At 35.0% G+C, this 72,089-nt stretch overlaps 1 long non-coding RNA gene across 1 annotated transcript; it reads left to right on the top strand.

The window, feature by feature from the left end:
- Positions 1 to 51,787: 51,787 nt before the first annotated feature.
- Positions 51,788 to 60,262, top strand: LOC130464339 (uncharacterized). The gene is made up of 5 exons (XR_008924712.1): positions 51,788 to 52,011; positions 54,862 to 54,921; positions 55,024 to 55,086; positions 56,333 to 56,981; positions 60,010 to 60,262. It is a non-coding gene; the product is annotated as an uncharacterized lncRNA (long non-coding RNA).
- Positions 60,263 to 72,089: the final 11,827 nt, after the last annotated feature.

The raw sequence follows: 72,089 nt of genomic DNA, 5'->3' as shown, positions 1-72,089 counted from the left end.
ATTTCGATGGACTTTTGAAAGTTGATTGATTTCTAGATCAATTTAAGACAAGCTAGTCTTACTTGTTGAAAGTAACAAAAGATATGAACTATTGTTAGAACGCCTAGACAATAGAGTACAAAGCTAAAGAAAGATTTTATGACTTTATTATTTCACATGGATTTGAGTGAATATAGGTTTATTTACTCAAAGTGATATAAATTTGAATCTGTTTGGCTAGTTCAAAGATTCAGAAGTATAAAATCCACTTGGCAAGAAATCATAAAGATCTAGGTTAGATCATGTTGTTGATTACTTATACCAAGAATGATCATCAATGATTGTGCGTTGTAATTTCACGATCGAGCTCCATAAGATATGAAATATCTACGTTGGAATGATCGAAGTGAATTAGTACTTGATTCAATCAATGATGAATCATAAAGACTTTTCCTATAATTTCTAAAACAAAATGCTCAACTACCACCAAACTAAACCAAATTCGTCAAAGCAATTGAAAAGTAATTTCAGAATATCATTTCATAATATATATCTAAGGAGTTGCTAAACTCAGTGGGAGCTTAGAGTTTGTTATTCGACAAACTAAGGCCCAAGTCTAGATATATGTTTCATTGTGATTTATTCAAATGAGACAAAGGGTATTGTTTCTACCACGAATTTTGAGAACATAATGTTTGTTTGCTCGAAATAATGTCCTTTTGGAGATTCGTTTCCAAAATGACAAGTGGGAGAAAATAGACCTCGAAAGTCTTCGAGGCAAACAACAAACATAAAACGGAAATTCCGGAGGCTTTTCGAAGTTCTTTAGAAAATCCAAACACATATTCTTTAAGGACTTTAGAAGTGGCTTTAAAGAATAAACATCTCTTAGAAGACTTTACAAGTGCTTCAAAGGAGAACAGAATATTCAAAGGACTCTCAAAGTTCCTATTGATATTCTATTGTTTGATGTTCTATACCCAAGTAGACATAGAGTTCAAGTCAATGAAACTATGAGATTCTTCTGTTAGATAGTGAAACATAGAGTTCAGGTCACTGAAACTATGAGATTCTTCTATTAGATAGTGAAGAAACCTACAACTTGCAGTCAAACTATTATCATGTAGATTAATGAGTTTGTAACTTGTAAGAAATCTATGACGAAACCCAGATTCCCTAAAATGGTTAGAGGCCATATATAGACTCAAATGTTTAGATGGTTAAAGGCCATAAAACATACTCAATGTTTTGATGAACAAAATTGAAAATTTGTTGATTTGCAAGAATGATTTACACCTATTGGTTGCAAATTTTTTTTAAGGATAAAAACCATCAAACATGGAATTGTGTTCACACACAAAGCTAGATTAGTTGCTAAAGGTTACAAGAAAATTCATGGCGTGGATTGTGTTGAAACCTCATGCATAATCGTAATGCTCAAGTCTATAAATCAAGCAATGATTGCATATTGGTACATATGGCAATTGGATGACAAAAACATATTCCTCAATCAAATGTTGGAATAAACTACGTACATGGTATGTCATAGGATTTGTGGATCCAAATAAATGCTTGAAAAGGAAAGCTAGCTTATGAAATCTAAGTACAGGTTTAAGCAAGCAATTGGGAATTAGAATTGTATTTTAGTGAAACTAATAAGTATTTTAGTTTCATAAAATGTACATGATTCTTATTGATATATAAGAAGTTTAGTGGGAGTACGTAAAACTTAATTGGTCCTATGTGTATCACACACATATCTCTCTATTGTGAAATAACATTCAAATGCTAATGACTTAGATTTGAAATTAATCATCAATGATGGACCATGGCGAAACTTAGTACATACTGGGTATTAAGATCTATTTACAAAGATCGTATAATATTGTTTTGGATTAAGTAATGGCATTTACTAAATCAAACACGAAAGACTCCATTGGAGATATTCGACCCATATGAATAAATCTAAGTAATGAATGTTTGAACTATGTATAAGCATTTACTAAGTTAAACATCAAAGAATCTAATGAGATTCTTCACCTATATTATATGTCAAAGAATTTAGCTGGATTTAGTATCTACTGAAATTGGATAGCGAAAGTTACATGAATAGAATTCAATTGGGAATCATTCTGCAAAAGAATTTATCATGTATGATATAATATCAGGATCGCCAAAAATGTATCGCAAGGCTTTAGGCATAACGAACATATACCAATCTCTATTGATCTAAGTGAAGATCAACTAGAATGTTATCAAGATAAACTTATGGTACTTGAAAAGGTACATAAGAATAGTTCTTGATTCAAGGAAATAAAGATATGCTAAATATTGATGCTACACGCATAAACACTGGAAAAGGATCAAGCAAGATCCCTTTGGAGTTAACCAATGGCAAGGACGAGCTAAAGAGCATCGTGTTTTAAAAAAGGCAACACGGATTGGAGACCATGAGTTGTTGCGTGGGAAATGAAAATATCAATTTCTATGTTCTGAGATAGAGATGGAAATTCTTCCACATATCTATGGACTGCTTGGATAAGTAAATCAAAACAAAGCATCACTAGCAACCTAAACAGTTGAAGTAAAAGTACTTATTGCCTAAGAAGCAATAAAACAGGGTTGTTTAAGTTAACAGTTCTTCACTGAACTTGGGTAGATCACCTGTCTGCTGGCTTGATGGTTCTTCATTGCAAAATGCGTAGAACCACTATTGTAGCAAGAAAGACTAGATCACAAAATAAACATACTTAAAAGATCTTATCATCATATCTCGAAGAACATTCGATGATGAAGATATTAAGATTGGCAAAGCATGATAACTAAACGTATGTAACAAGCGAGAAACAACACTCACATTGTGGCACTGAAAATCAAGCATAGTTTTGAATTCCACTAATTGTTTTAAAGATGGGTTCGAGGCCCATGGTTGTAAAACATTGGGCTTGAACATTTATCATATATGAAATGTATTTTCATATTCCATTTAATCTTGGTTTAGTATTAAATGATGAGTCCCTTAAATTTGACAATATATTCAAGATACACTGTCAGGACCAGTCATGTGACTAAGAAATGTCTATCAAGTGAACTTCAATGTCAAAAGTTGAAAATGGTCCCTGGTCGGAGTTTTCTATAAAGATGGACGCATAGAAAACGTTAGACGACTAGAATGCAAGATGACTAGTAGTTATGTTTCTTGAACTATGTGGACATGGAAATGTCGCAATCATTTGCGTAGATACTTACTTTGGGAAGACTAGTATCGGAAAGACCTATGAAAATTTACTGTAAGAGATGAAAATTTGTCATAAGTAAATTTCATTAAAATTATTAGGCACTAATCCTCAACACCTGAGTGATTTGAGACTACTTGTTTGAGAACAGGTTACTTTGACGTTGTCAACCGTCGCACCGTAAAAGGAGGCTATAAAGGCAACGCTCGGGTAATCACCTATCAAACGAAGTCTTATCCCAAGATCGCAAGATTGGGATTGTCCTCCAATAAATCGGGATGAGATGCTGAAAGTTGTACAAGGCCACTCGGAGAGCTAGAAACTGTAAAATGCATGGCCGTGCTCAGATGAATCATAGGCTATGATTATCTGTTTATTTGATCAGTTGAACTCTGAAACCGAGAAACACCTCTGGACATAATAAGGATGACAACTCTTACCTTATGTTCAAGAGCAAGCATCGAGCGACAAAGGAATTAGGAAATGCACACTTGTCCCTAAGGACAAGTGGGAGACTGAAGAAAATAATGCCCTTGGTCCAAGTATGCATTTAATGTTAAGTATAATAAATGCGGTTCAGTATTAATTATACAAGTTAATAATTTAGTGAGATCAAGTGAACTGTATGCCTAGCTAGAGGCCGCTTAGTTCAAGTGGAATTAATAATATTAATCCACAGCTTACTCTTGACTGAATCCGTAGGGTCACACAAATAGTACGTAAACAGGTCAAGTATTTAATGGTATTAAAATACTCCATCTATGGATATTCGGAATCGAGGGATCTCGGTTCCAGTGGAAGATGAAATTGTCAAAGGCAAATTATGGATACTTCGAAAACGATGATATTGCCGGAAACGGAAATATGGGTCGTATCGGAAATATAAATATTATCGAAGTCGTAGATGTTGCCGGAAACGGAAACATGGTACGTTTCGGAAAATATTATCGAAAATGGAAATATTGCCAGGATCGGAAATATTGCCGGAAACGGAAATATTGTCAGAATCAGAAATATTATGGGAATCGGAAAATAATTCCGGAAACGGAAATATTAAATATTTGTTCGAAACGGAAATTAATTCCGGAATCGGAAATGTTAAATATTGTTCGTATCGGAAATGAATTCCGGAACTGGAAAATTAATCGGAAGCGCGTCGTACGAATAAGCAACGGACGAGCTTGCTAGACAAAGGCCGAGCGCGAAGCCAGACCCACGTCCAGCAAGCCCAGAGCGCGTCACAGCAGCCCAAGGCAACGCCAGGCCCAACGCAAGGCCAGGCCCAGCGCGCCAAGGCTACGAGCACATGGCAGCGAGCTCGTATGGGCTGCGAGGCCTGCTGTGGGCATGGCCTGCTCGCATGTGGGCCATGATCGTGTGCGTGTTGGAGTTTGTGCATACTTTGAATCCTTAAGTGATTTGGATTAGATTAACTTTCTGATTTACTAGTTTTAATGGAACTTTATTCTAAAAGAATTAGGATTCTTAAAGTCCTAGTAGAATTCCAATACCATATTCCTACTCTATAAATATGTGATGGCATTCACAAATTTATGTGAACATAATTTTCAATCATACGTCAAGTTTTAAGGATTAAAACAAAGTATATGATTTGCCATAATATCCGAAAATTATTCATAGAGCCTTAGGTGCAATTCTAGTTAATTAAATCTAAGGAGGATCCGAGCGTGCTGTGGACTATCTACGGAGGGACGACATTTGGAGTCCTAAACTTTTTCTTGTTCGGTTCGGGCGCAGCTAGGGAGGGCACGCTACAAAGTGTATGTGTCCTAAATTATGCTAATTGTTATGTGGCAACTAATTTGGAATCCTGGCTTTTATAGTTTTTTCGCATGATTTATATTCAGTTATATGTATCGTAGCCTAACAAAGATATGTGGAACACAAATCAAAATGTTTTATTTGAACCTTCTGAAGTTTGAGTGTGAAGAGATTCATTTGTTTATTAATCAATCAAATGACTCAAACCTTAAATGACCCTTTCATTCAAATAAACACTCAACGAATGTGTTTGTTTACTTTGAATGTGAGTCTTTCCGTTGTGCAAACAGAAATTGATTATGATGATTAATGGAACATAATACCATAAAGTTCCAGCCTTCAGAAGAACTTTAAAACAAACATGATGACCTTACAATTAATGTAGCACAACTTTGCTTCATTTCCCACTTGTAGGTCAATAACCAGACTTAGCTCTCGGAATTTGAGTTCTTAACAAGAGTTAGAACCTCAAGCGGTAATCTAATACCATAGGAGTTTATTTTCTAAGTCGTTTCTCTTTAACACAAACTTTTAGGTAGAAATTGAATCTTGAAGTCATTTCTTTTGTTCCCCTTTCCTATCATTTCTAGCACGTTTTCTTATAGTCCTAAAGATTTTACTCTTTGCTTGATCTTCTTACTTTGTTATGCTTACGAAGTCCCTTTCTTTTATTCAATTTGAATGACCACATCCAATGAGTCTATTTCATTTATTGAATCAAAAGAAAATTGGTTGTTAACCATTGGTTATACATGAGTCTTTAACTCAATACTTCATTATTCGAAAACTACCCAGTATTCTGAATATATGAGGTCCAATTGGTCTACCATTCAAATTTTAGTTTGAAAACAATCATGAATATCACTATAAGAAAATAGCATTCAAGATACGCTCTCACTCTCCTTTTCTGTGAGAATCTCTCTCAAAATTAGTTACCAATCGATCGAGGAAATATCGCAGTTCTATTATCCGAACGCAATAAAGTTGAAGATTTACGATTCTACAAAATGAACTAGCAAAGAAAAAATTTATTATACTTTAATAACTTGAAATAAAAGCATTCATGCAATCATCAAGGCTATTAAACATTTCATTCATGCAAACGCAAAACATGGTCCAAAAATGAATGAAACGATTCCAAGACCCTAAAAGTCCTAAATCCTTAAGCAGCTTTGGCATGTCTTAAGTATTTTAAGATTCTAGGTAAGCAAAACCTATTGTTAGTAATATCCAAATTACTCTTGGTTAACAAATTAATACCATAATTTATCCCATTGCCACAACATAATTCCATTGTTGTTTGAGTTGAAACCACAATCAACGTGCTCCTTTGCGACGCCTTACCATCTAAGTCAACTAATATAGAACCTCACTTTGGCGTAAACCTACTACGTTAGATCCTTAGATTTTTGTAAGTGCTTGATTTGGAAGGCAACTTTTGAACTCAATATTACTTTGGACCTAGTTGTTTCTATGTTGGTTAGATTATTTAGTGAACTAAATCTAATCGAGCATACAAACAACACATTCATGCATAATATACATTCATTCAATATATAAAAGCATAAATAAAATTGGTGAACTAGTATGGCCCAAAACTCTTGTCTTGAAGTATCCAATCTTCTTCACCATCTTGTTAGCTTGGCATCGTCTTGAATCTTCATTCAATGCTAACTTAAAGTTCTAAACTAGAAATACTTGAAATAATAAAAATTACATCAAAATTTCAATGGTTCGCAGATCATATTTAAAATTTTACATTCAAAGATAAAACGGTTCGCATACCGTATTTAACTATCCTAGATTGGCCATACTAGTCACTTGGAGTATCTGCATTACATAAAATATACATTCTATGCATTCACCCACTCGTATCCTAAAACGAATGGCCCATTTAAATATGCAAGTATTTATGTGAATTATTTAAAATTCACGATCACATAAACGCGTCCTAAAAGATTAATCAATTTCCAAATTATTAATCCTTAGAATTTATTCAAATTAAAATTTAATTTAATTAAAATAAAGCGACCTACGAAAATAATTAAAATAATTATTTCATTTTAATTTCATTAAGCGGCTCCCACTCAAACCAATAATTATTCCGGATAATTAAAAATTTAAATATTAAATTAAACTCACCGCCCGGCCCAAGTTAAATAAAATAATTATTAATTATCTTCTTAGCCATTTTAATGCAAATACAAAATTTAAAGCCTAACGAAATGAAAAATGCCCAAAAAGTGCAATGCGGGCTAGGCTTGCGCCCAGCCCAGCACTGCCTCGTGCTGTGTGGCCTGCGAGGAACACGAGCACGTCGCCCATGCCCCCGCAGCCATCGTACATACATACCGCAGCTCGTCGCTGCTATGTGGCATGCTGCTCGCTGTGGTGATCGACATTGAGCGCAACAAGGCAAGGCAGCTTGCCCTTGCTTGCTCGCAGCTTGCAAGCCAAGGCTTGCTGCCTTGCTCGCTCACTGCGCCCCAGCGCGCGCGGCACGCAGCTCGCTTGCTGCTGCCCGCATTGATGTGGCTTGGCAATGGGGAGGCAGCCCGCGTGCCTACGACAAGCCACACGTCGACACACCCCTTGTGTTCGTGCCTTTGGTTCGTGCAAACGGACCAACTAATTAAAAAAAGTATTTCAATTTCACGAACATATTTGCATTTAGTTATTTTTCACAAAATTAACAATTTTTATTTTCGAAAAATAACGACTTTACGATTTGATTAATTTTTAACAATAATCCAATTTTGTTAAATTTATTAAATCTAGGCTAACTTTATTCAAACTTTAAGAACGAACAATGTCAACAACAAAATTTGAACTTTTGATAATCAAATCTAAAACTTTAAATCGTTCTAAACATTTAAATTTCAGATTTTTACCAATTTGGTTTAAGTGTTGATTAAAATTAACGAATCTAATCAAAATTTTAATCAAATAATTTTTTAAATCTGCTACATTACATGAAATTATATTCCCTTTCCCAATTAACCAAATTTCCAGATCCAAAATATTTTAAAAATCAATTACCGATCTAAAATTTACGAATTTGGGGAAAGAAAAATTAGGGTTTATACTTAACATTTATGGCCGAAATTTTGACCATAATTTTAAGATATACTTAACAGAATTGTGTTAAAATTTCAATTAATTCCGAGTAGTTTAGCTTGACCAATTAATTGAAAAACTTTCCGAATTTGTTAATTTTAATTCGTTAATTAACAAAAACGCCCATTAACACATACTTCCAGGCCTGTCTTTGCAATTCCGTTCTCATGAGTTGATCTTAGAAAATCGTTTTCAATCAGATTAAGGTCAAAAAAGTCGAAAACACGAAACTTTTTGAATTCAGAACTTATTACACGATTCATCCAATAATCCATAATAATTCGTAAAATTCAATAAAAAAATCCTAAAAATTCGACAACATGCAAAAACAATAAATAATTCTATCAAATTCTTTGAATACATAAAGCTCCGATACCACTGTAGGGGAATACCACATGTGCGGAAGATCCCCAAAGCCAGGAAACATGTATAAAGCACAGATTAAGCATACTTACATTCGAAGCGTGTTTTCCCGGGTTTAGTATCAACGAACACAAACAAAGAACTCCAATTATCGTTCCTCTATTTGGTTCACCGACACGTTCAGATCCGTCTTGATAATCGTAGCTTAGACAATATTCAAGAGTTTGTGCTTTTGGGAAGTACGATTCTAATGGAGGCACAAAGAGTTTAGGGTTTCTCTTGCCTTAGGTTAGAATCTGATTTTTGCATTAGGTTAAAGAAAACATGTAAATTAGGTTATTATAATAACCTATCTAGTAAGCCAAGCCAACCGGCCAAGCACAAGGCTCAACCGGCCAGCAAGGCCCATAAGCACGCTGACACTGCAGCGCTTGTGCTTGGGCCGACGTTGCTGCTGCTGCTGTGGCTTCCTTGCGCGCGGGCACAGCCGAGGCAGTAAGGCCATGGGCCCTTGCTCCTTGTGCTTTGCTCGTGGGCTTGCTTTCGTGTTTGCTTCATTTAATTATCATACGATAATTTATTTATCGTTTCGTACTTGACGATCCATTGTCGTACGATACGATTATTCGTTTCGCCTAGCTTACAAATAAACACCATCACGATATACGATTTCACGATCCAATGTTAAATCGTATAATTATTTTTCCCGAACTAATTTCCCGAAAAGCTATTAAATGAATTTCCGAATCATTTTATCCGATGATATGTTACATGCCAATGGTGTGACCTTATAGATTCAATCAAGAGTAAGCTGTGAGCCTAATATAGATTAGAAATCACTAATCAGAAGCATGAAGGAAATAATTCCCTTGGTCCAAGTATGGATATAATATTAAGTCTAATAAATGCGGTTCAGTATTAATTAACAAGTTAATAATTCAGTGAGATCAAGTGAGCTGAATGCCTAGCTAGAGGCCGCTTCAGTTCAAGTGGAATTAATGATATTAATCCACAGCTTACTCTTGACTGAACCCGTAGGGTCACACAAATAGTACGTAAACGGATCAAGTATTTAATGGCATTAAATACTCAATCTATGGATATTCGGAATCGACGGATCTTGGTTTCAGTGGGAGCTGAGATCGTCATAAGCAAGAAATGAATACTTCGGAAACGATGATATTGCCGGAAACGGAAATATGGATCGTATCGGAAATATAAACCTTATCCAAGTCGTAGATGTTGCCGGAAACGGAAACATGGTACGTATCGGAAAATATTAATGGAAATGGAAATATTGCAGGAATCGGAAATATTGCCGGAAACGGAAATATTGTCTGAATCGGAAATATTATCGGAATCGGAAATTAATTCCGAAAACGGAAATATTAAATATTTGTTCGAAACGGAAATTAATTCCGGAATCGAAAATGTTAAATATTGTTCGTATCGGAAATAAATTCCGGAATCGGGAAATTAATCGGAAGCGCGACGTACGAATTAGCATCGGACGAGACTTGCTAGACGAAGGCCCAGCACGAAGCCAGGCCCGCGTCCAGCAAGCCTGCGCGCCACACAAGGAAGCCAATGCCACGCCAGGCCCAGCGCAAGGCCAGGCCCAGCAGGCCAAGGCGCGCGCACGAGTGGGCTGCGAGCTGCGCTGCTCGCGTGGGCCGCAAGGCTTGCGTGGGCTGAGCGCTTGCGAGAGTCGTGCTCGTGGGTGTTTGTGTCCGATACAAAACCTAAATCTAAAGGGGTTTGTTCAAAGATTAAATTCCTAATCCTAATAGGATAAAATATTTAATAAGAGTTTTAATATAATTCTAATTAAGCTAATTAGTATCCTAGTAGGATTCCAATTCCTTTCCATAAACTCTATAAATATAGGCCTAGGGTCACATATTTAACAGACGATTATTGAAGTATTCAAGGTAAGATTTTTAAGCAAAAATCAGCCAAACACTTGCAACCCAAATAGCCGAAAATCCTAGTAACCTTAAGGGCGATTCTAGCTAGTTGGTCAAGCTTAAGGCGGATCCGGACGTGCTGTGGACTATCTACGGAGGGAGGACACTTAGAGTCCTAAAGACTTGTTCTTGTTCGGTTCGGGCGCAGCTAGGGAGGGCACACTACAAAGTGTATGCATCTAAATTATGCTATATGATTATGTGTAAATAATATGTTTCCTGGCTTTATGGTTTTTCCGCATGATTTATGTTTATTCATATGTATCATAACCTAACAGTGGTATCACGAGCCCCTTATTATTTTCATAATCTAAATTGCATGAACATGGTTAAATTTTACAAATTTGCAAAGAATTAAAGGGGTGATTAATTTTCGTAATTAATTGCAAATTGCGTTTATTTAATTATATGTAAGCAGTTTTTGCAGTTTCTTCGTTACTCATCCAAATCGAGTGATTTTTGTGTCAATTCTGCATGTAAAAGGCATTCTAAAATTTGACAAAATAATTTTTTCGGCCGAACCCAGAATTCCCAAATTCGAAGCCTAACTATGACTTTTCGGAGGTTTTAGTTTTTCGAACGCAAAATTTTGTAAATTTAAGATGTTAAATTAAGTATTTGCGATTCTTGTTGATAAATCTTGAGTTTTTGATTGACCTACTGTATATGTTTAACAATTATGAATGCCTAGACTTGTTAATTATACAACCTAATTTGTAATTATGATTAATTTGTTGAAATTCGAATAATTTAGAATTGATTTGATTTTCATGATTAATTAATAATTTAATTAGGTACCAAAGATTAAAATCCACCATAAAAATTGTTAATTTATGTTAAATTTTTAATTTTTATGACCTAGATTTGTATCCATGTTAATCGGAAATTAATTGATTAATCAATTTTCGATTTTTCGCCCTAAAATTATGAAATTAATATGATTTATTAATTTGTCATTAATTTTAAATTAATTTTTTTTAATTTTTATGCAATTCGCTCATAAAACTTGCACGCACAAAGCAATGGACGCTACGTGTTACCCTTAAGGGGTGTTGTATAGTGCGGGCATACGACGACGAGCAAGGGAGCTCGTCGCCCATGCGGTACGATGCAACGAGCAAGAGCCATGGTACACGAGCACAAGGCAGCACGCTGCCCTATGTCGAGTGTTGTGCGCATATGGGCGAGTGGGCAAGGGCGAAGGGCCAAGGCTCAAGCCATCGGGCAGACGCGTGTGGGCAGCAAGCGTGCTGCGCCACAGAGCGCGTTGCCATGCCCAGCAAGCAAGCAGACGCGAGGCAAGCAGGCGCGGCGAGCGAGCAGGCGCGCGCAGCGTGGCCTGCACTGCTGCGTTGCGTGTGGCCTGCTTGCGTATTGCTACGCGAACAATCGAGGGGCGCTAAGCCTCGTGCACTCGACGGGGCTTGGGCGCAAGCCCAAGTGCTCGTCGTGTTACGATTGTCGCGTTTTAAATTTTAATTTGAGGTTTTCAGTTCAAGTAATTTTTAATTAATTTTAAAATTAAAAATTTAAATTATTTTCTTGGATTTTAATTTTGAATATTATAATTATTATAAATTTTAATTTATTCTAATTATTTTACTAAAATTAAAAACCTTGAATTAATTTAAATTCGACTGAAAATAAATTAAATAAGTGGATTCAATTATAAATTTATATGAGCTTTAAATTTTAATTAAATTTGTATGTTTCCGGTTAGACTAGAAATACATTTTTATGTTTAAAATTAGTAAAGCATATAAAATTATTGGTTTAAATTGGAGCAATTTTAGTCATAAACTCTTGATTAGGTCTACAAATCCTTTAAGATTAAACAACTTGATTAAAATTAATAAGGACTAGATAATTGGTAGATTATTGGTGCCCTTGATTAATTGCTGCAAATATTTATGTGATGCATAACGTGTTTTACTAACCAATTATGTGGGCCATTCATGATAATGAATGGGCGAATGGTATATATTGTATATGTACTGTTTTGCAGGTTATGAAGTGACTAGTATGGCCCAAATAGGATAGAAAATATGGTCTGCGTACCATTAATTTGAAAATATGGTCTGCGTACCATTAATTTGAATGTAATTAGTACCAAATTTGTTTTTCAATTCAAATATGGTATGCGTACCATCAAATAGTTTTAATTAGTTTAATTATAGCTTATCCTATTTGAAGAAAATGGCGTCTCCCATGGAGATTTTCAAGACGGACTTTGAAGTTCAAGCTTCAAGATGAAGTCGGGCCATACTAGATCACATTTATCTTATGCATGTTTTAAGTTATTTATTGCTTTTAAATATGTCTTAAATATGCATGAGATCGAAGCTTGATTATGTTGCATGATTAAGGATTTTAGTTCACTTAAAATCTAACCAGCATAGTAAGAGCCTTAAGTTCCAAACTTAAAAATTGAGTTAAAAGGTGCCATGCCAAAATAACACTTACTTGGATATCCTTTTTTCATCGATCTTAGTAATAGTTTTCCGCCATAGCGAGGTGTTACTTACCGATACTAAAGGGGTAAGGTACACAAATAATTGTGAGTACATGTTAGTTTTGGTGAAACTCAACGATGTAAGTAAGGAGTCCTTTTATGTCGTGGCAAAATCGATAGGTTTACCTAATAAGTTCTTAGCATACCTATCAACCAAGAGTAGTGTCTAGACTGTTAGCAAAAGCCTTTTGCTTACCTAAAATATTTTAGAATTGAGTCAAAATACATTTTATTCACACCTGCCGGAACAATAAATTCGAATAAAATGCCAATAACTTGTTCAAATTGCATGATTTCTTTAATTTTCAAGTTATTACTCATGATAAATGTTTAGACTTTGCATGCTTTAATGTATGTTTTAATTATTGTTTATAATTAAATATCTTGCACTGCAGCAAACCCTTTTAGAAAGGTAACAGTAAATTTCCTCGATTGGTAGTGAATCCAAGAACGATTCACGGAAATGAGAGAAAATGAGCAATTTAAAATGTACGTTTCTTTTAGCGACTTTTATGGTTGTTTTCGAATATCAAAGTCGAATGGAAAACCGATTGGTGCTTGTGAATTCAAAATACAATGTAGTTTTGAGATCATAAAGCATTGAGTTTAAACGCTCAGCTTTACCAATGGTTAACAACCTTATATCTTTGTCCATTTAATTCTCGAATGAGTCTAGTCCTTAGACATTCGAATAGATCGATTCTTAGAGAACTTTGAAGCTTCTGGTAAGATCGTCTAGTTGAAACAGAATATTCAACATAAATGGTAAGAACTTTGTTGGAGTGACATTGGACATGTCTAAACAAAGTATAAAAGTCAACACTAGAGAATTCAATTCTTAAGGCTATTAGAAAGGGTACAAGAAATAGGAAAACAAATGAACAAATGAAAGGAACTTACAATTCCGTTTCTACCTATAAGTTTATGTTTAAAGAGCAGTGACCTAGCAATCAAACTTCCTTGGTATCATATACCGCTTGAGGTTCTTACTTCGGTAATAACTCAAACAATGGAAGCTAGGATACACTAATGACCTACAAGTGGAAAATGAAGCATGGCAATGCTACATTAGTTGTAGGGTCATCTAAGTTTGTTTTATGTCCTTTCAAAGGCTGGAACTTAATAGCTATTTTGTTCCATAATCAGCATACCTAAATTTCTGCTTCAAACACAGAAAGACTCACATTCAGAAGAACGAAAACAATGCTTGTTTGTTTGTTTATTTGAATGAAATGGTCATTTACGGGTTGAGTCAATATGCTTGATTAAAACAAACAACTCTTTAAATAAAAACTTTACTAGGTTCAAATCAACCCCTTGATTTGAGTTCCACTAATCTTTGGCATTGTTTCTTAGACCATATCAACAAGTTAACATTCATAAGCTCTATTTCGATGGAATTTTGAAAGTTGATTGATTTCTAGATCAATTTAAGATAAGCTAGTATTACTTGTTGAAAGTAACAAAAGATATGAACTATTGTTAGAACGCCTAGACAATAGAGTTCAAAGCTAAAGAAAGATTTTATGACTTTATTATTTCACATGGTTTGAGTGAATATAGGTTTATTTACTCAAAGTGATATAAATTTGAATCTGTTTGGCTAGTTCAAAGATTCAGAAGTATAAAATCCACTTGGCAAGAAATCATAAAGATCTAGGTTAGATCATGTTGTTGATTACTTATACCAAGAATGATCATCAATGATTGTGCGTTGTAATTTCACGATCGAGATCCATAAGATATGAAATATCTACGTTGGAATGATCGAAGTCAATTAATACTTGATTCAATCAATGATGAATCATAAAGACCTTTCCTATAATTTCTAAAACAAAATGCTCAACTACCACCAAACTAAACCAAATTCGTAAAAGCTATTGAAAAGTAGTTTCAGAATATCTTTTCATAATTATATATCTAAAGAGTTGCTAAACTCAGTGGGAGCTTAGTGTTTGTTATTCAACAAACTAAGGCCCAAGTATAGATATATGTTTCATTGTGATTTGTTTAAATGAGACACAAGGGTATAGTTTATACCACGAATTTTTGAGAACATAATGTTTGTTTGCTAGAAATAATGTCCTTCTGGAGATTCGTTTCCAAAAAGACAAGTGGGAGAAAATAAACCTCGAAAGTTTTCGAGGCGAACAACAAACATAAACGGACATTCCGGAGGCTTTTCGAAGTTCTTTAGAAAATCCGAACACGTATTCTTTAAGGACTTTAGAAGTGGCTTTTAAAGAATAGACATCTCTTAGAAGACTTTACAAGTGCTTCAAGGAGAACAGAATATTCAAAGGACTTTCAAGTGGCTATTGATATTCTATTGTTTGATGTTCTATACCCAAGTAGGCATAGAGTTCAAGTCACTGAAACTATGAGATTCTTTTATTAGATAGTGAAGAAACATGGAGTTCAGGTCACTGAAGCTATGCGATTCTTCTATTAGATAGTGAAGAAACCTACAACTTGCAGTCAAACTATTATTATGTAGATTAATGAGTTTGTGACTTGTAAGAAAGCTATGACGAAACTTAGATTCCCTAAAATGGTTAGAGACCATATATAGACTCAAATGTTTTAAATGGTTAGAGGCCATAAAACATACTCAATGTTCTGATGACAAAATTGAAATTTTGTAGATTTGCAAGAATAGTTTCACACCTATTGGTTGCAAGTTTGTTTTAAGGATAAAAACCATCAAACATGAAATTGTGTTCACACACAAAGCTAGATTAGTTGCTAAAGGTTATGTTGACCCACAGGGTTTTGATGATGACAAGCAAACTTAACTAATAAATGTTTAAGTTTCTATGCTAAGAAAACCAGGAGTTCAAACGTAGGAACAAAAGAAGGCCAAAGCATGAAGACTTGGACAATCAGAGAAACAGGTCAAGCAGGCATAAAGAAGTTCCTGATGGGAACATGGTTTGAGAAGTTCCAGAGGTGGAACAACCAACATGCGGAGCAGCATGGAACATGAAGACAGGAAATAAGAGTCTATTTTCTAGGATTCCTGTAAGTATGTAGTAGCTTGAAAGATTATGGAACAAGGTACTAAAAGGAACTTTGAATGTGATCTTAAAATAGTAAAATAAAGTCTCTCTAATATAAGGTTAATATTTTCTAAAGAAAGATTTTATAAAACAGAATATTTTCTAAAGAAAGATTTTATAAAATATAATATTTTATAAAGAAAGATTTTATAAAATAGAAATAGAATTTTACTGTGAAGAAATAAAATGAAATAGTTATGTTTTGGAAAATACACCTTGGATCCTATTTTACAAAACATTTCTTTTTCCCCAAGGATTTTATTTAATCACGTTTTCCTATTTTCTGTTCTTTCAAAAGGAAATTCTGTTGAGAAAATTCAGGCACTTCCAGCTTTGACTCCCACGTTTTCAGCAACTGAATAGGTCATGGGAACATGCCTAAAATCATGGCAACATGGTCGTCAGTTGAGGAGATTAAGGGGGAAATGATTAGGAGTTTCAACACTATAAAAGAAGATCTTATCATTCATTCCAAACCGTCTGACTCTCGCAGTCTTTCCAGTAGGTCTGGTTTAAGAGGAAAAAAACATTTTAATAGAAATATGTTTTGGTTTCCACGTTCTTGAGTCAGTCCATTAGTTCCAAGTTCCTCGAAGTTCTAAGTTCCCCATTGTTCTTTCATGTGCTACATACTAGAGGGATACTAATCAATTATCAATCATCAATATTTTGAGAGTTGGTCAAGGGTTGAGCGAACTCTTGTAATGGGGAATTGGACAAGGGTTTGAGTGAATTCTTGTATCAAGTTTTGGGCTAGAACTTGAGTGAGTTCCTGATGTGTATGGGGCAGGAACGTGAGTGAGTTCCTGATATGTATTTGGGTAGGCTTTGAGTGAAGTCTATGAGAGAGAAGCAGAGAGGCTTTGAGTGAAGTCTAAGAGTCAAGAGAGACTTCTAGGGAAGTCAGTGAGAGCGTAGTTGTTTGAGGGAACAACTATTGGGAACTTGAGTTCGTAGAGGAACTCAAGTAATGGCCAAGTTTCTTATAGGATTGTAACTGAGTTGTTGCCCTATAGTGAAAAGAGCTTGAGTTGAAATCCCTAGTGGGTCGAGGTTTTCTTTCCAGTTGGGCCCTGGAAAGTTTCCTCGTAAAATCTCTCTTGCATTGTTTCTCTACTTGCTTATGTTCTTTATAATTCCGCAAAAATTGGCTAGCAAGTTCCATATTACAATTCACCCCCCCTCTTGTAGTGTTCCATCCAAATAACAATTGGTATCAGAGCCGGAACTCGCTGATAAGCAGGCAACCCTGCTGAGTTAAGTTCCTGGAAGGAGGAACAATTACAAGAAACTTGATGAAAGGAACTCGATCTTACCCATTCAAAGGAACAAGGCAGATCTGACTTTTATTGTTGAATAAAAGTCAGTCAAGGTGTAACAGGCGATCTTCTAAGGTAAATATCTATTCCTTTAGACCTTCTTTGTGTGCATACATTAATTTATTGCGTGTTCCTTGCATTGTTTCTAATGGAACTTCTGTTTTGTTTTGATTTAAAATTAAATTTGAAAAATCTAAAATCTATATTTAATAAATGATTTTTCAATTTATTTTTTCAAACTTCAGTACATTAAAATTATGTCAAGGAAACGTATTTTGAAAAATGCATATCTGTGGAACTCGGAGTTTTTAATTTTTAGGCAACAAAATATCCTACTTATTTTTTCTCTGCCTAAGAACTATTATTTTATATGCTTCATGAATATATTGAATATCATTTATATGAAGGCTTATTGTATCTTGGTAGTAGTTGTTGTGTTGATTATTTTCTTAACAGTTACTACTAACAAGAAGGGACCCAAATCTGTTGGGTTCCCTTGACAAAGAAATTGGTACAGGAACAAACAAAGATGCACATTAATATGTCAGAGTTCCTATGAATATAAGTTCCACATTGAGGAACTCACTGGATCACTGTTGACCCACGAGTTACACTTAGTAACTCATGAGGGTGTGACATTATTAAAGATACATTACATCAGCACCCCACTTCGGAACAAGGATCAAAATCCGAAGAGGAACTTCTAGATAAAGGAACTCATTCCAGCACCATTCCAAGGAACAGATAAAGGCTGCAACTAAAAGATCCTTAATGATATATTTAAGTTAAACATCTAATTTTTGAGATCTTTATATGCATACGCTATTTATTTAACTCAAGTTCCTGACAACGTTTTATGAAAATTATTCAAATGTATTTTGAATTTGTTTAATCGATTTTGGATCTTCTCAAATATGTTTTTGTGAGACAAATTTCAGATTCTAAAATTGATTTTACATTTATGCATTATTTGTTTAATAAGAATGGTTCAAGGAACAAGACAAAGGAACAATGCATATAGCCACTCTTGGAACTTGGTTTCCCTGCGAAGGGAACTTTATTCTTTGGGCTACATAATCTAATGTTATATCATTTATTGTCCAAAGAACGATTTTTCCATGTATTATGAGTATATTGAATATTTATTACATGTATGCATGTTGAATCTTAGATCCAGCAGTTTAAAATAATCATTTTCTAAGATGCTAATGCTAAAAAGAAAGGAACTGAAATCATGTCAGGTTCCCAAGACCATTAATTGTTTACAGGTCTGTTAGTTTACAATTTTTGTATACTTTAATCTTCTAAATTATGCTACTTAAATATATTTACTACTAATGCATGATTATGGAACGTAGTAGAAGAGAAATGATTTTTACAGGTTTATAACTCATGATTGAGTGTGTGTATGAAGTAAAGGAACAACATCAGAATTACACCAAGGAAAAATGAGTTGGAAATCCATTAGATTCGTTGGAATAGTGAAGAGGAACTCAGGCTCGGAACTTGGAACTTCAGATGTAAACTAGTTCCAGTTCCACCAGCATGTAAGTTCCTTCCAAATATGATGGGTCATATCAACGAATCAACTCACATGCACTATATAATTGGAAGTCACTTTGAACATCTCAAAGGAACTCAATCATGTGATATGCTAGTAAGGTTGTTCCCTCATTTTACTTGTGTTAATTAATGTTGAATTTTTTTTATAAACCTGTTTCTCTTAAATTATTGTGCAAACTAACCTTATTTGTTTTATAGGTTTTGTTTTGGAATTTAATATGTATAAAATGCATAATAATAAGTTTCATTGATCAAAGGAACTCTTCCTAAGTTCTGGTGAAACAATCAGCGAACTCAAGGTTACAGTAACTTGATAAATGGTGCATAAACTATTTGATAGCAAATTTTTGGTGTCAAAGTTTTTCATGTACAAGTTCTTGGTTCTTGTTAACCTAAGTTCCATGGAACAAAATATATGTTTCATGTTTCTTTCGTGAAGTAACTTTTTCAGGAACATCATATTTTGTTATTATGTTTGAGTATATATTTATTTATTTTAGACTAACCTACTAATCATAACTTTGCACAAAAGTACTACACTTGAGTGTTATTTTTTCCCAGATTACTCATATTAAAATAACTCAAGATGGAGAATGGTCATGAAGACCATAGGAACATGTTCTAGCTTACTTGTAACATGAAAAATGAGGTGGCTACAACTAAGGGGGAACAACTCGTTATATCTCGACAATGATTGTTCTATGAAAGAAAATTCACTATTATCGTTTGGTTGCTACCTACAGTGGAAACTTATAACTTTTGACAGTTAAGGTAAGATTGGTTCCAAATGAAAAGTTGGTAAGTCAAGTTCCTGTTCCATTGTGAATTTTTATTGTCGAGTAATTAATGCACATTTGTTTAGAGTTTCCAAAATTATGTTTTCTCTGGTAATTTTAAAAATAAATTACATCATCAGTAATAAATGTCATAGTTGAAGGGAATCAAATAGGGAACACATACTTTGTGGATCACAATTTGGTTCCTAACAATAATTTGATATTTCTAGGGGTTATTGAAGATGATCCAGAGTTTACAACAAATATAAAAATGTGCGTTGAAATAAGTGAATATATTACTTGTGATTGAAACTAACATGACTATTCCCAGCAACAGGTTAAAGTTTATTTCAATATTGAACTCGCAAGTTCCTGTAGAACTAATCGAGTTTCTAATGATAAAATATGTCACTATTAAAAGCAACAGTAGCCAGCTACATAAGCTCATGTCGAGGAACTTCAAACTAAGGTTCAAGTTCCAGTTCATGAAGCTGAAGATCAACTCGATCAATCAATATCATGCAACAAGTTCCACGACTGCTCTAGTAGTAGAGAAATTGCCAGATTCATTTATCGAGTTCCTGTGTGCACTACAACATTCATTCAATCAATTTATCAATGACATCGACAAAGGAACTCAGAGAAGGTTGGTTCTTGAAAGGAACAACCAGTCAGAAAGGTATTGATTTTTAGGAGACTCTTTCTCCAGTAGCTTGTTTATAAGGTAATTATATATAATCCTATGTTGTTGCACATATGGGACGTAGGTTGTTCCAAAGAGAAGATGACTTCTTTTTTTCTTATAAAGAACAATGTCAAGTCCCTTCTTGAAAACTGATTTTAAAATTAACATATTTTGTTTCCAAGAGAAACCGATTTATTAGTAATATATATACATAAATGTTGAACCTAACGAATTGTTTTATAAGGTTTCATTATAATAAGTGTTTATATGAACATGATGAAAGAACACAACAACCACTCTCTTAATTTCTATAAAAATTAAATAGAGAGTGATATTTGAGATGATCAAATGACAAAAGCATGTCAAGGAACTTCTGAAGAATGATTGACAACATTCGATTACACATGAATGTTTCCATAAGATTTGAGGGCATCAAGATGGTGGAACTAGCACTCTAGGAACTCGAACATAAAGTCATCAAAATCAGTCCAGCACTTCAAAGAAATCATATACATGGTGAAAATTATATAAGAGACGCATCACACTCCCACAGGAACACGAGCAAGACTAGATGAAGGTTCCTAAGGGATGATTGTGAGCCATACACAAAGCTTCAGAGGTATGATTGTTAAATTTTCCAATATTTAACGGCTAATAGACCAAATATTGCCATATCCATAGGTCTAAGCGAGAGGTTCCAATCAAATCTCCAAAAGTCGCATTTTACCATCCTATAACTCTTGATCAGAAGCACGAGAAAATGTGACTGGAACTCAGTATATTCAAGCTGGATATATTTTCCTTGAAGTTCCCCAAATATGGCAAAACTGTAAGTATTTAGCTTTTGGTAAAATTAATCCCACTCAATTCTTGTGTGTGAACATAGATCAGAAATGTACATTGTGAAGGACTCTCCTAATTTCTCGTATTTTGGTTCATAATTACTTGTGCTAACTGATGAAAAGGTAAAAAGAAGAGTCATAAGCCATGTTGTTTTGTGTGTTCCTATTACTAGTACGACAAGCAATTTTTTATATTTTTTCTTTTGATTCAATCTTCGTTTATTCTTTTTCCTTTACAATTTTTCGTATTTGCTTAATGAAAGGACTCCTTGCCGATCTCAAATTTCCTCAAGGATGTTCCATCTTTTGTTAAGTTACACCCAATAAAATAAAATTTTATCTTTTAAATGTTTCAATCTATCATAAACACCTAAAACACTTAAAATCTCTTTCACCTATATCCTAAAAGACTTATGCACCAATTAAGTTTTGTTCCTCACAAAAATGTTTCCCAATATTCTCTTACCATATCAACCTATTAGAAACCACAAAAGCCAAATCAATACCACACGTTGATTTATTTTTTCTCTTCAAAAACATTCTCAAAAATTCATCACTATACAAAAACCCTCTACAAAATATTCCTCCTTTGTCACTAAATCGATGCAGCAACAACTGAGGGGGAACTAATGAGGAAGGTGATTAATAGAGCGTTAATGTACATTTTGAAAAAAAAAAAGGGAGATGAAAAAAAAAAAAAAAAAAAGGAGACAAAAGAAATCGAAAAAAAAAGAGGGGAATAAAAGGAGAGATATGTGAAAATAGAAAGAGAAGGGATCATAAGTTCCTACAAGCATTTCAAGTTTCCAAGTTGAAATGCAAATGAAGCTGTCTATACCTTAAAGAATTATCTCAAAAATTATGTAGTTCCTTCAAGATTCACATGGGAACTTACACCATAAATGTAAGTTCCTACAAAAATTGAATCAAGGAACTATCAAAAAGCTTCAAAGAATTTATACGTACTGCTAAAGAAGAATAGAAGAAAGAAAGGAACAACGGTGTATTTTATGGCGAGGATCTTCAGTTGAAAGTCCGTAAAGAAGGAGACATGCAGAGAAACAAGTGACAAAGGAATACATTCATTAAAATCATGAGCCATGCCTAACCTTTACCTCATAAATTGCCTATCCCTGCAAAATACAAATTGATGGTGTTTATGTATTTTGAAATAATTTTTCATTATTTTTATTTTGCTTTTCAGTTTTTTTTTGGGTGAACTTATTTCTTTCTTTTCTGCTTGTTGCTAAGGAACATTGGCTTATGATAATTTCTTTTCACTTTGAATTCTATTCTCTTGAGTATGATTGTCTAAACAGTACAACATTGAGGGAGATATTTTGCTTTGTCTCTGATTCTGACTAACCATTCTCGTTAGTATGGTGCTGTGATGGGATTAAATTAATACTATTAGCTAAACTTTTTTGATGATGCCAAAAGGGGGAAAAGAAAGGCAAACATTGAAGGCAAAATATTTTGAGTTCCTAGTCTCAAATATCTGCTTTTCTCAAGTATGTTACAACTATGTATATTCTTTTAACTCTTGTAAATATTTTGTTTTAAGATTTCTATGCATGTTGGATTTATTTTCTCTATTAAGTTTGCTTGGGTTGTCATCACCAAAAAGGGGGAATTTGTTGACCCACAGGGTTTTGATGATGACAAGCAAACTTAACTAATAAATGTTTAAGTTTCTATGCTAAAAAACCAGGAAATCAAACGTAGGAACAAGAGAAGGCCAAAGCATGAAGACTTGGACAATAAGAGAAACAGGTCAAGCAGGCATAAAGAAGTTCCTGATGGGAACATGGTTCCAGAAGTTCCTGATGGGAACATGGTTTGAGAAGTTCTAGAGGTGGAACAACCAACATGCGGAGCAGCATGGAACATGAAGACAGGAAATAAGAGTCTATTTTCTAGGATTCATGTAAGTATGTAGTAGCTTGAAAGATTATGGAACAAGGTACTAAAGGGAACTTTGAATGTGATCTTAAAATAGTAAAATAAAGTCTCTCTAATATAAGATTAATATTTTCTAAAGAAAGATTTTATAAAACAGAATATTTTCTAAAGAAAGAGTTTATAAAATATAATATTTTATAAAGAAAGATTTTATAAAATAGAAATAGAATTTTACTGTGAAGAAATAAAATGAAATAGTTATGTTTTGGAAAATACACCTTGGATCCTATTTTACAAAATATTTCTTTTTCCCCAAGGATTTTATTTAATCACGTTTTCCTATTTTCTGTTCTTTCAAAAGGAAATTCTGTTCAGAAAATTCAGGCACTTCCAGCTTTCACTCCCACGTTTTCAGCAACTGAATAGGTCATGGGAACATGCCTAAAATCATGGCAACATGGTCGTCAGTTGAGGAGATTAAGGGGGAAGTGGTTAGGAGTTTCAACACTATAAAAGAAGATCTTATCATTCATTCCAAACCGTCTGACTCTCGCAGTCTTTCCAGTAGGTCTGGTTTAAGAGGAAAAATGTTTTAATAGAAATATGTTTTGGTTTCCACGTTCTTGAGTCAGTCCATTAGTTCCAAGTTCCTCGAAGTTCTAAGTTCCCCATTGTTCTTTCATGTGCTACATACTAGAGGGATACTAATCAATTATCAATCATCAATATTTTGAGAGTTGGTCAAGGGTTGAGCGAACTCTTGTAATGGGGAATTGGTCAAGGGTTTGAGTGAATTCTTGTATCAAGTTTTGGGCTGGAACTTGAGTGAGTTCCTTATGTGTATGGGGCAGGAACATGAGTGAGTTCCTGATATGTATTTGGGTAGGCTTTGAGTGAAGTCTATGAGAGAGAAGCAGATAGGCTTTGAGTGAAGTCTAAGAGTCAAGAGAGACTTCTAGGGAAGTCAGTGAGAGCGTAGTTGTTTGAGGGAACAACTATTGGGAACTTAAGTTCGTAGAGGAACTCAAGTAATGGCCAAGTTTCTTATAGGATTGTAACTGAGTTGTTGCCCTATAGTGAAAAGAGTTTGAGTTGAAATCCCTAGTGGGTCGAGGTTTTCTTTCCAGTTGGGCCCTGGAAAGTTTCCTCGTAAAATCTCTCTTGCATTGTTTCTCTACTTGCTTATGTTCTTTATAATTCCGCAAAAATTGGCTAGCAAGTTCCATATTACAATTCACCCTCCCTCTTGTAGTGTTCCATCCAAATAACAGGTTACAAGCAAATTCACGGTGTGGATTGTGTTGAAACCTCATGCATAATCGTAATGCTTAAGTCTATAATTCAAGTAATGATTGCGTATTGGTACATATGGAAATTGGATGACAAAACGTATTCCTCAATCAAATGTTGGAAGAAAACTATGTACATAGCATGTCATAGGATTTGTGGATCCAAATAAATGCTTGAAAAGGAAAGCTAGCTTATCAAATCTAAGTACAGATTTAAGCAAGCAATTGGGAATTAGAAATGTATTTAAGTGAAGCTAATAAGTATTTTAGTTTCATAAAATGTACATGATTCTTATAGATATATAAGAAGTTTAGTGGGAGTACGTAAAACTTAATTGGTCCTATGTGTATCACACACATATCTCTCTATTGTGAAATAACATTCAAATGCTAATGACTTAGATTTGAAATTAATCATCAATTATGGACCATGGCGAAACTTAGTACATACTGGGTATTAAGATCTATTTACAAAGATCGTATAATATTGTTTTGGATTAAGTAATGGAATTTACTAAATCAAACACGAAAGACCCCATTGGACATATTCGACCCATATGAATAAATCTAAGTAATGAATGTTTGAACTATGTATAAGCATTTACTAAGTTAAACATCAAAGAATCTAATGAGACTCTTAACCTATATTATATGTCAAAGAATTTAGCTGGATTTAGTATCTACTGAAACTAGAATGAGTTAAAGTTACATGAATAGAATTCAATTGGGAATTATTCTGCAAAAGAATTTATCATGTATGATATAATATGAGGATCGCCAAAAACGTATCGTATGACTTTAGGCATGACGAACATATACCAATCTCTATTAATCTAAGTGAAGATCAACTAGATTGAAATCAAAAAAAACTTATGGTACTTGAAAAGGTACATAGGATTAGTTCTTGATTGAAGGAAATAAAGATATTCTAAATATTGATGCTAAACGCATAAACACTGGTAAAGGATCTAGCAAGATCCATTTGGAGTTAACCATTGGCAAGGACGAGCTATAGAGCATCGTGTTTTGAAATGGCAACATGGATTAGAGACCATGAGTTGTTGCGTGGGAAATTAAATATTAATTTCTATGTTCTAAGATACAGCTGGAAAGTCTTCCACATATCTGTGAACTGCTTGGATAAGTAAATCCAACCAAAGCATCACTAGCAACCTAAACAATTGAAGTAGAAGTACTTATTGCCTAAGAAGCAATAAAACAGAGTTGTTTGTATTAATGAGTTCTTCATTGAACTTAGGTAGATCACATGTCTGCTGACTTGATGATTCTTCATTGAAAAATGCGAGGAACCACTCTTGTAGCTGGACAGACTAGATCACAAAATAAACATACTCAGAAGATCTTATCATCATATCTCGAAGAACATTCGAGAAAAGGATATCAAGATTGGCAAAGCATGATAACTAAACCTATGTAACAAGTAAGAAGCAACACTCACATTGTAGCACTGGAAATCAAGCATAGCTTTGAATTCCATGAATTGTTTTAAAGATGGGTTCGAGGCCCATGGTTGTAAAAGATTGGGGTTGAACATTTATCATATATGAAATAAATTTTCATATTCCATTTAATATTGGTTTAGTATTAAATGATGAGTCCCTTCAATTTGACGAAATATATTCAAGATAGACTGTCATGACCAGTCCTGTGACTAAGAAATGTCTATCAAGTGAACTTGAATGTCAAAAGTTGAAAAATGGTCCCTGGTCGGAGTTTTCTATAAAGATGGACGCATAGAAAACGTTAGACGACTAGAATGCAAGATGACTAGTAGTTTTGTTTCTTGAACTATGTGGACATAGCAATGTCGTAATCATTTGCATAGATACTTACTTTGGGAAGACTAGTATCGGACAGACCTATGAAACTTTACTGTAAGAGATGAAAATCTGTCATAAGTAAATTTCATTAAAATTATTAGACACTAAATCCTCAATACCTGAGTGATTTGAGATTACTTGTTTGAGAACTGGTTACTTTGACGTTGACCAACCGTCGCACCGTAAAAGGAGGCTATAAAGGCAACGCTCAGGTAATCACCTATCAAACGAAGTCTAATCTCAAGATCGCAAGATTGGGATTGTCCTCCCATAAATCGGGATGAGATGCTTAAAAGTTGTACAAGGCCACTCGGAGAGCTAGAAATTGTAAAATGCATGGCCGTGCTCGGATGAATCATAGGCTATGATTATCTGTTTATTTGATCAGTTGAACTCTGAAACCGAGAAACACCTCTGGACATAATAAGGATGACTACTCTTACCTTATGTTCAAGAGCAAGCATCGAGCGACAAAGGAATTAGGAAATGCACACTTGTCCCTAAGGACAAGTGGGAGACTGAAGGAAATAATGCCCTTGGTCCAAGTATGCATATAATATTAAGTCTAATAAATGCGGTTCAGTATTAATTAACAAGTTAATAATTCAGTGAGATCAAGTGAGCTGAATGCCTAGCTAGAGGCCGCTTCAGTTCAAGTGGAATTAATGATATTAATCCACAGCTTACTCTTGACTGAACCCGTAGGGTCACACAAATAGTACGTAAACGGATCAAGTATTTAATGGCATTAAATACTCCATCTATGGATATTCGGAATCGACGGATCTTGGTTTCAGTGGGAGCTGAGATCGTCATAAGAAAGAAATGAATACTCCGGAAACGATGATATTGCCGGAAACGGAAATATGGATCGTATCGGAAATATAAATATTATCCAAGTCGTAGATGTTGCCGGAAACGGAAACATGGTACGTATCGGAAAATATTAATGGAAATGGAAATATTGCCGGAATCGAAAATATTGCCGGAAACGGAAATATTGTCTGAATCGGAAATATTATCGGAATCGGAAAATAATTCCGGAAACGGAAATATTAAATATTTGTTCGAAACGGAAATTAATTCCGAAATCGGAAATGTTAAATATTGTTCGTATCGGAAATAAATTCCGGAATCGGGAAATTAATCGGAAGAGCGACGTACAAATTACCATCGGACGAGACTTGCTGGACGAAGGCCCAGCACGAAGCCATGCCTGCGTCCAGCAAGACTGCGCGCCACACAAGGCAGCCAAGGCCACGCCAGGCCCAGCGCAAGGCCAGGCCCAGCAGGCCAAGGCGCGCGAACGAGTGGGCTGCGAGCTGCGCTGCTCGCGTGGGCCGCAAGGCTTGCGTGGGATGAGCGCTCGCGAGGGTCGTGCTCGTGGGTGTTTGTGTCCGATACAAATCCTAAATCTAAAGGGGTTTGTTCAAAGATTAAATTCCTAATCTTAATAGGATAAAATAGTTAATAAGAGTTTTAATATAATTCTAATTAAGCTAATTAGTATCCTAGTAGGATTCCAATTCCTGTCCATAAACTCTATAAATATAGGCCTAGGGTCACATACTTAACAGACGATTATTGAAGTATTCAAGTAAGATTTTTAAGCAAAAATCAGCCAAACACTTGCAACCCAAATAGCCGAAAATCCTAGTAACCTTAAGGGCGATTCTAGTTGGTCAAGCTTAAGGCGGATCCGGACGTGTTGTGGACTATCTACGGAGGGACGACACTTGGAGTCCTAAAGACTTGTTCTTGTTCGGTTCGGGCGCAGCTAGGGAGGGCACGCTACAAAGTGTATGCATCTAAATTAGACTATATGATTATGTGTAAATAATATGTTTCCTGGCTTTATGGTTTTTCCGCATGATTTATGTTTATTCATATGTATCATATCCTAACAAAGCTAGCTGTTCCGATCACTTGATCTCACTGAATTAATTGTTCTTAATTAATCTAAACCTTGGTATTAGACTAATGCACCTTGGATGAAGGACATATTTCCTTCATTAGCATAGAATGCATACTTGGACCAAGGGCATTATTTCCTTCAGTCTCCCACTTGTCCTTAGGGACAAGTGTGCATTTCCTAATTCCTTTGTCGCTCGATGCTTGCTCTTGAACATAAGGTAAGAGTAGTCATCCTTATTATGTCCAGAGGTATTTCTGAGTTTCAGAGTTCAACTGATCAAATAAACAGATAATCATAGCCTATGATTCATCTGAGCACGACCATGCGTTTTTCAGTTTCTAGCTCTCCGAGTGGCCTTGTACAACTTTCAGCATCATATCCCGATTTATGGGAGGACAATCCTAGTCTTGTGATTTTGAGGTAAGACTTCGTTTGATAGGTGATTACCTGAGTGTTGCCGTTATGGTCTCCTTTTACGGTGCGACGGTTGACAACGTCAAAGTAACCAGTTCTCAAACAAGTAATCTCAAATTATTTAGGTTTTGAGGATTAGTGTCTAATAATGTAATGAAATTTACTTATGACAGATTCTCATCTCTTACAGAAAAGTTTCATAGGTCTGTCCGATACTAGTCTTTTCAAGTAAGTATCTTTGCAAATGATTGCGACATTGCCATGTCCATACAGTTCAAGAAATAGAACTACTAGTCATCTTGCATTCTAGTCGTCTAGCGTTTTCGATGCGTCCACCTTTATAGAGAACTTCCGACCATGGACCATTTTCAACTTTTGACATTCAAGTTCACTTGATTGACATTTCTTAGTCACGGGACTGGTCCTGACAGTCTATCTCGAATATATCGTCAAATTAAAAGGACTCATCATTTAATACTAAACCAAGATTAAATGGATTATGAAAATATATTTCATATAAGATAAATGTTCAACCCCAATGTTTTACAACCATGGGTGTAACACCCCCAAAATTTGGACCTTTTATATATTAAAAAATCCTGTTTTTATTTCATAAAATCATCGTCCAAACCTTGGGAGTGTCACTGCTACATTTATTCTTCATAGAAAATAAATGCAAAGCAACCTAACAATTTAAAATCTTTATAGTCAAAATTAACTAAGTGGTCTAAAAGGTGGCACATAAAATATTACAACCAAGTAATCCCCATAAAATAAATAACAAATCCAACTTAGACTGAAATAGAAATTGTCTCTTGACTAGGTGGTTATTCTAAGCGTCTCCTTACTCATAGCCAAGTACGTTTACCAACTTGCAAAAATAAATAGAAAAGAGACTAAGTATCCTTAGTTAGAAAGTCAGAACTAGAGATAGGGAGTGGCTTTATTCTGTGTAATAGTTGGTCAGTTGCTCTTGTGAGCTCTTGTTTCCTCTCTAGGGCTTGAGGGAGTCCGTCCTAGAAGGTTTGCCTCTCCCCTTTTGAGTGGTTGTACTTGTTGATGAGATTAATATATTCCAAACTCTTCTTGCTTGCCAAAACAAAAAAATTAGAAAAGAGACAAGAGAGACAAACTACCAAAAATCAGATAAACTGAGTAATTCCAACTCCATCCCGTAAAATAAATAATTTTAGTTTGAAAAAGTTTTGATTACATAAAATAAGTTATTAAATAACAAGTACCAATTTAATAACTCCATTATTAAACTTATCACATAAGATCAATATTAATTAAGTGAGGGAAAGAGAACACTAAGGGTCGCGCGTAACCCTTGAGAACGGCCAAACTAAGATGAGTACAGAATGTCCCTAGTGTGCACACCCCTCACTAATTGACTATGGGTCTCCGCGACCGCGAACCGATAGAATTAGGAGGAAGACCAAGCATAAAGTTTAACAGAATAATAGAAACCTACTAGAAGCATACCGGGTCTCTACTAAAGTGAACCGGTAGAACAACATCTAGAAGGGCAACCTGTTCCTAACCCTTACGGGCTTTTCCCTATGAGATTACACTTTACGTTCTTAGTATTTTAGTAGTGTTCGAGCATGAAGTACCGACAGTTATGCCATCCAAAACACAACAACACAATTATGTATGGTCAAAAATTAATGACGTTACACAAGCCCATTATTGCAACTCAATTAATTAACTAGAGTATTTGCTCCTATTGTTCACAGCCATTGGTAATCAAATTCAAGCTCGTTTCCACGCTATCAAGTGTGATACACTTAGTAAAACATAAACCAAAGTATTGTTTCATAAAATAATCATAGTACTGAAGATAATATACTCGTAAGAATATGACTACATGCGTGTCTATAATTTCACATTCCCAAGCTCACTTATAAAATATTCATATTCCTTATCACATAATACACAAAAACATATCCAACTATTTTACTAACGAGACCTAAAGATGATGGACATTAAAAATTACCTTGAAAATGCATGTACTTCGAACTAGTAGTCTCCTTGCGTGTTTCCTACCTAGCCTCTGTCTAAGATTACGCAAAATAAATAAACCTAAGTTAATACACGGCAGTCACAATATTAGTCTAGATATAAAAGCGTTAGTACGTAATCGACCGCAAGTTAATGACGACGAAAAACGTTAGCGATTAACTTACCGAACCAGATTTCTTTTGATTGAAGATATTAAATCGTAAAGTCAACTTTTGATGAAATAGGAAACTAGTTACTTAGATTATAAAACCAATCAAATTACTCCTTGCAACTCACGATTAATTGTTAATAAATTCTAAAGAAACATCATGACTGATTGAAAAAAAAAAACTAAGGGATCATACTTCATCATAAGAAAACCCATAATTTAGATAAATAACTCATTAATTAGGTGGATGTAAAATAAGGAAGAGGATGAGAGGATTATATGACTTACTAGAGAAACACTTAAATTGAAGATGGTGAGAAGGGAATGACGGCATCAAGGATTTTTGAGGATGGAGTTTTTCTTTGGTTTTTTCCTCTTTGAGAGTAACGTAGAGGGGTGCTTTTTTTTTAGGGTTTGAGGGTTTATATAGACAAGGATAATATTAGGGTTTATTTAGACGACTTAATTTTCAGAAATAATGATAAAACAAAGCTGAAAATATGTTTTTATCCTTTCTTTTAATTAAAAACCATTAAAACCTTTATTTTAAATGTAAAATTATCTTAAATTACCAAAATAATTTATTATAAAATACCCGAAAATTCGGGGTATTACAATGGCCCTCTAACCCATGCATCTTTAAAACAGTTCATGGAATTCAAAACTATGCTTGATTTCCGGTGCTACAATGTGAGTGTTGCTTCTCACTTGTTGCATAGGTTTAGTTATCATGCTTTGCCAATCTTAATATCCCTTTCGTCGAATGTCTTTCGAGATAGGATGATAAGATCTTTTGAGTTTGTTTATTATGTGATATAGTCTTTCTTACTTCAATAGTTGTTCTACGCATTCTGCAATGAAGAGTCATTAAGTCAACAGACATGTGATCTACCCAAGTTCAGTGAAGAACTCTTAATGTAAACAACTCTTGTTTCATTGCTTCTTAGGCAATAAGTACTGTACTTCAACTGTATAGGTTGCTAGTGATGCTTTGTTTGGATTTGCTTATCCAAGAAGTTCATGGATATGTGGAATACTTTCCGGATGTATCTTATAACATAGAAATTAATATTTAATTTCCCATGCAACAACTCATGGTCTTCAATCCATGTTGCCTATTTCAAAACATGATACGTTGTAGCTCATCCTTGCCAATGGTTAACTCCAAAGGGATCTTGCTTGATCCTTTGCTAGTGTTTATGCGTGTAGCATCAACTTGTAGCATATCTTCATTTCCTTGAATCAAGAACTATTCTTATGTACCTTTTCAAGTACCATAAGTTTTGCTTGATCTCAATCTAGTTGATCTTCACATAGATTAATAGAGATTGGTATATGTTCGTCATGCCTAAAGCCATACGATACATTTTTGGCGATCCTCATATTATATCATACATCATAAATTCCTTTTGCAGAATAATTCCCAATTGAATTATATTCATGTAACTTGAGCTCATTCAGTTTCAGTAGATACTGAATCCAGCTAAATTCTTTGACATATAATATAGGTTAAGAATCTCATTTAGACTCTTTGATGTTTAACTTAGTAAATGCTTATACATAGTTCAAACATTCATTACTTAGATTTATTCATATGGGTCGAATATCTCCAATGGGGTCTTTCGTGTTTGATTTAGTAAATTCCATTACTTAATCTAAAACTATAACATAAGATCTTTGTAAATAGATCTTAATACCCAGTATGTACTAAGTTTCACCTTGGTCCATCATTGATGAATAATTTCAAATCTAAGTCATTAGCATTTCAATGTTATTTCACAATAGAGAGATATGTGTGTGAAACATATAGGACCAATCAAGTTTTTACGTACTCCCACTAAACTCCTTATACATCTATAAGAATCATGTACATTTTATGAAACTAAAATACTTATTAGCTTCACTAAAATACAATTTCAATTCCCAATTGCTTGCTTAAATCTGTACTTAGATTTCATAAGCTATCTTTCATTTTCAAGTATTTATTTGGATCCACAAATCCTATGACATTCCATGTACATAGTTTCTTCCAACATTTGATTGAGGAATACATTTTGTCATCCAATTGCCATATGTACCAATATGCAATCATTGCTTGATTTATAGACTTGAGCATTACGATTTTGCATGAGGCTTCAACACAATCCACGCGTGAATTCGCTTTTAACCTTTAGCAACTAATTTAGCTTTGTGTGTGAACACAATTCATGTTTGATGGTTTTTATCCTTAAAACCAATTTGCAACCAATAGGTGTCATCAAAACATTGATTATGTTTTATGGCCTTTAACCATCTAAAACATTTGAGTCTATATATGGCCTCTAACCATTTTAAGGAATCTAGGTTTTGTCATAGCTTTCTTAAAAGTCACAAACTTATTAATCTACATGATAATAGTTTGACTGCAAGTTGTAGGTTTCTTTACTATCTAATAGAAGATTCCTATAGCTTCAGTGACCTGAACTCTATGCCTACTTGGGTTTAGAACATCAAACAATAGAATATCAATAGCCACTTGAAAGGTCATTTGAAAGTTCTGTTCTCCTTGAAACACTTGTAAAGTCTTCTAAGAGATGTCCATTCTTTAAAGCCACTTCTAAAGTCCTTAAAGAATAAGTGTTTGGATTTTCTAAAGAACTTCTAAAAGCCTCCGGAATGTCCGTTTATGTTTGTTGTTTGCCTCGAAAACTTCCGAGGTCTAATTTCTCCCATTTGTCATTTTGAAAACGAATCTCCAAAAGGACACTATTTCGAGCAAACAAACATTTTGTTCTCAAAATTCTTGGTAGAAACAATACCCTTGTATCTCATTTGAATAAATCACAATGAAACATATATCTATACTTGGCCCTTAGTTTGTCGAATAACAAACACTAAGCTCCCACTGAGTTTAGGAACTCTTTAGATATATATTATGAAAAGATATTCTGAAATTACTTTTCAATAGCTTTAACGAATTTGGTTTAGTTTGGTGGTAGTTGAGAATTTTGTTTTAGAAATTATAGGAAAAGTCTTTATGATTCATCATTGATCGAATCAAGTACGTACTAATTGACTTCGATCATTCCAACGTAGATTTGCCATATCTTATGGAGCTGGATTGTGAAATTACAACACACAATCATTGATGATCATTTTTGGTCTTAAAGTATTCATCGTCATGATCTAACCTAAATCTTTATATTTCTTTCCATGTGGATTTTATACTTCTGAATCTTTGAACTAGCCAAACAAATTCAAACTTATATCACTTTGAGTAAATAAATCCATATTCACTCAAAACCATGTGAAATAATAAAGTAATAAAATCTTTCTTTAGCTTTGAACTCTATTGTCTAGGCGTTCTAACAATAGTTCATATCTTTTGTTACTTTCAACAAGTAAGACTTGCTTTGTCTTGAATGATCTAGAAATTAATCAATTTCAAAATTCCATCAAAATAGAGCTTTTGAATGCTAAAGGTTTGTGGAACTCAAATCAAGAGATTTATTAGAACCTAGTAAAGTTCTTATTGTTTAAAGAGTTATTTGTTTTAATCAAGCATACATGACTCAACCTATAAATGACCATTTCATTCAAATAAACAAACAAACATTGTTTTTGTTTTTTTTGAATGCGAGTCTTTCTGTGTTTGAAGCAGAAATTTAGGTATGATGATTATGTAACAAAATAGCCATTAAGTTCCAGTCTTGAAAGGACTTAAAACAAACTAGATGACCCTACAACTAATGTAGCAATGTCATGCTTCATTTCCCACTTGTAGGTCATTAGTGTAGCCTAGCTTCCATTGTTTGAGTCATTACCGAAGTAAGAACCTCAAGCGGTATATGATACCAAGGAAGTTTGATTGCTATGTTACTTTTTCTTTAAACATAAACTCATAGGTAGAAATGGAATCGTAAATTCCTTTCATTTGTTCCTTGTTTTCCTATTTCTTGTACCCTTTCTTATAGTCTTAAGAATTGACTTATCCAGTGTTGACTTTTATACTTTGTTAGATATGCCCAATGTCATTCAAACATATTTCTTACCATTTTATTTATGTTGACTATTCTGTTTCAACTACATGATCTTACCAGAAGCTTCTAAAGTTCTCTAAGCATCGATCTATTTGAATGTCTAGGGACTAGACTCATTCGAGAATTGAATGGACAAAGATATTAGGTTGTTAACCATTGGTAAAGCTGAGCGTTTAAACTCAATGCTTTATGATCTTAAAACTACATTGTATTTGGAGTTCACAAGCACCAATTGGTTTGCCATTCGACTTTTATACTCGAAAACAACCATAAAAGTCGTTAAAAGAAACATACATTTTAAATTGCTCACTTTCTCTCATTTCCGTGAATCGTTCTTGGATTCACTACCAATCGAGGAAATTTACTGTTACCTTTCTAAAAGGATTTATTGCAGTAAAAGATATTTAATTATAAACAATAATTAAAACATACATTGAAGCATGCAAATTCTAAACATTTATCATGAGTAATACCTTGAAAATTAAAGCAATCATGCAATTTACACAAGTCATTGGCATTTTATTCGAGTTTATAGTTCCGGCAGGTGTGAATAAAATGAATCCAAGATCCTTACATCATTGAAGAATTAAGCACATTATGCGTTTAGACTCAATTCTAAAATATTATAGGTAAGCAAATCCTTTGCTAATAGTCTAGAAACTACTCTTGGTTGATAGGTACGTCTAAGAACTTATTAGGTAAACCTATCCCATTTTCCAAGACATAAAAGGACTCCTTACTTATATCGCTGAGTTTCACCAAAACTAACATGTACTCACAATTATTTGTGTACCTTACCCCTTTAAGATCAATAAGTAACACCTCGCTATGGCGGAAAACTATTACTAAGATTGATGTAAGGGTTATCCAAGTAAGTGTTATTTTGGCATGACACTTTTTAACTCAACTTTTAAAGTTTGGAACTTAAGGCTCTTACTATGTTGGTTAGATTTTAAGTGAACTAAAATCCTTAATCATGCAACATAATCAAGCCATAATCTCATGCATAATTAAGACATATTTAAAGCAATAAATAACTTAAAGCATGCACAAGATATAAATGTGATCTAGTATGGCCCGACTTCATCTTGAAGCTTCAAATTCAAACTCCGTCTTGAAAATGGATTGGAAACTCCGTCTTGAATTTCACCATGGGAGGCGCTATTTTCTTCAAATAGGATAAGCTATAATTGAAACTAATTACAACTATTTGATGGTACACAGACCATATTTAAAATAAAAACTTTGGTGCATTAGACCAATTTTACATTCAAATTAATGGTACGCAGACCATATTTTCTATCCTATTTGGGCCATACTAGTCACTTTTCATAACCTGCAAAACAGTAAATTCACAATATACCATTCACCCATTCATTTATCAATGAATGGCCCACATAGCAAGTTAGTAGAACATATTATTCATCATATAAATATTTGTAACAACTAATTAAGGCTTCCAATAATCTACAAATTATTCAATCCTTATCAGCTCTAATCGAGTTGTTTTAACCTTAAAGGAATGTAGACCTAATCAAGAGTTTAATGACTAAAAGCTCCCACTAAAACCAAGAAATTTACATATTTTACAAATTTTAAACATAAAATTGTATTTCCTATTCCAACCGGAAACTTACAAATTTAATTAAAATTTAAAGCTCATATAAAATATTATTTAAATCCCTTTATTTTATTTTCAGCTGATTAAAATTAGTTAATTTAAATTTTTTCAAGGTTTTAATTTTAGTAAAATAATTAGTATAAATAAATTTATAATAATTAAATTAATCAAAATTAAATTCCGGGAAAAAATTAAATTACAAAATTAAACTTAATTAAAATCGTTTTCATCCGAAAAATTAAAACGAACCAACGGGCTAAGAAAAAGCCACAGGCTTGCGCCCATGCCTCGTCGAAGATTTATAGTAGCTGCGCCCATGGGCCGCGTACACGAGGGCAGCGGCCATGGCCTGCTACTTGCGATGATCGTAGCACAAGCATCGAGAAGGCCACGAATAGCCCGCAACAAGCATCGCTCGCTGGGACGAGCCAGCGCTCGCTGCTCGCGCGCGCGGCCTGTGTTGCTCGTTGCCTTCGTCTCGCCACTCGCTCACATGAACACAGCAAACACCGCACAGGAGCGTTGCCCCCCGCGCGTGTGTCCGTGCCTTGCTCTTTGCCTAGTACCGCATGGGCGACGAGCTCCCTTGCTCGTCGTCGCATGCCCGCACTATTGCAACACCCCTTAAGGATAACAGTTAGCTTCCATTGCTTCGTGCGTGCAAGATTCGTGAACTATTTACATAAAAATCAAAACTTTTATAATTAAATTTATTGACAAATTAATAGCTCATATTAATTTCATAAATTTAGGCGAAATATCGAAAATTTATTATTCAAATTAATTTCCGATTATATTTATTTTCATGGATTCAAATCTAGGTCATAAAATTTTAAAACTTTTCAATTTTAACAAATTTTATGGTGGTTTTTAATCATAGTATCCTAATTAAATTGCTAATTAATTATGAAAATCAAAACAAATTCTAAATTATTCGAATTTCAACAAATTAATTGCAATTACAAATTAGGTTGTATAATTAACAAGATTAGGCATTAAAATTGTTAAACATATACAGTAGGTCAATCATAAATTAAAGATTTCAATACAAGATTCACAAATATTTAATTTAACATCATAAAAATTATAAATTTTGCGTTCGAAAAACTAAAACCTCCGAAAAGTCATAGGTAGGCTTCGAATTTGAGAATTCTAGGTTCGGCGACAAATCTTTGATTTTTGTCAAAATTTTAAAACTTCGTTTACATGCGAAATTCACTATAAAATTATACGATTCCGACCATTATTGACAAAACTGCCGAAAAATCTTGCGAACATATAATCAAATAATCGCACGAATTTGCAATTAATTACATACAACGAAATTAATCACCCCTTTAATTCATTGCAAATTTATAAAATTTAACCATGTTAACTATAATTGATTATGGAATTAAGTAGAGGCTCGTGATACCACTGTTAGGTTATGACAAATATAAATATCATATTTCATGCGGAAAAACCATAAAGCCAGGAATCCAAATTAATTTCCATATACTCAATTAGCATAATTTAGGATACATACATCTGATGCGTGCCTGACCTAGCTGCTCCCGAACCGATCAAGAACACGTTTAGGACTCCAAATGTCGCCCCTCCGTAGATAGTCCACAGCACGTTCGGATCCGCCTTAGATTCAACCAACTAGGATATTCTCTAAGGTATTATGTTTATTCGGAAAGGTTAAATATTAATTTAGGCAAATTATTAAATTCTCACTTGAACTTAATCTATGTGAATACTTATTGAATTGTTGTATATAAATTGTGATTATGAACCACGTATTTATAGGGTGGAAATAACGGAATTAGATTTCTACTAGGATTCAAATAACTAAATCCATTAGGATTCTAGTTAAATTAATCCATTAGAATTTAATGTTTAATCAAACACCTAAGCCTTTCAAATTTAACAAAACATTCAAATCGAGTAGAATTAGGAAAATGATTTAAGCAAGCAATCCTAAACGACCAAGGACGCGGTCGTACGTAGCCTCGCAGCCACGCAACCCACAAGGGGTGCTAGTGCGCGGCTCGGCCCAAGGCTGGGCGCTGGCAGCACGCGGCCCATTGATGGGCGCTGCTGTTGGGCCTGCCTTTCTTGCTTGCGCTGGGCTTGCCTTGCTGCTCGCTTGCGCTGGGCTTGCCTTACTGCTCGCTTGTGCGCGCGGGCTTCGATAGGCGCGGGCCTGGCTTCGTGTTGGGCCTTGCGTCTAGCAAGCTCGTCCGTCGATCGTTTCGTACGTCGCGCTTCCGATTCGTTTTCCGATTCCGGAATTCATTTCCGATTCGAAAAATATTTAATATTTTCGATTCCGGAATTTATTTCCGATTCGGACAAATATTTAATATTTCCGATTCCGGAATTTATTTCCGATTCCGAGAATATTTCCGATTCCGGTAATATTTCCGTTTCCGGCAATGTTTCCGATTCCGGCAATATTTATATTTCCAATAATATTTTCCGATACGTACCATGTTTTCGTTTCCGGCAACATCTACGACTTGGATAATATTTATATTTCCGTTATGATCCATATTTCCGTTTCTGGCAATATCATCATTTCCGGAGTATTCATATTTTCCCTTTTTGACGGTTTCAGCTCCCACTAGAACCGAGATCCGTCGTTTCCGAATATTCATAAATAGAGTATTTAATTCACTTAAATACTTGATCCGTTCACGTACTATTTGTGTGACCCTACGGGTTCAGTCAAGAGTAAGATGTGGATTAATATTATTAATTCCAGTTGAACTGAAGAGGCCTCTAGCTAGGCATTCAGCTCACTTGATCTCACTGAATTATTAACTTGTTTAATTAATTAATACTGAACCGCATTTATTAGAATTAGCATTGAATGCATACTTGGACCAAGGGCATTATTTCCTTCACATTAGTCATTGGTTGTCCACCTTTCAATGACCTGGATTAGGGATCCTTTGTGACTTCAATATTCAAGTTCACTTATGGGTGTTTCTTTGTCGAAGAATCCATCTTGACATCCCATTTGAATGCTTTGAATAACATAGACTTTTCATTTAATACTACACCAGATTAAATGAATATGAAATGAGAAATTTCATAAATATGAAATGAGAAATTTCATAAATATGATATGGTTAAACCATTTAATTTAAACACAGAACTAACAAATTTTCTAAAACAAAACATAGAAAATCAAAGCCATTCTCCAAATGCTTGATTCCCATGGTTTTTACATGTGCGTTGTGCTTCACTTGTGGCAACGGTTTAGTTAATGGATCCGCGATGTTGTCGTCAGTTCCAACCTTGCAAATCTTGATTTCTTTTCGTTCAACTATTTCTCGAAGTATGTGAAATGACCGCAGTACGTGCTTGGGCTTTTGGTGGGTCCTAGGATCCTTTGCCTGGGCAATGGCTCTGCCATTGTCGCAATACAAAGTCATTGGTCCTTTAACGGAGGGGACAACCCCAAGTTCTTTGATGAACTTCCGAATCCAAACAGCTTCCTTTGCTGCTTCTAAGGTAGCAATGTACTCGGCTTCAGTTTTAGAATCCGCAATAGTTCTTTGCTTAGCACTTTTCCAGCTTACTGCTCCGCCATTAAGGCAGAACACAAAACCAGACTGTGATCTGAAATCATCTCTGTCGGTTTGAAAGCTTGCGTCCGTAAAGACTCTAATAATCAACTCATCTGTACCACCATAGACAAGAAACTGGTCCTTAGTCCTTTTCAGTTACTTTAGGATATTCTTGGCAGCAGTCCATTGCGCCTCACCTAGGTCTGACTGGTACCTGCTCGTTGCACTGAGTGCGAACGAAACATCCGGCCTTGTACAAATCATAGCATACATGATGGATCCAATAGCCGAAGCGTATGGAATTCCACTCATCTTTCTATGCTCATCAGATGTCTTGGGACACTGTGTCTTTCTTAGATATGTGCCATGTGTCATGGGTAGATGGCCTCTCTTGGCTTCCATCATATTGAACCTAGCTAGAACTTTGTCAATGTAAGTGCTTTGGCTTAGTCAAATTATCCTTTTAGATCTATCCATATAGATCTTGATGCCGAATATGTATTGTGCCTCTTCTAAGTTCTTCACTGAGAAACACTTCCCAAGTCAAGTCTTTACAGACTCCAGCATAGGAATGTCGTTTCCAATAAGTAGTATGTCATCTACATACAAGACTAGGAATGCAATTTTACTCCCACTGACCTTCTTGTATACACAAGACTCGTCTTGATTCTTGATGAAGCCACACTTATTGACTACATCATTAAATCGTTTATTCCAGCTCCTTGATGCCTGTTATAATCCATTAATGGATTTCTTAAGCTTGCATACCTTTCCTTGATTCTTTTGATCGACAAAACCCTCTGGTTGTGTCATAAACAGTCTCTTCAAGAACACCATTCAAGAAGGCATTTTTGACATCCATTTGCCATATTTCATAGTCATGAAACGCGACAATCGCAAGGATTATCCAAATAAACTTAAGCATAGCGACTGGAGAAAAGGTTTCATCATAGTCAACGCCGTGAACTTGCATGTATCCTTTTGCTACCAATCTAGACTTGTATATGTATACAATTCCATCTTTGTCTTTCTTCAATTTGAAGACCCATTTGCATCCGATAGGTGTAAACCCATTCGGGAAATCTACCAAATCCCAGACTTGATTTTCAAACATGGAGTCTATCTTAAATTTCAAGGCCTCTAACCATTTAGAGGAGCTTGGGCTCTTCATAGCTTGCTTTTAGGTCATAGTTTCATCACTATCTAATATGAGAACGTCTAAGTTTTCAGTCAAGAGGACGCCCGTCCATCTGTCCGGCTGAACCTTAGTTCTATGTGACCTACGAGGGGCAACAATGTCTGAAGGAACTACTCCCACTGGCTCTTCTAAAGGCCTTGGAGGATCTTTACCTTGAACTGCTTCTAAAGAGTTCTTGGTTCGTTGTTCGTCTCGAATCTCTTCGAGGTCTATTATTCTCCCACTTGTCGATTTGGAAATATGATTTCTTTCCAAAAATACACCGTCACGAGCAACGAATACTTTGTTCTCTGACTCGTTGTAGAAGCAATACCCCTTTGTTTCTTTTGGATACCCAAAGAAGAAACATTTGTCAGATTTTGGTTCGAGCTTGTCCGAAATTAATCGCTTGACATATTCTTCGCAACCCCAAATCTTTAGAAAAGACAACTTTGGAAGTTTCCAGGTCCCTAATTCGTATGGAGTCTTTTCAACAGCTTTTGACGGAGCACGATTCAATGTGAGTATTGTTGTTTGCAACCCATGTCCCCAAAATTGTAAAGGAAGTTCGTCTTGACCCAATATTGACCTCACCATGTCGAGTAAGGTGTTGTTTCTTCGTTCCGACACTCCATTCCATTGAGGTTTCCCCGGAGAAGTCAATTCAGAAAGAATACCCCATTCTTTTAGATGGTCATCAAACTTGTGGCTAAGATATTCACCTCCTCGATCTGATCTTAGAGCTTTGATTTTCTTGCCATGTTGATTCTCTACTTCATTTTGAAATTCTCGAAATTTCTCAAATGATTCAGACTTGTGTTTCATTAAGTAAATATAGCCATTTCTACTGAAATCGTCCGTAAACGTTATGAAATAGCTGAAATCACCTCTAGATTTCGTACTCATAGGCCCACATTCGTCCGTATGTATTAGCCCTTGTAGTTTGCTTGCTCTTTCTCCCACCTTTGAGAAAGGTCGCTTTGTCATTTTGCTAAGTAAACAAGATTCGCCTTGATCAATCTTCTCTAAGTCGAATGATTCTAGAATTCCCTTCCTTTGAAGTAATTCAATATGTTTTGTATTTATATGGCCTAATCGACAATACGACAGATATGTGAGATCGGAATCACCAGTTTTAGCCTTTTTCGTATTTATTTTATAAATGTGTTTGCTCGTATCTAGCACATATAGACCATTTTCTTGTTGTGCTGAACCATAAAACATTCCATTCAAAGAAAAAGAAAAACTATTTCCTAGTGATACTAGGAACATAGTAACAGTTTTCTAGTTCCAAAACAAAACCACTAGGCAAAGAAATAAAATAAGATCCTACGGCTAATGAAGCAATCCGTGCTCCATTTCCCACGCGTAGATCCATCTCGCCTTTATCAAGTTTTCTACTTCTCCTTAGTCCTTGCGAATGGGAACGTAAGTGTGAGCCACAACCAGTGTCTAATAACCAAGAAGTAGAATTAGCAAGAGTACAATGTATAACATACATACCTGAAGGAGAAGCAACGTTTCCGTCCTTCTTCTCTTCCTTAAATTTAGGGCAATCTCATTTGTAATGACCAATTTCATTACAATTGAAGCATTGAGATGTTGAAGGAGAAGCGTTCTTCCTCATCTTGCTCTTGGAAGGTGCCAGTTGCCCTCCGGGAGTGGATGAAGATGTAGCCTTGCTTTTCTTCCCCTTGCACGCTTTCTTGAATTTAGTGCACTTCACATTCAAAGGGTCTTGCTTGAACTTAAGGATTCTCTCAAATTCTCGAGCAATGCCATAAGCTCACTGAATGTGTTCTCTTTCTGGTTAAAGAGATATTGTATCTTAAACCCCTTATACTCCCTATGAAGAGAATTCAGCACAAGTGCAATAGCTACTGCCTCTCTGATGGAACCACGAAGTCTCTCAATTGTGAAAAATGATCCAGTCATCATATTCACATGAGACCGAATTGGTGTGTTTCTGTCCATCTTAGTTGAGTAAATGCGCTTTTGTGCCTTTAGAAGCTCGTTCTCTAGACACGACTTGTGTGGGGTAATGAGTCTGAGATTGCTCATTGAATTAGCCAATTCATCAACCCCGTTGCCACCAGTTTGGCCTTTGGGTTGATACCTCACACGACATCTATCCCTTAGTTGACTTAGGAGAGCATGAGGCTCAAAGGTAATGAATCTCCCTCTCCAATTTTCAAGAATAGATTTTAGGATAAACTCCGAGACAAGGTACTTGTGAAGTGCCTAGTTTCTGTACCTTTCTGGAGTCATACTCCGCGCAATAGCAAAGAAAAGGTTGTTTGATGACATTGAGCATGCGTTAACCTTTAAAACTTCGATAAGTTTCCCTTCCCATTCAAGAAAGTTAGTCAAGTTTAACTCGACATCTAGAATTTCCGATGATTTGATTGTTCTTTTGTTTGCGGCCATTTGATTACTAACTTTGAAATAAATAACCATTCATAACTTTAATAACTTTGAAATAAATGGTAGCATGCAATCATTAAAGCTATTAAACATTTCATTCATGCAAAAGCAAAACATGATCCAAAAATGAATGAAACGATTCCAAGACCCTAAATGTCCTAAATCCTTAAGCAGCTTTGGCATGTCTTAAGTCTTTTAAGATTCTAGGTAAGACAAACGTATTTCTAGTAATCTCCAAATTACTCTTGGTTAATAAATTAATACCATAATTTATCCCATTGCCACAACATATGCCATTGTTGTTTGAGTTAAAACCACAATCAACGTGTTCCTTTGGGATACCTTACCATATAAGTCAACTAAAATAGCACCTCACTTTGGCGGAAACCTACTACCTTAGATTCCTAGATTTTTGTAAGTGCTTGATTTGAAAGGAAATTTTTAAACTCAATATTACTTTGGACCTAGTTGTTTCTATGTTGGTTCGATTATTTAGTGAACTTAATCTAATCGAGCATACAAACAACATTCATGCATAATATATTCATACATTCACAATATATAATGCATAAATAAAATTGGTGAACTAGTATGGCCCAAAACTTTTGTCTTGAAGCATCCAATCTTCTTTACCATCTCGTTAGCTTGGCATCGTCTTGAACTTCATTCACTGCTAACTTAAAGTTCTAAACTAGAAATACTTGAAATAATTAAAATTACATCAAAATTTCAATGGTGCGCAGACCATATTTAAAACTTTACATTCAAAGATAAAACGGTTCGCATACCATATTTAACTATCCTAAATTGACCATACTAGTCACTTGGAGTACCTGCATTACATAAAATATATATATTCTTTGCATTCATCCATTCGTGTCCTAAAACGAATGGCCCAATTAAATAATGCAAGTATTTACGTTCTTTATTTAAAAATCATGTTCACATAACCGCGTCCTAACAGATTAATCAATTTCGAATTATTAATCCTTATAATTTATTCTAATAAAAATTTAATTTAATTAAAATAAAGCGCCCTACGAAAATAATAAAAATAATTATTTCATTTTAATTTCATTAAGCGGCTCCCACTCAAACCAATATTTTATTTCGGATAATTTAATATTAAATATTTAATTAAACTCTCGGCCATTTTAATGAAAATATTAATTAATTATCCATGTTAGCCATTTTAATGAAAATATTAATTTTAAAGCCCAACGAACGAAAATTGCCAAAATTGTGCAATGCGGGCTAGGCTTGCGCCCAACCCAGCAATGCCATGTGCGTTATGGCCGTACGAGGCCACGAGCTCATCGCCCATGCCCCGTAAGCCCATCGCACACCCTCGCAGCCATCGCAGCTCGCAAGCCAAGGCAGTGGCCTGCCTTACTCGCTCCCTCGGCCAGCGCGCGCTGGCACGCCAGCTCGCTTGCTGGCTGCCGCGTCGCTGCGCCTGTGCTGCGGAGAGGCAGCGCGCATCCCTTTGTCTCGTTCCTTTGGTTCGTTCCATACGAACCAACTAATTAAAAAACAAATTCAATTTCACAAAACCATATTTGCGTTAGTTATTTTTCATAAATTTAACAAATTTATCCTTTTAATTTTCGAAAAATAACAAGTTTACGATTTAATTAATTTTTACAACAATCCAATTTTGCAAAAAATTTAAATCTAGGCTAACTATATTCAAATTTAACGAACGAACAATGTCAACAAAAATTTGAACAGTTTGATAATCGAATCCAAAATTTTAAATCGTTCTAAACATTCAAAATTCAGATTTTTACCAATTTGGTTTAAGTGACGATTAAAATTAACGAATCTAATCAAAATTTTAATCCAATAATTTTTAAAAATGCCACTTAATATGAAATTATATTCCCTTTCCCAATTAACCAAATTTCCAGATCTAAATTATTTAAAAAATCAATTTGCTATCTAAAAATTACAAATTTGGGGAAAGAAAAATTACAATCAATTTCCGAGTATTTTTGTTGGACCAATTAATTGAAAAACTTTCCGAATTTGTTAATTTTAATTCGTTAATTAACAAAAACGCCCAAAAACTCATACTTTGAGGCCTGTTTTTGCGATTCTGTTCCAATGTTTTGATCTTAGAAAATCGTTTTCAATCAGATTAGGGTAAAAAAAATCTAAATTTCGACAATTTTCGAATTCAGAAGTGCTTTCTGCGATCTATCCAAAAACCCAGAAACATTCGAAAAAATCACGAAAAATATAGAAAAATTCGACAGCATACAAAAACATATGATCAAGCTAGAAAGTACTTTAATACATAAGGCTCTGATACCACTATAGGGGAATACAGTTAAATACATATAACATGTGCGGAACAATCCCGAAAGCCAGGAAACATGTATAAAGCACAGATTAAGCAAACTTACATTCGAAGCGTGTTTTCCCAAGTTTATGATTCATGAACACGAACAAAGAACTCCTATTGTCGTTTCTCTATTTGGTTCACCGACACGTTCAGATCCGTCTTGAGATTCGTAGCTTAGACAATGCTCAAGAGTGTTTGCTTTTTGGGAAGAACAGTTTAGGGGAGGCAAAACTTAACTAACGTAATTTTCAGAATTAGGTTTAGGGTTCAGAAAAACATTAAGTGTTGGAGTGTGGAATATAACCCGTAGGGTTATATTGTGTAACCGGCCAAGAGACAAGGCCTTAACAGGCCACACTAGCATACACACTCATCGAAGCCACATAGCAGCCGAAGCCCACAACAACCGAGCATCTTAGCCGTGGGCTTGGGCCTCGCTGCTTTGCTCGCTCCTCCGCTACCCCATTGCTGCGCGCACACGCTGTGCCGTGGGCTGGCTGCTTGCTGCACGCGAGCTTGCTGGCTCGTGGGGCCTTGCGCGCATGCAAGCTTGGCTCGATGGGCCGGCATCTCCGTTGCGGCTCGTATTCACGACGAACGCCTTACGGCTATTATTTATCTTATCGTATATGACGAATCACCGTCGTACGATACGATTATTCGTTTCGCCTAGCTTACGAAGATTCGCAATACGATATACGATTCCGATCCAACGTGATATCGTATATTATGTTTTTCCGAACTAGTTCCCGTAAAGCTATTAAATGAATTTCCGATTCATTTAATTCGGTGATCTGTTACATGTCATTGGTGTGACCTTGTAGGTTCAGTCAAGAGTAAGTTGTGAGCCTAATATAGATTAGAACTCACTGATCGGAAGCATTTCTCCAGCTAGCTGTTCCGATCACTTGATCTCACTAAATTAATTGTTCGTAATAAATCTGAACCTTGGTATTAGACTTAATCCACCATGGGTGAAGGACACATTTCCTTCAATTCCACCACCATAATGTTTAGAATAACGGGCTCACAAACAAATCCCTCCTTGACTGGAAACGCGAAGCTTCAAACTAGACTGTTGGCTGACACTGATGATTGAAGATTATCCAAAGCTTGAAGAGGCACACTAAAAGTTCAAAGAAGCCCAAGCTTAGAATCTAGCACTACAAACTAATTCTATGTCATTCTCCCTTCCACTCCGCTCCTAAAATAGAATAAGATGCTAAATTATTGTCAAGCCTTCTTATCATATACTTTTATTCAAGATTAATAAAATTTCTCTTTAAAGTACATCCTTTCTTATCTTACCATAACAGTTTTAAAAGCAATGAACAAACAAGAAAATGGAACATTATTCGATGCTTGAAACAAAAGGCAAAACTTATTCTGCACTTTACATGAAAGAGTTCGCAATTAATCACCCACATGGGCCCAACATAGCCCATTAACTTCCAAAAAAAAAAGATCCATCTCAGGACCAACAACTAGGGGCTCTCTAAGTCCACCTTAACGATTTCTGAAAGATATAATCCACCAACACAAGAGGCAGCGTGCAACCCTTAAAAATGTCATTTCCCTTGACCGAGAAACGATGAACCACTTTATTGTTAGCCATGTTGAACCTCGCCTAAAGGAGCCTTTTTATTCAACCTGCACTAATCCGAACCTGGGGATGGGAATTCAATATAACAACAGTATGGACCAGAAGATGCATACCTGGAAGAAAGGACTAATCAAGTAAAAAGGACTAGCTACACCCCAAGGACCATTCGAAAAAGAAAGAATCCAAGAATACTGTGAAATAACCGGTCAAGTCAAAAGTCCCAAAACTAAAATGTGAAGAATGAAAAACGATGAAGTTCTTCCAAGATCAAACAAGGTCAAACACCAAGGCCAGTTGTCAAAAATACTAAGGGTATAATGGGAAATTTCGAGCCTTAACCGTTTCTTCCACCCTAGGCTTAACCACGTTACAACCCTAGAAACACCCACCCTCCTTGAGTTGAAGTAATAAACATATATTTTCCTAAATAGCAAAGAAAAGAGAAATCCCCACTCTAGAAAACCTGAAAACCAAGCACCAATCACTCGGCACTAAGAAGTTAACCAGATTTGCAAATTACCTAGAAAACAAATCGTTAAAATAAATCGAATTCTGTGAAAATCGTACATAACAACCGCCTGGCGCTAGATATTACTAGTGCTTGCCATGTAAGCGCTAGAAAATTATAGCTGGACAAGCTGCGCGCTGGATTTTTCCAATGCCGATGCTTAACTATTCGGAATTTTCCTGCACTTTTATGGAAAAGTTCGAACACTTGGGGGCTACCTACGTGCACATTTCGATTATTTTTATGCAATTTCGCACAAATCAAGGTGAATTTATAATAAAAGAATGATTCAAAATCTAAAACTAGAACTACGTAAGGCGTGATTCCATCCTGGATAGATATGCAACCCTTAAAGGCGCGACCACTTTAGTCCAAGTTCCTTTTGGACATCTATTCCGAACAAAACGAACTCAGCCAACTCTGGCTAAGAGTGACTAATGGATCCATAACATTCAGTATAAGTCACTACATGCAAAAGTGTTAAAGTTTTATTATCAACCTAATTACTTTTCCAAGAAAAACAAAAGCAACTTGCCTCTTTAGGCATAACTTCCAAAGGAAGCATTCACGTCCTAAAGTACCCTGTTTCCTGCCATTCGAATACATAAATAATTTCCTTAAATAACAGACGCATCTACTAAAAAATAAAACGTCTTCTTAAACATTGCTAAAAAAATAAGACAATCAAGGATTAACGGCTTGAACTTACTATCCTTACCATCCCTTGACATCTCTTCATGCATGAATGTCTTTCACCTTCTTGAACCTTGAGAATCTAAACTTCATAATGAATCGAGCAACCGAAATTTCTTACAAGTAATCTGTAAGTAGTACCGCTAGCAATCCAAGTAAACCTTACACAATTAAAAAGGAGACGATTTTGATCTTATGCTTTACCGAACCATGTGACCGCATTGTCGAATAACTTCCTTGAACATTCCCTAATGTGCTTTTAAATAAGGACCCTACCTCTTCCCTTCTATTTTCAAAATCTCCTGTTTTCAAAAACTAGTTGGATATGTCATGTATCTTAGTCAGTTCATCCATTTCCTTGTTAAGCAATCAAGTCCGGGTGCACCTTCCCATGTCTAATTCCAAAAGAGGCAAAAACTTTGCTCTGCTTTATTCTAGGGGTTAATTTAAATTACCCAAAGCCAACATGTCCTTTCTTCTCCTTAACAATTGATTGAATATACCAGACTTTTCCATCGCCAGTCTGTAATTAAATCTGCAACCTTTAACTAATATCTTTCTACAGACTTAAATCCGCTAAATCTGCAAAAATAAAAAATAAAAACGTTATTGACCCTAAACTTGAAACATACATGCTTTTGTTTTATACCTGTTTCTACGAGTATAAGTCGAAATTCCTCACTCTGGCTAAAAAGAGAGTCATCCGAACCTTGGTCAAGCTAGGCTTCAATGTGTTGATAACCTTGATCATGGCTCTGTCGCCTAATGTGACACCTATAAAGAAAAAAATGCCCTGTTGCAATTACTTCTCATTCTTCGAGCATACCTTGTACTAAACAAGTACGCTTCAAACTATTCATGAACTATTGGTAGTTAGGTGATCTTTGTTCATCATGGACATCACAAACATGCAAAACATATGCCAAGCTTTATAACACAAAGCCAATCCCGTAGCCATGCTTGGTGGCTCGAGGAAAGCACTTCAAAACTGCTCCAAACGTCGATGTATCGCAAATTCTCGATGATAATGCTATATATATGTCACAGGGAGCAAATCCTAGTGTACGGTGGCGTAAAATCAATCTAAGTTTGCTAATCCCTCATCTCAGCTCTAAGGAAGGTTAACTACTTAGAACTTGAAAATTGCTCCAAACTAATAGGGCAATAAAATATCATGATTATATGAGAACTTCGATCATCCTGCTACAACGAACATGCATGATAATCACCCTGCACATATCCGTTCGTATAGTTCGATCGTTGCTTTAGAGGACTCTGAAAGGCCATAAGAATATTTCTACCTCAAGAAAAAGAAAGCAAAGGTAAACACTTGGGGGATGAAACCTCGAGTTCTTCTATGAAAACGGGGCTCATGCGACAAGTGATGATCGAAATTTATGTCGTTCTTAGCTTAGGATTTTAGTTCATTTTATTAGCATTTTATTATTATTTTCACTTACTTTTATCGTTTTTAGTTCGTTTATTGCATTTTTGCATTAATCGTAATATTTTCTCGTCTTGCGTATATTTTAGTCGTTTTTGCTCTAAATGTGCTTTTTGTGTGTATTCTCTTTGCGCAAAGGTTGTTTTGAGTATTAACGCGTTTAAAGATTGTGCCATTATGCTTGACGATGTTTAAATATGATTTTACGATTTGCAAACATGCGATACGAATTAATAAAATGCTATGCGATTTAATAAGTGTGCTAGGCAATTTGAATAACTTGGCTATTCGTTGTTTGATTGAGTGCAGCGACGAGCTCCTTTGCACTGCCTTGAGGGAAGCCTTGTAGCTCCATGTTAACAGCAGCAACAAGCAGAATAGCAGCCACAATAGTTGTGCACTCACAGCAATAGCTCAAGCGAACAACAGACGCAATAGCTTAGCATGGCACGCGAACTAATTAGCCATCATACAGCAGCCTTCTGCTCTTCATTAAACCATCACAAGCAGCCACAACATGGTACAACAACAAGCAGCAAAAGCATAGCAGAACACGCAGCACATACCCAGGCAGGACAACAGCCAAGCAGTACAGCCACACGCGCAGAACCAGCTGTTGTGCCTGTGCGATCGAATGGCAGTACCTGTGCGATCGAGCTGCTTGTGTGCGCCCGAATTGGATAAATCAAGGCAGGAACTCAGCCTCTGTGGGTGCGAGCGCACAGCCTTCCTCGTGTAGTCGCACAGCTGGGCGGAGCACTTTAAACACGAGAAATCGCAAATCAGTTTTGACGTAATTAGTTTTTAGTTTTCATTTTCAGATTTTAGAATTAGAATTCTAGGGAGAGAATTACTTTAGGGATTAGATTAGAGATTAGGATTAGGATTCATTGCTTTAAATTCTTGATTCTTATTTGAATTCAATCATTAATATTCAGATTTCTTTCCTCTTCAATAGAGTTTTGTTCTTCAATTTTGTTCTTCAAGTTTGATGCAATTTCTTCATTTCAAGGTATGATTCTAATTCTTCTTTTGATTTGTTCTTTCAATTCTTTAATGCTTCATTAATTTCGTTTATGCTTTGATTTCATGCTTGAATTCTAGAATTAGTTTCACATTTTGAATGTTCTTGATTTTTCCCCAATTTTTGGATGTTTGAATTTTCTGAATTTTCTTGATTCAATTAGCTTCATTAATTCAATTAGTTTCATGATTAGGATTAATGTTAGTTTAATGTTGATGTTAATCTTGCTAATTGAGTAGTTTAGTCTAGAGGTTAGGGTTGAAGCCTTGGGATTGAATTTAGGGAACATTTAGGGAAATTCATGATTGATGTTGTGATTAAATGTGATTTGGTGATAGGACATCCATGACTAATTTAGTAGCAGTTGGAAATGCTATTTGATTGGAATGCATAGGCTAGGTTTGGCAAGACATTGTGAGCCTAACTTGTTTAAGTGAATAGTGGTGCCTATTCACTAGAGGAAAATTCCTTATAGGTTGCTAATCAAAGGTTGCCCTTATTAAAAAAGTGCAACTTTTAAGGAAAATTTTTTTTAAAAAAAAGATAATTAAAATCTGAAAATTTAGCAAAAATACAAGCGCGGCCTTTGACCTAAGAACTAAAAAAAATCGACACTGCTCTCTCCTCCCACACTCAACGTCTCTCACAGCTCCTGCAACCATCTCCGCACAATCCTTCTCAGGTGACCGGCGAAGCCACCGGCGAAACCACAATCACACAATCGCACCCTCTCTCCTCCTTCTCAGGCGACAACAGAAATTCAGAACGCCGGTGAAGGGAGATCGAATTTGTAGGCAATCAACGGAAAAATTGACAAGATGTCTCAGTAAAATTTTGAGCCCACTCTCCTCAACGAGGTAACCTGTCATTACCCTTTTCCCTCTCTCAATTTCATACTTGCACAACTCTTGAATGTCTAAAACCAGCCATTTTTTATGTTTAAAATCACTAAATTTTGATTTTGCTATAAATATAATTGTTGTTTTACTTGGTGCTCCTTATTTTTATCTGGGTATATAAAATTAGTAGAATTTCGTTGTTATAATTTTGTCAATTTACAAAGACAATGCAATTGGAGAAACTTCTATTGTCTAATTTCAGGCTTAATTATTTGAGTTTGGTTGTAGATAATTTTTAGGGTGATTGAGATGGTAGAACATGTAGGATGTAGATATCGTAGAAGGCTTAAATACCTTATTGATGTTTTAATAGAGCAAATTAGCCAGATGTAAATAATCGATGCAGCTAGTAAGGGGAGAAAAAATTACTGGGTTTTGTTTGATCTATTGGCTGAGAATTGAGAGTGCAGTATGAGTAGCTAAACTTTGAAGGACAATAATTATCATATGAACTCAAAACTGTTTTGGGAAACAACCCCGGGATCGTACTTGTATTGTTAAACTGCTCTTGGTGAGGTCATACAACTAGTGAATTTGTCTGGTAATGCAGCATGGTGGGTCGAGGCCTGGTAATAATTTTTCGGAACTTACTTTGGGATTGTACCAAAAATTATGGTTTATGGTCTACAGAATTAACTTATCTTGGTTTCTTATCCATCAATATCAGCTTTAGTGATGTGCAGCCTATATGACTGTATCTCGTTAATAACATTATGACTGCAAATGGACACAATATTACGTTTGGGTAATTTCCGGGTAAGGGGAGGTAGAATTGAAGGAATCTTGTATATAGGCTTTTTTGGTCTTTTTGTAACTTCTATGTCCTCAGAAGCCATTGCTGCACCTTTACTACTTTCTTCAAAACTTAAGGAACTCGTATCCAAACCAAATTGAATCAAAGAAACTAGTGTAGGCCTGTTACAAAAGAATTCCAGCTTGGACATACATATATTCATCTACAAATATTGGATAGTGTAGATTAGAAGGCCCATAGCAGTTGTTATTTGTAAAACAAAAGAATATTTCTACTTTTTTAGCTCTTCCCTCACAAAAATATGGAAAAGTAGCTGAGATGAGTTACCTGAGTACCTCTGTGTCTATACCATCGTCATCCTTGCTGATGAGGTTAAGATAACACTGTATTTAGTTTGTGAATATTAAGCTTTTGTCACTTGATTGCCTGAAACTCTAGAAGCTTTCAATTTTGTTTAGAGTCATTGGTCTTGGTCCCCATGTAATATGGTACTCAGTCTAATTAGCTTGTAGTAAAACAAAAGCAATCCTTAACTGTTGCTGCACCCTGCAACAGGAGATGATTTGTTTGATTATTGTCCCTACCCTCAGTTGGGGGTTTGGATGAGCGGGTTGCTTGTTGCATATTCAATCTTCTTCCCCTAATTTACTTAATCACTATAGTAGCAAGACATGCATCTTCTCAACATACTTTAGCCAATTTATCTCACAAAATTATCATTGGATTTGTTCAGCAACTAATTTGTTCAGCAGCAGCAGCTGAACAGATCAGTTTCTGGTCTGTTCAACAGCAGATCAGCAGCAGCAGATCAGCTGCTGAACAGATCAGAAACTGATCTGTTCAACAGCTGATCTGCTGCTGCTTGTTTTGGTTTTTTATTTTATTATGCTGATTAATTTCTAGTTTTAGGCTGTGTTGAATTGAATTTTACATACTGTGTTGAATTGATTTGTACATAGAAATGGAGACATTGTGATTAAAATTAATGCTTATAAAATTGAAATGAAGTGGAGAGTCTCCTGTCATTTTCTAGTATTATGCTGCATCTGGCATGTGAGTGAGACAACTCATTGTCTCTAACCCTTCCGTTCTTTATTGGGCTATTTTTCCTTGTACATGCTGCTGTTCTATTGCAATTCATTTCAGAAAACTTTTGTTAATTTTGGTATCTCAAAGAGTTCTTAATTTTTTTATCTTCATATCTATCCATGATAGAAACTCAGTAGGACACTAGGATTGAATTCATTGTCATATGGCTGTCCGGTGAATTGGTGATTACTTCCTTGAATACATAAAGATGTCAGGAAAATTCAAATTTGAGTGGTTATTGTGATAATTTGATTTTAACTTTATCTCAGAGAAACTATAAAAACTCAGAGCTTCAAATTTGTTTAAATAATTTCTTAGAGAACCTAATAACTTAATTAGTTGTATATTAAAATAAAATATGTTTTACTAAATAGCTGGGGTACATTTAAGAAGATTCTTTTATAAGGTAATGATTTTTGAAGCAATTTAAATATTTAGAATAATGGCGTATCTAAATTTGTTATCTTATATACTTCATTCACTTTACTAGTTGCTTTATTATTAATAATAAAATAACGATAACAAGACACCAAGACGAGTTTGAAAATATCTAAACCTATATAATAGTGCTCCCCATGAAGATTTTCAAAAAGTTCGGATACATTAAGTGTAGATACATTTTAAAAGGTTGAGATAATTCCAAGTGAACCTGAAATATCATTAGGTCATATGATAATTTCTTTGGGGGGTTATCCTGTAAATTGGAGTAGTTTCTGTCATAATTAATGTTAACTCCAATTTCTTTGGAAAATACATATTTTCTTATTTTAGTAAATAATGAAAAAGTTCTAGTCTTTTGCTGATGATACCATGTCCATTACGTACTGCTATTCAGCCGTATAATACGCTACAAAATCTGCAGTACATACTGCTCAAACTTTAAACTCATAAGAGAACTATTAACTCGTAAGAAAATTGTTAACTCATATGCTAAGTATTGTTTATGTGCAAATATCTTGATACAGGAACTAGAAGCACAGTAATTTGATACTGAGTATACGTGTGCAAGGCATAATTCTGCCGAGGTGAGAGTCAAATATTTCATTACTTTATGGTATCAAGTTAACAACTGTATTGAATTTGTCGTATCTCCATTTCATGTTCTCACAACGTACACTTACGTTCAGGAAAATCTGTAAGGAATAAACTTGGACACTTCATAGTTTATACAAGGATGTTCGCAAACGATGGTAAGTCCAATATTCTATGGAACTTTTGGAAGTATGCTCCTGACCGCAGGTATTAAATTTCGGCTTGTTCCTCACTTCCTTGTTAACCATCCATTTCTAATTGGATATTCTTTCACTCACTTTTATTTGTTAGTTTTTGATAGCCTGTACTTGTGTTGTGAAATCTTTGTTTCATATGTGGTTTTTATTTGTTAAAATTTGAAGTTATTCTTGTTCAATTTCATCTTACACGATTTAGCGCCTGTTTGATAAGCAGTAATACTTGACGTTGATGGTAAAATTTTATATGTATTGTTACAAGGAAAGTTACTTAGAATGTCCATGGAAATGCTACTCCACCATAATAAGTATTTACTTTGGCTATGCTCTCCATCGTTCAATGTTGAAATCCATGTTCTTTTCATTCCCAGTGTTTACGGTGCTTTGGTTTTTGGTGCATGTGGTGAATGATACCTGTGTTTCATATTAATCATGTTATAATCAACCAAAATTCTAGCCAAAACCACCAAAGTCATGGGGTCCCGAGTCCCCTCCACTGCTCACTCACATGCTTATAAAGAACGGAAGGGTTAGAGACAATGAGAGTCTCCTGTCACTCACATGGATAGAGACATAGTTTTATGCCAGAACCACTCTCTGTTATTTTACTTGACATCCACATGCAGTAGTTATCAATTTATCATATACCGAACTTTCTTATAGTGTTGGATTCTTGGATATATTATGTGGCTTGGTATTGAGCACAAATGATTGTGTTGTTGGATAATTAATTTGGAGTATGTGCAGTTTCAGTTCAAGGTTATTATGATGGGGTTTCCATGTAATTTTTGCGTATGAAAGTTTTAATTTTTAGGAACTTTTGTGCTGGTATAGTTTTCTCATTCAACTATTCTGTTCCATTAGAGTTCGGGCTGAGTGACGGTGGTTTTTGCTGCTTTCCGGTATTGATTAATGTTTGCTGGTATACTTTGCATCTTTGTTGTAAATAAATGTGCAAATGCCATGATAGTTGAATTTTACAGGCCTGCATTGGAAATTTAGCGACTGCAGATTCATTATCTGTACAATATTTAGCCTTATGTAAATTTTCCTGTGTGGATATCACGGAGTTTGTTTGTTCCCTAAAATTGGGTATTTCTCGCCATGTTCTCAATATATTGCATGTATGTTTTGTGTGTGTTGGATTTTTTCAGGCGAATTTTTTTTACTTATGCTATCCTCCTTCTAAAATGTTTTTTATGTGTAGCTTTCTCTGCTAGAATGGACAGATGATCTGGAGGCCTTTGTTTTGAAAGGATATGGAAATTCTGTGAACTACCGCATGGGATTGCCTTTCCTTAAAGATGTAGTCGAGTCCATGGAGCTTGCTATCAAGGCTAACGAAGGTACACAAAATTTTGTGGTTTGTGTTTTTTTGGTTGATGTCTCTTTTGTATTTGCATTGTCTTCAACAAGAATTAGTGATTTGCTGCATGTTGGTGGATATTCCCCTCATTTAAGGTATTTGATGACTTATAACTTGTGCTGTGTCCTCTACTTAAATTGTCCTTGAAACCATTCTTTCTTATTCACATGGGAACTTTACCATAAGCAAATTTGATGTGTAAAAATATCCTTTACTCTAATTGCTGGATTTTGACATGCTATCAGATCACAAAATCAAAACATTCTTCTACTTTAATTTACCTTAAAGATATGTGCTGAGTTATTTGGTTCATTGTGCTATACATTCCAGCATGTATGGAAAGTTCAGAAAGTGGTATACGGATCTAACTAGGGTCAATTCAGCTTCTTCTTTTGCTAAAAGTATCTCAGGCATATTCAGGCACAGCTCAACTGCTCACCAGGATAGCTCTTCATCTTTTCCTAGACTCAATTTGTTCGTCCAGCAGTAGGTAAACTCCAATGCCATTGATTTTGACTGCCTAAAGTAGAATTTAAATTAAAACCTGAGTATTCGTATTCCCCAGAGGGAAATATATGAAGCTTGTATCTTCTAATATGTTACAACAACCTTCTACTTGGCTTATTCCTCGTGTTAATATTGATACAGATAGATCAAACATATCTGCTAATTGTGATTTACTTAATTGTGATTGCGTATTCCATTGCTTGAAGCCCATTGCTTGTGAAATACAGATCTGCTACTAATCTGCCGTGTTCTTGTTACTGATCTACTACTGATCAGCAAGCAGAAAAATAACACTGCCACAGCAGAGCCAACAACAGCAGCAGAGCCATGGCAGAGCACAACACAGCCACAATAGTTAGCAGTCGTTGTTGTTGTTGTTGTTGTTGCATGTTGTTGCAGCTTTTGTTCTGCTGTTGCTGCATGCAGTTGTTGTTGTGCTGTTGTTGCTGCATGCTTTAGCAGTTAGCAAGCCCCAAATCCTAGAGCTATATAGAAGAAAAATAGAATAAAATGGGAGAATATACTGAAACTAAGCCTAGAGCTAGATAAACTAAAATAAGGGCAGGCAAGATTTCCTAGAGAATAAGAATGGAAAGGCTAAAACTTCAAGCAAGCTAGTGATTATAAACCCTTTTAATGTTTAACATACTTATTATTAGTTTTCCAAAACTCAATTCATCTACTTTGATCAAGTTATGCACATTTATGGGTCGTTTGATCATTTTATGTCATATTTTGACTTAAAATGGTCGTTTTCCTTCCCAACTCTCAACTTATGAACCAAAATAGGTACTATAAACCCTTTTTATGTTTAACATACTTATGATTAGGTTTCCAATACTCATCTCATCTACTTTGACCAAGTTATGCACATTTAAGGCTCATTTGATTGTTTTATGTCATATTTTGACTAAAATAACTATTTTCGCTCCCAACTCATCTAATGAACCAAAATAGTTATTCTTAACCCTTTACATGCTTAATATACTTAGTATTACGTTATCGATCCTCATTCTCATCTAATTTGGTCAATTTATGCACATTTAAAGCTCGTTTGATCGTTATATGTCATATTTTGACTATATAGTCAATAAATAGCCTATATCGACCCAAATGAACCATAGGCGTGCATAACGAATTTTAAATGAGTTTCATAATCATATGAATCATTAAAAAGGTTTAGAATGTGGAAATAGGTTCGTTTGTTGGTAGTTGGGTTCGAAAATGCCATTTTTTGGCCATAAATGACCTATATCGACCCAAATGACCCATAGGCGTGCACAATGAACTTGAAATGAGTTTCATAAATATATAAATAATCATATGAATCATTAAAAAGGTTAATATTTGAATTTAATTTCTTTTGTTGGTAGTTGGGATTGAAAATGCCATTTTTGGCCATAAATGACCTATATCGACTCAAATGAACCATAGGCGTGCATAAAGAACTTGAAATTAATTTCATAATCATATAACTAATAATATGAATCATTAAAAAGATTTAGAATGTGGAAATAGGTTCGTTTGTTGGTAGTTGGTATCGAAAATGCCATTTTTGGCCATAAATGACCTATATCGACTCAAATGACCCATAGGCATGCATAAAGAAATTGAAATGAGTATTATAAACATATAATTAATCATATGAATCATCAAAAAAGTTTAGAATTTGAATATAAGTTCTTTCATTGATAGTTGAGATCGAAAATGCCATTTTTGGCCATAAATGACCTATATCGACCCAAATGAACCATAGGCGTGCATAACGAACTTGAAATGAGTTTCATAAATATATAACTAGTCATATGAATCATGAAAAAGGGTTAGAATGTGGAAATAGGTTCGTTTGTTGGTAGTTGGGATCGAAAATGCCATTTTTGGGCATAAATGACCTATTTTGCCCAAATAACCCATAGGCGTGCATAACGAACTTGAAATGAGTCTTATAATCATATAACTAATCATATAAATCATGAAAAAGGTTTAGAATGTGGTTATAGATTCGTTTGTTGGTAGTTGGGATCGAAAATGCCATTTTTGGCCATAAATGACCTATATCGACCTAAATGACCCATAGGCGTGCATAACGAACTTGAAATGAGTCTTATAAACATATAACTAATCATATGAATCATGAAAAACGTTTAAATATGGAAATAGGTTCGTTTGTTGGTAGTTGGGATCGAAAATGCCATTTTTGGCCATAAATGACCTATATCGACCCAAATGACCCATAGGCGTGCATAACGAACTTACAATGAGTCTTATAAACATATAACTAATCATATGAATCATGAAAAACGTTTAGAATATGGAAATAGGTTCGTTTGTTGGTAGTTGGGATCGAAAATGCCATTATTGGCCATAAATGACCTATATCGACCCAAATGACCCATAGGCGTGCATAACGAATTTAAAATGAGTCTTATAAACATATAATTAATCATATGAATCATGAAAAACGTTTAGAATATGGAAATAGGTTCGTTTGTTGGTAGTTGAGATCGAAAATGACATTTTTGGCCATAAATGGCCTATATCGACCCAAATGACCCTTAGGCTTGCATAACGAATTTGAAATGAGCTTCATAAAAATATAACTAATCATATGAATCATGAAAAAGGGTTAGAATGTGGAAATAGGTTCGTTTGTTGGTAGTTGGGATCGAAAATGTCATTTTTGGCCATAAATGACCTATATCGACCCAAATGACCCATAAGCGTGCATAACGAACTTGAAATGAGTCTTATAAACATATAACTAATCATATGAATCATGAAAAAGATTTAGAAAGTGTATTTAGGTTTATTTGTTGATATTTGGGATCGTAAATGTCATTGTTTGCCAAATATGATCTATATCGAGCTAAGTGAGCCTTAGATGTGCGTAAAGAACTTGAAATGAATCTTAGTATACTCAGAAAGTCGTTTTCACGACCAATATAATTTCTGTTTTCGCATATGAGACTTAATTTAAATTATTGGTTTGAATGTACGTTGTTCTTTTAAAGGTTTTCACAACTCCAAGGGAGGTGCCCTTTACCAAAGAGGAGTTGGATGAAGTTCGAGATAAGTGGGCTACTTACTTCAACGATTGTGAACTACCCTCAGTGTAATAAATAGAGCAGGCTTGTAGTTATCGGTGACTCTTACATTACTTTGTTATTTATCGATTTAATTAATTACATTTGAATTAATTCGGTAATATTATTGGAAATTTGAAATTTATATCATTTTTGAGGAATGTCAAGCTGATGTTTGGTGAAACAGTATTCTATAAATTATAATGCAGAATTTTATATTGCAAAATATCAGGAATTATATTGCAGATTTTATTTAATTTTTAGACAAAAAAAAACCCAAAAGTTGCCCTTGTTTGCAACAAGAGCAACTTATGTGAAGCTTATAAGTTGCCCTTGTTTCAAACAAGAGCAACTTATGTGAAGCTTATAGGTTGCCCTTGTATGCAACAAGGGCAACTTATAAGTTTCACATAAGTTGCCCTTGTTGCAAACAAGGGCAACTTATAAGATTATAAGTTGCCCTTGTTAAGGGCAACTTTTGATAATTTCACAAAAGTGACCCCCCCATATGTTGCCCTTATAATCGGCAACTTATAAGCCTATTTTAAGGGCAACTAATGAAGGTTAACTACTTAGAACTTGAAAATTGCTCCAAACTAATAGGGCAATAAAATATCATGATTATATGAGAACTTCGATCATCCTGCTACAACGAACATGTATGATAATCACCCTGCACATATCCGTTCGTATAGTTCGACCATTGCTTTAGAGGACTCTGAAAGGCCATAAGAATATTTCTACCTCAAGAAAAAGAAAGCAAAGGTAAACACTTGGGGGATGAAACCTCGAGTTCTTCTATGAAAACGGGGCTCATGCGACAAGTGATGAGCGACATTTATGTCGCTCTTAGCTTAGGATTTTAGTTCATTTTATTAGCATTTTATTATTATTTTCACTTACTTTTATCGTTTTTAGTTCGTTTATCGCATTTTTGCATTAATCGTAATATTTTCTCGTCTTGCGTATATTTTAGTCGTTTTTGCTCTAAATGTGCTTTTTGTGCGCATTCTCTTTGCGCAAAGGTCGTTTTGAGTATTAACGCGTTTAAATATTGTGCCATTATGCTTGACGATGTTTAAATATGATTATACGATTTGCAAACATGCGATATGAATTAATAAAATGCTATGCGATTTAATAAGTGTGCTAGGAAATTTGAATAACTTGGCTATTCGTTGTTTGATTGAGTGCAGCGACGAGCTCCTTTGCACTGCCTTGAGGGCAGCCTTGTAGCTCCATGTTAACAGCAGCAACAAGCAGAATAGCATAGCAGAACACGCAGCACAGACCCAGGCAGGACAACAGCCAAGCAGTACATCCACACGCACAGAACCAGCTGTTGTGCCTGTGCGATCGAATGGCAGTACCTGTGGATCGAGCTGCTTGTGTGCGCACGAATTGGCTAAATCAAGGCAGGAACTCAGCCTCTGTTGGTGCGAGCGCACAGCCTTCCTCGTGTATTCGTACAGCTGGGCGGAGCACTTTAAACACGAGAAATCGCAAATCAGTTTTGACGTAATTAGTTTTTAGTTTTCATTTTCAAATTTTAGAATTAGAATTCTAGGGAGAGAATTACTTTAGGGCTTAGATTAGAGATTAGGATTAGGATTCAATGCTTCAAATTCTTGATTCTTATTTGAATTCAATCATTAATTTTCATATTTTTTTCCTCTTCAATTTAGTTTTGTTCTTCAATTTTGTTCTTCAAGTTTGATGCAATTTCTTCATTTCAAGGTATAATTCTAATTCTTCTTTTGATTTGTTCTTTCAATTCTTTAATGCTTCATTAATTTCGTTTATGCTTTGATTTCATGCTTGAATTCTAGAATTAGTTTCACATTTTGAATGTTCTCGATTTTTCCCCAATTTTTGGATGTTTGAATTTTCCGAATTTTCTTGATTCAATTAGCTTCATTAATTCAATTAGTTTCATTAATTCAATTAGTTTCATGATTAGGATTAATGTTAGTTTAATGTTGATGTTAATCATGCTAATTGAGTAGTTTAGTCTAGAGGTTAGGGTTGAAGCCTTGGGATTGAATTTAGGGAAAATTTAGGGAAATTCATGATTGATGTTGTGATTATATGTGATTTGGTGATAGGACATCCATGACTAATTTAGTAGCAGTTGCAAATGCTATTTGATTGGGATTTGATTGGAATGCATAGGCTAGGTTTGGCAAGACATTGTGAGCCTAACTTGTGTAAGTGAATAGTGGTGCCTATTCACTAGAGGAAAAATCCTTATAGGTTGCTAATCAAAGGTTGCCCTTATTAAACAAGGGCAACTTTTAAGGAAAAAAAATTTTAAAAAAAAAAGATAATTAAAATCTGAAAATTTAGCAAAAATACAAGCGCGGCCTTTGACCTAAGAACTAAAAAAAAACGACACTGCTCTCTCCTCCCACACCCAACGTCTCTCACAGCTCCTGCAACCATCTCCGCACAATCCTTCTCAGGTGACCGCCGAAGCCACCAGCGAAACCACATCACACAATCGCACCCTCTCTCCTCCTTCTCAGGCGACAACAGAAATTCAGAACGCCGGTGAAGGGAGATCGAATTTGTAGGCAATCAACGGAAAAATTGACAAGATGTCTCAGTAAAATTTTGAGCTTCTTTCCACTCTCCTCAACGAGGTAACCTGTCATTACCCTTTTCCCTCTCTCAATTTCATACTTGCACAACTCTTGAATCTCTAAAACCAGCCATTTTTTATGTTTAAAATCACTAAAATTTGATTTTGCTATAAATCAAATTGTTGTTTTACTTGGTGCTGCTTATTTTTATCTGGGTATATAAAATTTGTAGAATTTCGTTGTTATAATTTTGTCAATTTACAAAGACAATGCAATTGGAGAAACTTCTATTGTCTAATTTCAGGCTTAATTATTTGAGTTTGATTGTAGATAATTTTTAGGGTGATTGAGATGGTAGAACATGTAGGATGTAGATATCGTAGAAGGGTTAAATACCTTATTGATGTTTTAATAGAGAAAATTAGCCAGATGTAAATAATCGATGCAGCTAGTAAGGAGAGAAATAATTACTGGGTTTTGTTTGATCTATTGGCTGAGAATTGAGAGTGCAGTATGAGTAGCTAAACTTTGAAGGACAATAATTATCATATGAACTCAAAACTGTTTTAGGAAACAACCCCGGGATCGTACTTGTATTGTTAAACTGCTCTTGGTGAGATCTTACAACTAGTGAATTTGTCTGGTAATGCAGCATGGTGGGTCGAGGCCTGGTAATAATTTTTCGGAACTTACTTTGGGATTGTACCAAAAATTATGGTTTATGGTCTACCGAATTAACTTATCTTGGTTTCTTATCCATCAATATCAGCTTTAGTGATGTGTAGCCTATATGACTGTATCTCGTTAATAACATTATGACTGCAAATGGACACAATATTACGTTTGGGTAATTTCCGGGTAAGGGTAGGTAGAATTGAAGGAATCTTGTATATAGGCTTTTTTGGTCTTTCTGTAACTTCTATGTCCTCAGAAGCCATTGCTGCACCATTACTACTTTCTTCAAAACTTAAGGAACTCGTATCCAAACCAAATTGAATCAAAGAAACTAGTGTAGGCCTGTTACAAAAGAATTCCAGCTTGGACATACATATATTCATCTGCAAATATTGGATAGTGTAGATTAGAAGGCCCATAGCAGTTGTTATTTGTAAAACAAAAGAATATTTCTACTTTTTTATCTCTTCCCTCACAAGAATATGGAAAAGTAGCTGAGATGAGTTACATGAGTACCTGTGTGTCTATACCATCGTCATCCTTGCTGATGAGGTTAAGATAACACTGTATTTAGTTTGTGAATATTCAGCTTTTGTCACTTGATTGCCTGAAACTCTAGAAGCTTTCAATTTTGTTAGGAGTCATTGGTCTTGGTCCCCATGTAATATGGTACTCAGTCTAATTAGCTTGTAGTAAAACAAAAGCAATCCTTAACTGTTGATGCACCCTGCAGCAGGAGATGATTTGTTTGATTATTGTCCCTACCCTCAGTTGGGGGTTTGGATGAGCGGGTTGCTTGTTGCATATTCAAGCTTCTTCCCCTAATTTACTTAATCACTATAGTAGCAAGACATGCATCTTCTCAACATACTTTAGCCAATTTATCTCACAAAATTATCATTGGATTTGTTCAGCAACTGATCTGTTCAGCAGCTGATCTGCTGCTGCTGATCTGCAGCTGAACAGATCAGTTTCTGGTCTGTTCAACAGCAGATCAGCAGCAGCAGATTAGCTGCTGAACAGATCAGAAACTGATCTGTTCAGCTGCAGATCAGCAGTTGAACATATCAGAAACTGATCTGTTCAGCAGCTGATCTGCTGCTGCTTATTTTGGTTTTTTATTTTATTATGCTGATTAATTTCTAGTTGTAGGCTGTGTTGAATTGACTTGTACATACTGTGTTGAATTGATTTGTACATAGAAATGGAGACATTGTGATTAAAATTAATGCCTATGAAATTGAAATGAAGTGGAGAGTCTTCTGTCATTTTCTAGTATTATGCTGCATCTGGCATGTGAGTAAGACAACTCATTGTCTCTAACCCTTCCGTTCTTTATTGGGCTATTTTTCCTTGTACATGCTGCTGCTCTATTGAAATTCATTTCAGAAAACTTTTGTTAATTTTGGTATCTCAATAAGTTCTTAATTTTTTTATCTTCATATCTATCCATGATAGAATCTCAGTAGGACACTAGGATTGAATTCATTGTCATATGGCTGTCCGGTGAATCGGTGATTACTTCCTTGAATACATAAAGATGTCAGGAAAATTCAAATTGGAGTGGTTATTGTGATAATTTGATTTTAACTTTATCTCAGAGAAACTATAAAAATTGAGAGCTTCAAATTTGTTTAAATAATTTCTTAGAGAACCTAATAACTTAATTAGTTGTATATTAAAATAAAATTTGTTTTACTAAATAGCCGTGGCACATTTAAGAAGATTCTTTTATAAGGTAATGATTTTTGAAGCAATTTAAATATTTAGAATAATGGCGTATCCAAATTTGTTATCTTATATACTTAATTCACTTTACTAGTTGCTTTATTATTAATAATAAAATAACGATAACAAGACACCAAGACGAGTTTGAAAATATCTAAACCTATATAATAGTGCTCCCCATGAAGATTTTCAAAAAGCTCGGATACATTAAGTGTAGATACATTTTAAAAGGTTGAGATAATTCCAAGTGAACCTGAAATATCATTAGGTCATATGATAATTTCTTGGGGGGGTTATCCTGTAAATTGGAGTAGTTTCTGTCATAATTAATGTTAACTCCAATTTATTTGTAAAAAACATATTTTCTTCTTTTAGTAAATAATGAAAAAGTTCTAGTCTTTTGCTGATGATACCATGTCCATTACGTACTACTATTCAGCCGTATAATACGCTACCAAATCTGCAGTGCATACTGCCCAAACTTTAAACTCAAAAGAGAACTGTTAACTAGTAAGAAAACTGTTAACTCATATGCTAAGTATTGTTTATGTGAAAATATCTTGATACAGGAACTAGAAGCACAGTAATTTGATACTGAGTATACGTGTGCAAGGCATAATTCTGCCGAGGTGAGAGTCAAATATTTCATTACTTTATGGTATCAAGTTATCAACTGTCTTGAATTTGTCGTATCTCCATTTCATGTTCTCACAACGTACACTTACGTTTAGGAAAATCTGTAAGGAATAAACTTGGACACTTCATAGTTCATACAAGGATGTTCGCAAACGATGGTAAGTCCAATATTCTATGGAACTTTTGGAAGTATGCTCCTGACCGCAGGTATTAAATTTTGGCTTGTTCCTCACTTCCTTGTTAACCATCCATTTCTAATTGGATATTCTTTTACTCACTTTTATTTGTTAGTTTTTGATAGCCTGTACTTGTGTTGTGAAATCTTTGTTTCATATGTGGTTTTTATTTGTTAAAATTTGAAGTTATTCTTGTTCAATTTCATCTTACACGATTTAGCGCCTGTTTGATAAGCAGTAATACTTGACGTTGATGGTAAAATTTTATATGTATTGTTACAAGGAAAGTTACTTAGAATGTCCATGGAAATGCTACTCCACCATAATAAGTATTTACTTTGGCTATGCTCTCCATCGTTCAATGTTGAAATCCATGTTCTTTTCTTTCCCAGTGTTTACGGTGCTTTGGTTTTTGGTGCATGTGGTGAATGATACCTGTGTTTAATATTAATCATGTTATAGTCAACCAAAATTCTAGTCAAAACCACCAAAGTCATGGGGTCCCGAGTCCCCTCCACTGCTCACTCACATGCTTATAAAGAACGGAAGGGTTAGAGACAATGAGAGTCTCCTGTCACTCACATAGCTGGAGACATAGTTTTATGCCAGAACCACTCTCCGTTATTTTACTTGACATCCACATGCAGTAGTTATCAATTTATCATATACCGAACTTTCTTATATTGTTGCATTCTTGGATATATTGTGTGGCTTGGTATTGAGCACAAATGATTGTGTTGTTGGATAATTAATTTGGAATATGTGCAGTTTCAGTTCAAGGTTATTATGATGGGGTTTCCATGTAATTTTTGCGTATGAAAGTTTTAATTTTTAGGAACTTTTGTGCTGGTATAGTTTTCTCATTCAACTATTCTGTTCCATTAGAGTTCGGGCTGAGTGACGGTGGTTTTTGCTGCTTTCCGGTATTGATTAATGTTTGCTGGTATACTTTGCATCTTTGTTGTAAATAAATGTGCAAATGCCATGATAGTTGAATTTTACAGGCCTGAATTGGAAATTTAGCGACTGCAGATTCATTATCTGTACAATATTTAGCCTTATGCAAATTTTCCTGTGTGGATATCACGGAGTTTGTTTGTTCCCTAAAATTGGGTTTTTCTCGCCATGTTCTCAATATATTGCATGTAGTTTTGTGTGTGTTGGACTTTTTCAGGCGAATTTTTTTTACGTATGCTATCCTCCTTCTAAAATGTTTTTATTTGTAGCTTTCTCTGCTAGAATGGACAGATGATCTGGAGGCCTTTGTTTTGAAAGGATATCGAAATTCTGTGAACTACCGCATGGGATTTCCTTTCCTTAAAGATGTAGTCGAGTCCATGGAGCTTCCTATCAAGGCTAACAAAGGTACACAAAATTTTGTGGTTTGTGTTTTTTTGGTTGATGTCTCTTCTGTGTTTGTATTGTCTTCAACAAGAATTAGTGATTTGCTGCATGTTGGTGGATATTCCCCTCATTTAAGGTATTTGATGACTTATAACTTGTGTTGTGTCCTCTACTTAAATTGTCCTTGAAACCATTCTTTCTTATTCACATGGGAACTTTACCAGAAGCAAATTTGATGTGTAAAAATATCCTTTACTCTAATTGCTGGATTTTGACATGCTATCAGATCACAAAATCAAAACATTCTTCTACTTTAATTTACCTTAAAGATATGTGCTGAGTTATTTGGTTCATTGTGCTATACATTCCAGCATGTATGGAAAGTTCAGAAAGTGGTATGCGGATCTAACTAGGGTCAATTCAGCTTCTTCTTTTGCTAAAAGTATCTAAGGCATATTCAGGCACAGCTCAACTGCTCACCAAGATAGCTCTGCATCTTTTCCTAGACTCAATTTGTTCGTCCAGCAGTAGGTAAACTCCTATGCCATTGATTTTGACTGCCTAAAGTAGAATTTAAATTAAAACCTGAGTATTCGTTTTTCCCCCAGAGGGAAATATATGCAGCTTGTATCTTCTAATATGTTACAACAACCTTCTACTTGGATTATTCCTCGTGTTAATATTGATACAGATAGATCAAACATATCTGCTAATTGTGATTTACTTAATTGTGATTGCGTATTCCATTGCTTAAAGCCCATTGCTTGTGAAATACAGATCTGCTATTAATTTGCCGTGTTCTTGTTACTGATCTACTACTGATCAGCAAGCAGAAAAATAACACTACCACAGCAGAGCCAACAACAGCAGCAGAGCCATGGCAGAGCACAACACAGCCACAACAGTTAGCAGTCGTTGTTGTTGCATGTTGTTGCAGCTTTTGTGCTGCTGTTGCTGCATGCAGTTGTTGTTGTGCTGTTGTTGCTGCATGATTTAGCAGTTAGCAATCCCCAAATCCTAGAGCTATATAGAAGAAAAAGAGAATAAAATGGGAGAATATACTGAAACTAAGCCTAGAGCTAGATAAACTAAAATAAGGGCAAGCAAGATTTCCTAGAGAATAAGAATGGAAAGGCTAAAAATTCAAGCAAGCTAGTGATTATAAACCCTTTTAATGTCTAACATACTTATTATTAGTTTTCCAAAACACAATTCATCTACTTTGATCAAGTTATGCACATTTATGGCCCGTTTGATCATTTTATGTCATATTTTGACTTAAAATGGTCGTTTTCGCTCCCAACTCTCAACTAATGAACCAAAATAGGTATTATAAACCCTTTTTATGTTTAACATACTTATGATTAGGTTTCCAATACTCATCTCATCTACTTTGATCAAGTTATGCACATTTAAGGCTCATTTGATTGTTTTATGTCATATTTTGACTAAAATAGCTATTTTCGCTCCCAACTCATCTAATGAACCAAAATAGTAATTCTTAACCCTTTACATGTTTAATATACTTAGTATTACGTTATCGATCCTCATTCTCATCTAATTTGGTCAATTTATGCACATTTAAAGCTCGTTTGATCGTTATATGTCATATTTTGACTATATAGTCAATAAATGGCCTATATCGACCCAAATGAACCATAGGCGTGCATAATGAACTTTAAATGAGTTTCATAAACATATAAATAATCATATGAATCATTAAAAAGGTTTAGAATGTGGAAATAGGTTCGTTTGTTGGTAGTTGGGTTCGAAAATGCCATTTTTTGGCCATAAATGACCTATATCGACCCAAATGACCCATAGGCGTGCATAATGAACTTGAAATGAGTTTCATAAATATATAAATAATCATATGAATCATTAAAAAGGTTAAGATTTGAATTTAAGTTCGTTTGTTGGTAGTTGGGATCGAAAATGCCATTTTTGGCCATAAATGACCTATATCGACTCAAATGAACCATAGGCGTGCATAAAGAACTTGAAATTAATTTCATAATCATATAACTAATAATATGAATCATTAAAAAGATTTAGAATGTGGAAATAGGTTGGTTTGTTGGTAGTTGGTATCGAAAATGCCATTTTTGGCCATAAATGACCTATATCGACTCAAATGACCCATAGGCATGCATAAAGAAATTGAAATGAGTCTTATGAACATATAATTAATCATATGAATCATCAAAAAAGTTTAGAATTTGAATATAAGTTCTTTCGTTGATAGATGAGATCGAAAATGCCATTTTTGGCCATAAATGACCTATATCGACCCAAATGAACCATAGGCGTGCATAACGAACTTGAAATGAGTTTCATAAATATATAACTAATCATATGAATCATGAAAAAGGGTTAGAATGTGGAAATAAGTTCGTTTGTTGGTAGTTGGGATCGAAAATGTCATTTTTGGCCATAAATGACCTATATCGACCCAAATGACCCATAAGCGTGCATAACGAACTTGAAATGAGTCTTATAAACATATAACTAATCATATGAATCATGAAAAAGATTTAGAAAGTGTATTTAGGTTCATTTGTTGATATTTGGGATCGTAAATGTCATTTTTTGCCAAATATGATCTATATCGAGCTAAGTGAGCCTTAGATGTGCGTAAAGAACTTGAAATGATTCTTAGTACACTCAGAAAGTTGTTTTCACGACCAATATAATTTCTGTTTTCGCATATGAGAATTAATTTAATTTATTGGTTTGAATGTACGTTGTTCTTTTAAAGGTTTTCACAACTCCAAGGGAGGTGCCCTTTACCAAAGAGGAGTTGGATGAAGTTCGAGATAAGTGGGCTACTTACTTCAACGATTGTGAACTACCCTGAGTGTAATAAATAGAGCAGGCTTGTAGTTATCAGTGACTCTTACATTATTTTGTTATTTATCGATTTAATTAATTACATTTGAATTAATTCGGTAATATTATTGGAAATTTGAAATTTATATCATTTTTGAGGAATGTCAAGCTGATGTTTGGTGAAACAGTATTCTATAAATTATATTGCAGAATTTTATATTGCAAAATATCAGGAATTATATTGCAGATTTTAAAAAAAAAAAAAAAAAACTCAAAAGTTGTCCTTGTTTGCAACAAGAGCAACTTCTGTGAAGCTTATAAGTTGCCCTTGTTTCAAACAAGAGCAACTTATGTGATGCTTATAAGTTGCCCTTGTATGCAACAAGGGCAACTTATAAGTTTCACATAAGTTTCCCTTGTTGCAAACAAGGGCAACTTATAAGATTATAAGTTGCCCTTGTTAAGGGCAACTTTTGATAATTTCACAAAAGTGATCCCCCCATATGTTGCCCTTATAATCGGCAACTTATAAGCCTATTTTAAGGGCAACTTATGAAGGTTAACTACTTAGAACTTGAAAATTGCTCCAAACTAATAGGGCAATAAATAATCATGATTATATGAGAACTTCGATCATTCTGCTACAACGAACATGCATGATAATCACCCTGCACATATCCGTTCGTATAGTTCGACCATTGCTTTAGAGGACTCTGAAAGGCCATAAGAATATTTCTACCTCAAGAAAAAGAAAGCAAAGGTAAACACTTGGGGGATGAAACCTCGAGTTCTTCTATGAAAACGGGGCTCATGCGACAAGTGATGAGCGACATTTATGTCGCTCTTAGCTTAGGATTTTAGTTCATTTTATTAGCATTTTATTATTATTTTCACTTACTTTTATCGTTTTTAGTTCGTTTATCGCATTTTTGCATTAATCGTAATATTTTCTCGTCTTGTGTATATTGTAGTCGTTTTTGCTCTAAATGTGCTTTTTGTGCGCATTCTCTTTGCGCAAAGGTCGTTTTGAGTATTAACACGTTTAAATATTGTGCCATTATGCTTGACGATGTTGAAATATGGTTTTACGATTTGCAAACATTCGATACGAATTAATAAAATTCTATGCGATTTAATAAGTGTGCTAGGCAATTTGAATAACTTGGCTATTCGTTGTTTGATTGAGTGCAGCGACGAGCTCCTTTGCACTGCCTTGAGGGAAGCCTTGTAGCTCCATGTTAACAGCAGTAACAAGCAGAATAGCAGCCACAGTAGCTGTGCACTCACAGCAATAGCTCAAGCGAACAACAGCAGCAACAAGCAGAATAACAGCCACAGTAGCTGTGCACTCACAACAATAGCTCAAGCGAACAACAGCAGCAATAGCTTAGCATGGCACGTGAACTACTTAGCCATCATACAACATCCTTCTGCTCTTGATTAAGCCATCACAAGCAGCCACAGCATGGTACAACAACAAGCAGCAACATCATAGCAGAACACGCAGCACAGACCCAGGCAGGACAACATCATAGCAGAACACGCAGCACAGACCCAGGCAGGACAACAGCCAAGCAGTACAGCCACACGCGCAGAACCAGCTGCTGTGTCTGTGCGATCGAATGGAAGTACCTATGCGATCGAGCTGCTTGTGTGCGCAAGAATTGGCTAAGTCAAGGCAGGAACTCAGCCTCTGTTGGTGCGAGCACACAACCTTTCTCGTGTAGTCGCACAGCTGGGCGGAGCACTTTAAACACGAGAAATCGCAAATCAGTTTTGACGTAATTAGTTTTTAGTTTTCATTTTCAAATTTTAGAATTAGAATTCTAGGGAGAGAATTACTTTAGGGATTAGATTAGAGATTAGGATTATGATTCATTGCTTCAAATTCTTGATTCTTATTTGAATTCAATCATTAATTTTCAGATTTCTTTCCTCTTCAATTGAGTTTTGTTCTTCAATTTTGTTCTTCAAGTTTGATGCAATTTCTTCATTTCAAGGTATAATTCTAATTCTTCTTTTGATTTATTCTTTCAAT

This window comes from Spinacia oleracea, chromosome 6 (assembly GCF_020520425.1).
Source record: "Spinacia oleracea cultivar Varoflay chromosome 6, BTI_SOV_V1, whole genome shotgun sequence".
NCBI classification, from domain to species: domain Eukaryota; kingdom Viridiplantae; phylum Streptophyta; class Magnoliopsida; order Caryophyllales; family Amaranthaceae; genus Spinacia; species Spinacia oleracea.
This window is presented reverse-complemented; position numbering and strand designations above follow the sequence as displayed.